Source organism: Lampetra planeri, chromosome 23 (assembly GCF_965212315.1).
Source record: "Lampetra planeri chromosome 23, kcLamPlan1.2.h2, whole genome shotgun sequence".
NCBI lineage: Eukaryota > Metazoa > Chordata > Hyperoartia > Petromyzontiformes > Petromyzontidae > Lampetra > Lampetra planeri.
Genome location: NC_136129.1, coordinates 3,057,880 through 3,129,563, shown reverse-complemented (window position 1 = coordinate 3,129,563; position 71,684 = coordinate 3,057,880). Strand labels below are relative to the sequence as shown.

General features: G+C 54.0%; 2 protein-coding genes across 2 annotated transcripts in view; one reads left to right on the top strand and one right to left on the bottom strand.

Annotated features, from left to right (window-relative positions):
• Nucleotides 1–8,576, bottom strand: part of LOC144726506 (uncharacterized) — a 53,501-nt gene extending 44,925 nt beyond the window's left edge. The window contains exons 1-3 of the mRNA XM_078605304.1: nt 8,477–8,576; nt 5,946–6,096; nt 2,373–2,499 (exon numbers count right to left, since the gene is read on the bottom strand). Of these exons, the coding sequence (XP_078461430.1) occupies nt 2,373–2,499; nt 5,946–6,016 (198 nt within the window). The 5' untranslated portion in view covers nt 6,017–6,096; nt 8,477–8,576. The remainder of the gene's footprint in view (nt 1–2,372; nt 2,500–5,945; nt 6,097–8,476) is intronic.
• Nucleotides 8,577–36,252: 27,676 nt separating this feature from the next.
• Nucleotides 36,253–58,449, top strand: LOC144726238 (uncharacterized). The gene is made up of 11 exons (XM_078604774.1): nt 36,253–36,472; nt 38,668–38,864; nt 39,309–39,499; nt 40,679–40,850; nt 45,478–45,573; nt 46,997–47,230; nt 48,174–48,196; nt 48,961–49,085; nt 49,364–49,719; nt 50,139–50,330; nt 54,806–58,449. Exons 1-11 carry the CDS (start codon nt 36,271–36,273, stop codon nt 55,109–55,111), a joined length of 2,094 nt encoding a protein of 697 aa, XP_078460900.1. The 5' UTR covers nt 36,253–36,270; the 3' UTR covers nt 55,112–58,449.
• The last annotated feature ends 13,235 nt before the right edge of the window (nt 58,450–71,684 follow it).

The window sequence follows — 71,684 nt, the reverse complement described above, 5'->3', positions numbered from 1 at the left end:
CCACGTGCTCCTCTACTCCATTCCCTCTCTCTACACCTTCTAACTATTCGCTTCACGTTTCCCCCCCCCTCCCCCTCTCCGAAAGCAAACCGATCGCGCGACGGCACAACTGCGCTCGCTCGAGTAAAGTCGACTGCTCCTCCACACAGCAGCAGCCTCCGCTGCCCCTCCTCACTCGCTCGGACGCTCGGTGCAAAGTGTCAATGAGCAGGTGGCGTCTATAAGTGGCAACTTTTTAAATAAACAACCGCGCAGTGCGGAGGCTCGCATTGCCCGACCTGTAAACAAAAACGCAGCAGCAGCAGCAGCACAGAAACCGGGGGAGGTGATGATGGCGGTGACAGTGACGGTGAGGATAGTGGCGTTGATGGTGACAGTGGCGGTGACGATGGTGGCGTTGACGGTGACGGTGGTGGTAACGGGGGTGGCAACGGTGATAGTAGTGATGACGGTGGCGGTGGTGACAGTGGCGGTGATGGTGGCGGCGGTGGTGGCAGTAATGGTGGCGGTGGTGGTGATGGTGGCGGTGGTGACTGTGGTGCAAACGATGTCAAATGCGTCGTTCAGATAAAGCGCAGACACAGACCGAACCCTGGATTGATCGCGGTTTGCACTGCAGAGTCTGGCCTACACCAAGTCACAAGATGAAAGCACTTCCATGCAGTACTCCTTCCATGGTGAAGTACGGTCAAACAACTCCCACGACCGACACGGCGGGGGGGAGGGGGACAGGGGAGGCTTTCATCCAGCAGTGGATAAATAAAGGGGCTGCCACAATCCAGTGTCTCCCACACCTCAAAAAGTGCGTGGGGCAGGACTCCTTATCTGTTGGCGGAAATTCCATATTCCTCTGACGGGAACCAATATAGCTGTAAGAAAACCATCGCTCATGTCAACGTCTTCAACAAATCCACTGCTGGCTGGGGACCTCCTCTCACCGCCTTGCTGCCACCTCCCACGACTCCGCGATGCAACAATACAACTCGGTTCTGCGCACGAGCGGATTTCATAGCTCCGTCTCCACCGTGGAGGTCCTCTGTCGGGCGCCCTCTGGTGACCCCTGTAGTGTGACCTTCCGCTCCATCGTCAAGTCTCGCCCCACCGGCCATCGTCGTCCCCCCACGGCCCCCCCCCCGTCCCCCCTCCACCCCCCCCCCGCCACCCGCTGCCCCCACCTCCGCCATCCCGCGCCCCCTCGCCCCCAAGCTTCTGGTCAGATGTCTGAGATTCCTTCCACATTTCTTCTTAAAAAAACGACACACAGAGAACGACCCCATCCCCCCCCCCCCCAACGTGACCTTACAAAGACAAAGATCCCTGTGGTAGCCTCCACAGGCTGCAGCAGAAAAGTGTTCAATAGTCAGCAGCTCTGAACCTCCAAGCCACCCCAGTCAACTCCCCAAATAGAAATACACACTGGTCTCACGATAACAATAATAATAATAGGTCGAACGGAGGTTTCCAGGTTCACCGGGCAGCGCACAAACCACAACGCCACCGCTCCACCCCCACAACTGGAATACGGTTGGGCCACAGTCACAGGCAGGGAGGGGGGGGGAGCGGATTTGATGTCAACATCGGCAGCAACAGCCGGAGAGCTGGCGCCACACCTGAGCCATCAGTTGTGCAACCAAACCATCGTCTCCTCTCGAAATGACCGCACGGAGTTATCATCGCCTGCAGCTGCTTTACCCCCCCACCTCCGCACCTGAGTGAGCGGTTGCGCAACAAGGAAATTAGGTGGCGCATTTCGTTGATCGTAACGAGCAGTCAAGAGTTCACGTACATCCACTCATCACTTGGCTGAAAACATCTTGATACGTAGAGGACAACGGAGTTTGGGCGACCGCTGGCGGAACCGGCTCACCGCCGCCCGGTGGTGACTGCTGCCGTTCCGGCGTCGGTCTGTGCATCCTCGGCAATTGTGACAGATGCAACTTGCACGAACGACAACGGCGCGATGTATAGAGCTCAAGAATTGTTGTTAGTATTATCATCACATATTTGCGAGTCACCAATCATTGTCATTATTAAGACAAAACACGACGCGACAAATCGCCGGCGGGCGGATCGACGCTCGAAAGCAGTCGCGGCAAATAAACTCAACACGCTCGTCAATAACACCGCGGCCTTGCGAGGACTTGTCCGTGACGGACGACGCTTCGGGCAAGTGGCCCTTTTCACGGCGCGTAGAAAGTGAGAGGCGCCAGGGAGACCGAGCGGAGAATACAATTTGCTTGAGGGGCAGATTTTGTTGTCCAACGCCTTCGAGCAAACCGGTTGCTCAACGGCTCGCAAACCGATGGCTCGTGCGAGCGAGTCAGTTGCGTGCAGCCGACCCGCCGGGGCGTGGAGGTGCTGCTCTTGCGTACCGTGCCAGCGCTGTAGCTGCACACCCTCCGCTCGCCCGCCAGGCACTCGCCGCCGCTGACCACCAGCACCTGGTGCTGAACCCCGATGCGGTACTTGGTGTGGATGGCCTGCCTCAACTCCGCCACGCTGCAATGCAATGCAAATGTTGTACTAGATTAGAACAAAACCGTTTTTTTTTTTCTGGCTGGATTCAAACCTGGATTCCTGGCTGGCTGTCTGTCGCACGGCCAAGTGCGAGTGCTCGGTGGTGACATCAATTAGCACGTCTGCACGATGACTTCAATTAGCACGTCTGCACGATGACTTCACCCTCAACACCCCCCATCTACCCTCCACCCCGGCCGCAAATCATATCATATACTAAATAAAAACACAGTTTTGCTTGATAGCTGGGTGGGTGAAGTGGGGGTGGAGGGGGGAGGAGCGGAGGGAGGGGAGGGTCACGTTATATCCAAGGGACGTGCGTGCAGGCTGCTAGTACATTTTGTATAATAACGTCTAGACGCAACTGCATCTCCAGAGACTACACTGGGGGGGGGGGGGGGTGGGGGGGGTGGGGGGGACAAAATAACAAAACTTAAAATTACGTTTTAGGTCTCGACTTGAACAAGAGATGGCAGCAGAGTCTCAACCGCACACAGTTCAAGAGCAAATTAATTCCAGACTACAGGAGCAGCAGCCGAGAAGGAGCGACCTCATCCCATGGAACGAAGATTGATGGCTGTGGGCGGCTTTGCGAGTAGGAGGCGGCCTCTAATGCTGCTGGAACGGAGATGACGTCCAGAAGAATAGCGTGAGATGAGAGGGGAGAGGTAGGAGGGAGTTTGGGGGGGGAGTAGAGAGAGATGAGAGGTAGGAGAGTGTATGGAGTGGAGTGAGATGAGAGCTAGGAGAGTATGCGGATGGGAATAGAGTTAGATGAGAGGGGAGAAGTAGGACAGTGTGTGGAGGGGAGTACAGAGAGATGAGAGCGGAGTGGTAGGAGAGTGTGTGTGTGGAGGGGAGTGGAGTGAGATGAGAGGTAGGAGAGTATGCGGATGGGAGTAGAGTGAGATTAGAGGGGAGAGGTAGGAAAGCGTGTGGAGGGGAGTAGAGTGAGATGAGAGGGAAGAGCTAGGAGATTGCAAGGAGTGACCAGCCCGCAAGCCCCCTCTCCCCCCCCATTCTGTTTTGCATATAACATGTGTTTATAATTTAACATTGGCTGTGTCGTGCCCCCCCCCCGCTCCGCTGAGTTTCTCTATGATGCCCCCCTTTTTTTTAAAGGCATTTGCCTTGTGTCGGACCGGCTGCCCGTCACGGGCTTGAAGTTTTCTGCAACGTGGGCAGAACAGAATCCAAAGTGAGTGCGCAACAAGCTGTGTTGAGGAATTGGCAAGAAGAACTTTGGCAACTGACTAATAATACATAACATACGTAATACTGGGCCTTGGAGATGGCTATGCACGTGGCCTGTAGCCCAGCACTGTGGAGGCAACAGGGAGGGTCGGCTGATCACCGCACAGATGTTGGGGAACTCCCTTCCCATGTGCATCGAGGAGGTACCATTCCCCTGTCTTGCCAGGTGAAGGCCGTAGAGGGAGTGGACTAATCTCCATCTGTTCCCATCTGTACGGGGATAGAGTGTTTCTCCCCTCGGACGCGTGGGTTTTCTCCCAGTGTTCCGATTTCATCCCACACACTTGCGTTGCACTTCCAGGCTGAGAGAATAAGTACTCGTCTTAAAGTGGCTGAAAACATCTTAAAATAAAAAAGTAATGCTACACTCTCCTGATAAAGAGCACTCGGGAGTCAGTGTGACTTTTCAGGACAAATAAGTAAATTATTAACGTTAATATTTGGTGGTGAAACCCAAGAACAAACTTGGATCAAGCTTGGATTGGCGTGTTAGCGTGTTAGCGTGTGTGTGCGATCGTGTACATATAAGTGTGTAAGAGTTTGCGTGTGTAGTGTAGCGGTTAGCGCGCTGCACTATGAACCCAGCAACACGAGTTCGATTCCCGCACACAGCCAACACTAGTGACGATTATCTGAAACAGTCTTGGGCCTCCCCTAGATCTACTCAGCCTCAAATGAGTACCTAGTGTGGTGTGTAAACTTCGCCACTAGGGAGACAAAGGCCGCCGGGCGTGGCACTGGCCACCCACCGCCTCGTGCGTCGTGTCGGCCTTCATAGGTGCTCGCTAACAGCACTTGCCCCGACAGTCTGTTACAGGCTATACGGGGTAACCTTTGTCTTCATGTAAGAATCTGAGCGTACACGCTTTTGCGAGCGCTTATTCGCGAGTGTGTTACACTGCTGCGTGTACAAAGCTGATGCAATTTTTTTCACGTTAGGCAACGTCTCTCAGGGTAAGCAATACGACTTCTTCGCTTCCGTTTTGCAGCACAGTTTCAAATTACTCAGCCATCAAGCTAAATCGCGGCCCCAGGTCCTGAATCATTCATGAAGTAGAGGCCGGAAGCACCGACCCCTGCCCTCCCCTCTAGCCTGGGCGGTTTAGCCCAGGGAGTCGAGCCAGGAGGATTTAGGCAAGGAGAGGTACCTGTTCGGCCTATGAATCAAAAATTATTTTGGCATGTTCGGTAAGCAGTGGGTGTACCCACACTTGACCCCACCGCACGCGACCTGCCAATCAGCTCCGGTGAATCCCATTTATACTGCTCGGTGGATAGAGGTGGGGAAGGGGGGGGGGATCTAAGAGGCGTGGACCGTTGGTATCAACTGCCGCTCCGGGAGACGGAATCGATCCGGCAACCTCTGGATCGCAAGTCCAGTCCCGCTGACCATTACACCACGGGAGCATTCCAGATAAGAGAAGAAAATAACAAAACATTACAAAGGTGAAATGTTTAATGTCCCTACCTACGAAAGACCCGTTCGGTTTAATGATGAAGCGCCTCATTTCCATCACGAGCGGAAGAAATACAGCCACGGTGAACCGGTTTGCCATGAGGACTATGTGACCCCGTTCAAACAATCGGAACGCACTTGGCTTGTGAAAGAAATGTTTTGAAGACTTTTGGATAAAAGTTGCTCTGTATTGCCCATCTACATACTCTGTGTTGCAGCCCACGTTACTGAACAAAGCAACATTGACACCAATTGTGTTCTAAAACATCACGTTGCACTGCATCGCTTAATTTCCATCTTAAGCGCGTGTGCATGTTGTGACCATGTGTGGAAGCGCGTGTGTGACCGTGTCTGTGTGTCTATGTGTCTATGTGTGGGGAGCGGTAGTGTGGAGGCTAGCGTACTGCAATATACGAAGCCAGTGACCCGAGTTTGATTCCTTCTCACGGCCAACACCAGTGACAATTATCTGAACCGGTCATGGGCCTCCACTAGATCGACTCAGCCTCAAATGATTTCCCAGTGCATTGTGCAAAAACATCACCACTGGAAAGGCAAAGGCAGCCGGGTGTGGTGCTGGTCTCCCACCTCCTCCTTGTGTGGTGTACCGATCTTCATAGGTGCTCACTAACAATACTTGACCCGAAAGTTTGTTCGAGGATATACGGTGGGGTGGGGTGGGTCCATGTCTTTGCGCGAGCGAGTGTGCGGGGCGTACGTTTGGAGTGCCAGCTCGGTGTCGAAGGTGAGGGTGGCACCCGTGTTCACCAGGAACACAAACAGCTTCATGTTTGGTTCCTACAGCCGTGAGTCCCGCCAGTGAGTCCAAACACAGCCGCTCACGATCGCGTCACTTCCTCCGCCAGTACCTGGATCGCGTGGGACAGAGGATTCATAATGGCCAATGTTAGAAACACCAAGCTGGTACAATGGAGATCGAGCCTCGTTACTCAGTGTCCCTCTTTCAGGTGGCGCATTATGGCCGTGGCACAGCCACTCAGCAAGCACAGCAGAGAAACTGGGTTCAAATCCTGGGGTTGGGCGTCTCTCTCCGGGTTGTCCATAATGGGTCCTTATCATCTACGATTCACACATAGACAATCACATGCACAGGGTTACAGCGGACACGTGTTTCTGTACAGCTAAGCCCCCAAGTCCCTCGGCTCCAAAGCCTAACATTCTGTGCCCCAAACTCCTGGGTTCCCAGATCACAAACAAATACAGGGTACCTTGTTCTGAAAGTTTGATTCCAGGATCCAGGTCCCAGATCTCAACTCCCCCTGCCCTACCCAAGCACCAGGTCCCAGAACCCTAATTCAGGAGTACGAGGTCTTGATGACGCGGGACGTAGTTACTGTACCAGCAAAACGTCACAGTACTCATTTTGTAAATGTTATGGATTTACTCTCTCAACACACCAGTGGGCTGAAGTAGTAACTAATTGCAAAGGTTTTGTTTAGGTAACAAACCTCACGAATTGGCTGTGTCGGGTGGTGGTGGGTTAACACCACATTTATACTTACATGATCAAACCCAAAAAAAAACTTCATGATGAATAATGTCAAAGAGAGTACAAGGTCACGTAGCTAAAAATAAAATAAAAACAAATCACGACGTTTCTATTGAAACACAAGCGGTCGACTCTAAAGGCTTTTGCTGAAACGTCGTGATTTTTTTATTACATTTTATTTCTAACAACGTGACTTTACCAAAAGAACCAAAGAGTATCGATTCCTGCAATGACGAAAGCTTCAATTCAAGATAGAGTACAAGGTCTATCTCTAATCTCCATGCTCTTGTCATATTGGTCTCTTATGAACAGTTATCAGGCACTGATCACAAGGACCCTCGCTATTCCCAGCTCAGAGGTTCCATTCCAGCTCCCGAGACGAGAGTTCCTCTTCGGAGATCCCAGCACCTTAATGGGTACGAGCATTACAGGTCTCAAGAGCCTAGTCCAGGCAGTGGCAGATTAAGCTAGTGCGGGGCCTGTAGCATATGTAATAAAGGGGCCCTAAATAAATAAAAACATCAATATTAAAACACACATGTTTTACTTGCATAGTAAAGTAAATGTATTTTTCTCATTTTCTATACAGACAGATAATACGACAAATCGCTAACCTTAAACACCCAGTCGTTCATAAAAGTTGAAGGCGGTATAGTACCATAGTAATAGAGCAAGTGCAGAACACTGAACCGGAATTGATAGCTTGAAAGAATTTAGCGCGGGGCCCTTGAAAGTGCGGAGCTACTTGTTCTACTAGGATAATCCGCCACTGAGTCCAGGGTATATGTTCCGGAGTAAAAAAAAAACAATACTGGTGCCGGTTTTCCAAGATCTCGGTTCCAGATCCAAGCTTAGGTTCCCCAGTTTCTCGGTTTTTCCAGGTCTCAAGTTTTCCAGGGCCCTGCTCCTGGTTTTCCAAGTCTCGGTTACCCAAGTTCCATATTACTCACTGGTCCCAGATCCCCGATCCACAATTTCCAGTTTCCCAAGTCGCTGACCCCAAATCCAGAATTCCACAGGATCCACCCCCCTGATTCCTAGTCCTAGATTCCAGAACCCAAATAGTCCCCCGTCTTCAAAGCCTAGTTTCCCCACGTTCACAGTACCCGATCCCTGGTTCCATCCCACCCCCAATACTCTCTGATCACTGGGTCCCCTGACCCAAAGACCTGGTACCCCCCCCCCCCCCCAGGTCTTGATTTGCCTGGTGCCCCGTTGTTTCCCAGGTACCAGATTGAAAGACAACAACAACTCCCGGCCTCAAAGGCCCCGGTGACATCAGCATCAGCTGTGACTCCGCGTGTTACGCAATCCTCTCCCAACAACAACAAACCCAACCACCACCAGGGCATCAACAACAATACCAGCACCGCCACAAATACTACAACACCACCACCACCAAAGACCGTTACGAATTAATCGCCACTGTCATTTCAACAACAAACACCCACCGAGACAAGTGACAACAAAGAGTGGGGTCGGGTAGAGGGGGGTGGGGGGGGTTCAAGCAGCAGGCCTCGGCGAGTGTTGACGCCCCTACCGGGCACCTCGCGCCTCCGCCGGTAGGGCATCTATCCGAGCCCCCTTGATTCGCGCTTCGGGCCTCGCCGATTACAAACAAAAAATGACAGAGAGCGCCGCGTTCTGGCCGTAAGGCAGGCGGGGGGCCGAGCCCCTTCCCCCCCCCCTACCCACCACATACACACAGCCCCATCGACGTTTCGCCTGTAGCCCCTTACCCGTGGCGCCGACCAGGCGGTTCGCTTGCGGAGCGACGAGGCCATGAGCGCGACTCTCAATCGGCGGCGCGTGAATCGTCGAGCGGGCCCGGGGGGCGGGGCAGGCCAAGCGGTGGGGGGTGGGGGGTGGTGTGGGGGGGTGGTGTGGGGGGGTGGTGGGGGGGGTTGGGGGGGTGGGGGGTGGTGTGGGGGGGTGGTGTGGGGGGGTGGTGGGGGGGGTTGGGGGTGTGGGGGGGTTGGGGGGGGTGGGGGGGGTTGGGGGGGTCCACCACCTCCCGGCGTGAGTTGTGGCCATCAGGGGGCAGTGTTGTGCCTCTTTCTATATCTTCAGTTTCGATGTAAAGCTTTCGTGACTGCAGGGATTCATCTTCTTGGTCCTTTCGGTAAAGTCACGTAGAAGGGAAATAATAAAATAATAAAAATAAAACATAATAAAATAATTCTCTGTCTGAAATTCATTCAGACTCTGCCTTCTCGACAGACCTCTTCTCCCACCTGAAGACGGCTGCTTGCGTTGTGGCCGAAACGTCGTGAGAATTATTTTATGTTTTATTTTTATTATTTTATTATTTTCCTTCTACGTGACTTTACCGAAAGAACCAGGAAGATATATCTTCAGTGTTGCGATGTTGATTATGATGCCAAGGGTGGCACAGTCGGGTTTTTTTTACAATCGGGTTTAATTTTTATTTTTTATATTAAACCCGAACATCTGAGATTGGGAGAAATCCGGTGTAATTGGTTATAATTGCAGAACCGCACTTCTCAACGATGGGCTTCATCCATTCCAAGCTTAGGAACTCACTGGCGCCCACGATTGTGGAGAAGCTCGTGTTCATCAAGACCAACCTGCCCGCCGCATTCTACGACTACCCCGTGCCCGACGGCCTCCCCCCGAGTATACGATAGCAGCACCAACGAGGAAGCAGCCTAAGCCTTGGATCAGAGTTTCGTATTCATTAAACCAAGTTGTAATACCCCAAAATCGGGTTTAATTGCATTAAAGAAAAAACCCGATGCCTGTCGCTGGAAAACTCGTTTTTTTTCCACCCATGGATTATGCACGCTGTAACCACCACCAGACAACCACCTCCACTCCACCACCTGTCCACCACCAGTCCACCTCACCTCCACCGTGTTCGTGTGGTTGGTCTCCACAGCCACCAACTTTGTGCCTCACTCCAACCTCACCACCGTCTGCAGAGGGTGACATCGATTATTCACTATGTAACACGAATTTTGTCCCTGGTTAGTAAGTGTTCTTTTCTAATTGCTTATGCCTCAAAAATGTAGAAAATTTCTATTATTCCCCCACAAACTTTGCTTTTGTGGCCGGGACTTTACGTGAAGGGATGACGCAAATTCGCCCGTTTTCTCATTGGAAATAGGTACATTTCAAAATATCACTGTCCTGGTCACAAAAGCAAAACTTGTGGGGAATAATAGCCGTTTTATGTTCCTTTGAGGCATAAGCAATTAGGAAATAACACTGACTACCCAGGAACAACAACTAAATAAAGTTGTTACACAGTGTTAGTAATGGAGTGGGTTATTAACTTTGCTTTTGAGTCCTGGTCACAAATGCAAAGTTTGTGGGGAATAATAGCCATCTTCTGTACTTTTGAGGCATAAGCAATTAGAAAATAACACTTACTACCCAGAAACCCCCCCAAAAAAGTTGTTACACAATGTTACCTGTCAACATCATCGTCAACACTAGGCGGGAGGAGGAGGGGCGTGAGGGAGACAAAGGCGGCCGGGCGTGGTGCTGGCCACCCACCCGCTGCTACTGCTCGCTAACAGCTACTTGCATTTAACAGTTTGTTAAATGCAATACAGGGAGGTTGGTGAGGGAGTCTTTGTCTTGACACATCTGTCAATCCCTTGTCAGTGCCCTACCTTATTACAGACCAATTCAGACCTCAGTGGTCAACCCGTGCTCCTTATACATCTCAACGTTCATCCTACAAAGTCCCATCACAATGGAGAAACACAAACAAATAAACACATTTTTTGCCCGTATTGAAACGGCTGTATGCCGTATGGACATGAAAACTCAATTTGCCTGTACAGGAATGACGAGGTGAACCGCATGGGTTAACAGCGATGTCTTTATAGTGTCCTGCCACTACCCAAAAGCCACCAGGGCTTGCTAGGTCTCTAGGTGGACCAACACTCAGTGGAGGAGGCAGGGCAGGGGAGTGGGTCCAATGTTATTGTTGGAAGGAACGCGAATATTCACGTGGTTCATCAGAAAACATTATTTTTTATCTTCATTTGAAGCTTTCGTGACCGCAGGAATCCATACTCTTTGGTTCTTTCGGTAAAGTCACGTAGTTTGAAAATAAACCACGTTTCCCACCTGATGACGGACGCTGGTGTTGCGTCCGAAACGTCGTGATTTATTTTATTTATACCTGCGTGACTTTACCGAAAGAACCAAGGAGTATTATTTTAAATGTTAATTCTCGTCAGGTCCACAACAGGGTGTTAAACGAGTGCGGCCTCCAACACTTTATCATCTTCGCCGTTCACTCTGTGCGCTCGTGGCCACCTACGGACCAAATAAGTAGACCCATTAAGGACCCATAATAGAGACCCGTCGAGAAACATTAAAGACAAGTCACTGCTCCTCACATAAACACCCCCCCCCCCCCCACCGTATAGCCTCAACAGACTGTTGGGGCAAGTGCTGTTAGCGAGCAGCACCTATTGAAGACCGGCTCGGTAACACGAGGGGGTGGGTGGCCAGCACCACGCCCGACCGCATTTGTCTCCCCAGTGGCGATGCTTTCACACACCGCACCGGGTACTCGTTTGAGGCTGAGTAGACCTAGGTGAGGCCCAGGACCGGTTCAGATTATCGTCACTGGTGCTGGTGGCCGTAGCGCAGCGCGCTAACCACTTTACTGCAACCGCTCACAGTCACAATCACAACATTAATCCCAAACACCTTGGAACATATTGCAATAGGCAAGAATATAAATGATGATGTTATACTGTAGTGAGGTATTGACGATGATGATGTTGCTGATCAGAAACCACGGAACAATAGCTGGAGAGTGGTACAAGTAAGCATGAGGTGGTGCATTGTTGGAATTAAACTGGTGGACGACGAGGAAGAGCCCGTACCCTGGCTCGCCAGAAGAGGGCGATACAGCAAAGTGTAGACTGATATCATCATCTGTTCTTTCTGTACGGGAAAGGGTGTTTCCCCCTCGCACACGTGCGTTTTCTCCAGGTGCTCGGGGTTTCTTGCACGTGCTTAAACGCCCGTTGCAGTACCTGAAAACATCTTAATAAAGAGAGGACCGCGGAGCTTGGGCAATCGTTGGTAGTGCTGGCTGACCGCCTGGCCGCTGCTGCTACTACTTTCCAACTTGATTGTGGTTACTCAGCGACAGCGAGCGATTCAATTTGCATGAACGACGACGCGATATATATTTTTTAAAAACTCTATCATTTTTTATTACTACTACTACTCCGACAATATAAAAGAAGAACACGTGGATTGGAAGAATAAGTGGAGCGGGACGCCATCGCGAGAAAGGCCGACGATGACCGCTTGGTCGAGACGAACGACGGAGCGACAAAGGAAGGTGGAGGATGCCGCGACAGAGAGAGCATCAATCTTAATTTGGAGCTTTCGTGACTGCAGGAAGTACTCTTTGGTTCTTTCGGTAAAGTCACGTATAAAGATAAAATAATAAATTAAATAATAGCATACGACGTTTCGATTGCAACACAAGCAATCATCATCAGGTATAAATGAAATAGCAACAAAAATCTAACCAGAAAACTATAGACAGACATATAAGCAGACAGATATCACAAAGATACATAGAGAGAGAACACACATAGGCACACAAGAGAGAGAACGTGTCTGTGACGAGGCCTTAAATTTTCTGGTTAGATTTTTGTTGCTATTTCATTTATACCTGATGATGATTGCTTGTGTTGCAATCGAAACGTCGTATGCTATTATTTAATTTATTATTTTATCTTTATACGTGACTTTACCGAAAGAACCAAAGAGAGAGAGGGCATCATCCCGCGTGCAACTGGAGGCAAGATGAACCCGGCTCCTGTGCTGGCTGGCACCGTGAGGGGATCGCGATGGCTTTGGGAGGTCTTCAAAGTCCACGATGACGACGACGATAATTAGACTTTCTATTTCACCTGGAAGAATCCGATGAGCTTATGAAGCTCTTATTTTCACAGATGTTCCAGTCGGGGCGGGTCAGCGAGTTGCGTCAACAACAAACGATTAGAGAAAAACGATATAAGTGCAAAGAGGTAAGCAAGTTACGTAGGTAAAAAATAAAATTAAAAGTTAATAAAAGTAATAATGGAAAAAAATAATAAATCACGACGTTTCGGAGGCAACACAAGTCTCCGTCATCAGGTGGGACCGTCACTGCTAAAATTACTGCATCAAGTCAATTTAGCAGTGACGGTCCCACCTGATGACGGAGACTTGTGTTGCCTCCGAAACGTCGTGATTTATTATTTGATTTCCATTATTACTTTTATTAACTTTTAATTTTATTTTTTACCTATGTGACGTTACCGAAAAAACCTAAGAGTATGAATCCTTGCAGTCACGAAAGCTTCAAATCTAGAGGTAACCAAGTTGCTAAGAATAAATGTATTTACAAAGATTCGGAGTACAGTCATAACTCGGGAAACGACCGTTTGGAATACGTCGAATTTGGTATATGTCTTGGGATACGACATATTGCTTGGGATACGACGCGCTTGCTAGAACTTGTATGGGTCGGGATGAGTCACCGCGTACCCGCGTAGACCCCGTTCAAGACTCCTCCCCTTCCTCACCACCATCCTCGTAGGCTATCAACTCCTCTCAGCAAGGTATAGTGACGTTACATTTTACTGGTAGGAACGAAGTGGACCAGACCACCAATAGATTAATGTGTCCGTCCGTCCGTCCGTCCGACTGTCCGTCTGTCCGACAAGATGGCCGCCCGCTCCCCCTGCGATCCGTGAACTAAATGAACTAAACAAGATGGCCGTCGCATCCGGCGCAGCCAATGACATCGCCTGTTGCAATCCTTGCTCTGTGGGCGCGCGAGTCAGTGGGGAGGGGGGTGTGGACGTCATCGCTCTGTGGGCGCGCGGGTCAGTGGGGAGGGGGGTGTGGACGTCATCGCTCACCCCCCATGCACAAATCATTTTCTTTTTAACTCCTCTATACCCGGTCGATATCCCTGTACCGGTATCAGTATTATTCCTACCAGCCCACCCCGCAGGGTCCTGTTATTTTTATTTAAATTTATTTTTTATTCATTATGCATTTATTTTAATTTATGTATGCATTTTAGTAATAAGTAGTGTCTAAATTATTTTATACAACCCCATTAATGTATAATATGCCATGTAAAATATAATTTCTTATACTTTGGAACGGATGATTTCGTTTCCCTTTATTTCTTATGGGAAAAATTCGTTTCGTATACGTCATTTTCCTACCTTCTGAAACGAATTAACGACGTATACCGCGGTACCACTGTATAAATTGCACAAGTACATACATTTACTGCCGATTTGTCAACACCAAACGCAAGCTTGGGCAAGGCAGAAAAACAACAACAGTCCCAGATCACACCAAGACAACAAAACACAGTAGTCCCTCAATTACCTTGCCGCATTAAAGTTGAACTATTCATACAGGAACAAAGTTACAAACCCCATTGGCAAATGTGGATGTATCTGGCACTATTCATGAATCAAGCCCCACGGTAACCCCCCCCCACCCCGTGAGCGACCAACCGTCACTCACAGGGGAAGGGGGGGGGAGCAAAGGACCCCCCCCCCCCCGTGAGCGACCAACCGTCACTCACAGGGGAAGGGGGCAAAAGGACCCCCGTGAGCGACCAACCGTCACTCACGGGGGAGCAAAATACCCCCCCCCCCCCCCGTGAGCGACCAACCGTCACTCACGGGGGAGGGGGAGCAAAGGACCCCCCCCCCCCCGTGAGCGACCAACCGTCACTCACAGGGGAAGGGGGCAAAAGGACCCCCGTGAGCGACCAACCGTCACTCACGGGGGAGCAAAATACCCCCCCCCCCCCCCGTGAGCGACCAACCGTCACTCACGGGGGAGGGGGAGCAAAGGACCCCCCCCCCCCCCGTGAGCGACCAACCGTCATTCACAGGGGAGGGTAAAGGACCCCCTCCGTGAGCTACCAACCTTAATTCACCAATTCAAAGTCATGAACTTTATTAATCGTGGATAAATCCGATGAGCTATGAAGCTCTTTTAAACGGGTTCAGAAAATTACACCAATAACAAGTGAAAAGTATGAAAAAAGTAAGCTAATCCCGAAAACGAAATGAGCTCCACTCTTTTTTTATTAAACCAGGTGAAGCCCACTGAGCTATTTAGTTCTTCAAAAGCGATAGACAGGCCCATGTCTTCTAGATTTGAAGCTTTCGTGACTGCAATAATTCATATTCTTAACACGCGAGAACATCAGCGTGTCTGTGCCTGCACCCCAAGGTGAGTGTGCGATCAGGTGACGTCGTGACCTCTCATTCAGGTGGCAGCCACCAACGCAAGGGCCGCTTTGGAGCCACTGCTGTTGCCCTTCACGAGTAACACGGGGAGCTCAAAACTCCCAGCAGCCAACGTGACAGGCACATCACATTTTTCGCGAACTTGAGCCTTACACTTAAATGTGGAGCAAAATCTTCGTGGTTAAGAGTAGCAGCACGGGTGATGGCTGTGGCCACTGAATATCCACGCCAGCCCCATCGGCAGTGCAGCGCCCTGCGATGACACCGGCTTCCGCCAACACCGTGCCCTTTATGCAGACGAGGACGACGGCATTCCGGCGGCACGGCTCTCACTGTTTGCGCCGGAGCGGCTGAACCTCAGGTGGGAGAGTGACGTCTGCAAGGGTGCCGGCCTGCGCAACCTGGGGCGCACACGCTTCCTCAACGCCACGCTGCAGTGCCTCGCCTACACGCCGCCGCTCGCTAACTACCTGTTGCTGCAAGAGCACTGCAGCACCTATAAGTACCCTCCCCCTGGCACTCTCGTTTACCCATGGGCTCGGTTATTGTGTCAGTTATTTTGCCGCGATACATTTCCCACGTGATAAGCCACTTAGTTGCGCTATCATTTGTGGTCCAGGTCACTTTTGAAGAAGCTCATAGCTCAGTGGGCTTTATCTGGTAAGATTTAAAAAAAAAAGTTTTTATTTGTAGATTTTATAAAAAGTGATTTGTTTACCTTACCAATACTTTGTACCCCTATCGTTTATTGTATTGTTTGGTGTTGTAATGTTCTGACCCCGTGGCCCTACTGGACATTTTTGAAACAAAACCTCTTAGCTCATCGGATTCCTCCAGTATAAATATTCAGATTTTGATCAACACGAGCACATGTGGCGATAACGTTTAATAGGTCGGACAGATGTTGCTTTGGTTTGTTAAGCATCTTATGATGCAATCGGTACGTAGACGCAACATTAACTACGATTGTTGCTGGTGCCAGGATTCGAGCCTTTGTTGTTACTCCCCAGCCGGGCTGAGTGCGAGTGGCGTGCGCTGACGGATTATGCCACCTGTGCCCTCGTTCGCAGGCCAACAGAGCGAATTTTGCCTGATGTGCGTCATGGAGCGTCACGTCGTCAGCACGTTCAACAACTCGCAGCGAGTGCTGACACCCAGCGTCATCACTAAGAAGATCACGCCTGAGTCCCACAACTACGTTCACACTTGCACTCGGAGGAGACGTTATCCCCGCGATCTTTCTCCATCCGTGTTCCAAGTCCTTTGCACCACTCCTTTTGACATATCTGTTGGAGAGCTCTTGAAGGCTGTCATCAGATCCTGTACCTGTCACTTTGTCCCCATGTCCATTTGTCTGCAGGCATCGCCAAACACCTGCGCATTGGGAGACAGGAAGATGCCCACGAGTTTCTGCGATACGTGGTCGATGCCATGCAAGCCTCATGCCTCTATGGCCACAGCGAGTGAGTACTGCGCTCCAGTCAACATGCGGCAGTCGTTCTGCAGTTCGGTTCCTCACGGCTTCCTCTCGGTTTTCTGCACGATTGTCCTTCAACATCTGTGAAAAGCTACTCGCACTTTTGTGTGAAAACCTGGGAGATGCAGAGAACCAGCCCTGCTGGCACCACGGTTCTTTCACCTTGTCCCTGACGTGGGCCATCTTTTGTTTGCGCATTTCACGTTGCCGATAAATATCGGTGAATCGATGTCTCGATGTTCGGTGGCCCCGTGACGACATTCCTCGTGTTGACGAGCGGCACGTGGCACGCCGAGCACAACAAAACTGCCGGGCAACAGCACCGCGTGATGGCTGCCAGCTTGCCCCCAGCTCTGTGGCTGTGCCGTGAAGGTGGCTGCCCTGTGCAGACGCGACCACGTTTGGTTGCTACAGAGCACGCGTTGCAGTGCTGAAGGGAAAGAGTGAATCGACAGCTCGGGCAATGGTGTAACTCTCACACACGCGTGTGCATCCGGTAAAGGTGCTACTACTGCTGCTGCTGTAACCACCGTGTGGTGTCGTTCTCTGTGACGTGCCAGGCTGGACAGATACACGGGGGCTACCACCCTCATTTACCAGATCTTCGGGGGTTACCTTCGATCACGTGGTGAGTTGTGCGCACTCCTCTAGAAACTTGTTCACCGTGAGCAGCAAGCGCACCATCACAGTGTAGACGCGCTCGCGTCGCAGCGTTTGCACACTCGCACACACGTGCTACACAGAATAACCTTTTACCAGTTGGTGAAAACTACCAATTACCTATGTCAGTGGGGAGCGTGCATTTAGTTTTACTAAGTTACATGTGACGTCCCTTCCTAATGCGTGTGTGCTTGTGTTTTGCAGTGGAGTGCATGCAGTGCTGCAACCACTCCGACACCTTTGACACGTGCCTGGACATTGCACTCCATATTAATGTAAGCAATGACGAAGCCATCGCTTAACAGTTATACATCTACGTACGGTGCGAAAAAGTTAAATGTACATACATCACAAACATGAACAACCGCCATTCGCCACTAAGTGGCGGTGACGTCACCACGGTGCTCGTGCCAGCCTGAGTGGACATTAAGGCCACGTGAAGTGTCGAACGCCCGCTGGCAGGTCACGGGACAGACCCAGGTGCCATGGGTTGACTGACTGAGATGACTGGCTAATGCACCACCTGTGCCCCCTTCTGTGCCAACATACATCACACACATACATGAATCAGCCACTTAACATCCAAACACACTGCCGGTAGTGTGCGTGATCTCTCCTTTTGCGGTCGTACGATTTCATACAAGATGCGGGTTTTCGGAGTTGCCGTCACAATATAATTCTGCAGATGTTCATGGAATGCTTCTTAGAGTCCTCATTTGCCTTTCACTCTGTCGGCCAACAGAACTCATCAGATCTTGTGGAGGCGTTTGAGGAGTTTTTTTAACAAGGAGACGCTGGACGAATACACCTGCAGAATGTGAGTGGGCATCGTATTTCGACACCCTGGAATCATTTGTAGCTTCAAAAGTCTGCTGATTAGATCATAACACCTTCCTGATTACTAATCCAGTATATAATTACAATAACACCCCCTCCCCGCCTCAAATCGTTGCACCTGATGAGTTGATGAGTTAATGATGACGTCACCCTGCTGCTGCTCTATTTAAGACCGGGAGCCAGAGCAGAGCCTCACCATTCTGGCGAATTGCCCGATGAGGAGGGGGGTTGGTGGTGCGGTGCCTCTGTATCTCTGCTGGTGTCGTGCCAAGTCTCGGCTTCCTGGCTGCCTGGCCAGTGGCAGCCTCGCAGGCCCTCGGGGCCATGGCGACCAAGCGCTCTGGGGTGGTGAGCCAAGGTGAGCGGGTCGGGTTGGCTGCTGCAGAAGCGGAGGATGGTGAGGTGGGACTGCCTGGAGGAGGGAGACCCGCAGAGGAGAGGGACGAGGTGCGCGCGTCTACCTCGAGGCGAGCGGAGGAGGACGCCTGGTTGCAGCGGGCGAGGAAGGGAGAGAAGCCGACGAGGAGTGGAATGGTGTCGGCCAGCCCAGGAGAGGAGGCGAAGGAAGCACCGAGCTCGGCGGGCCTGCAGGCGCAAGGTGCCCAAAGCGACGCTGTCCAGGCAAGTCCTGGACCTGTGGGGGCAGGGCGGCCCCAGGAGCGCGCAGGGCGGTGGCGCGGAGGATCGGGGGGGAACTTCACCCCGATACACGCCAAGTGGCACAATTGTGTACGGATGTCCTTTAAGGAGGACGTGCCAGAGGAAGTCACTATCGACAGACCGAGGTTCGTGCGGTCTGTGATGATAGAAACTCTACGAGTGGATCCTGCGGATCTGTTTTGTTTGATAGCCCTGCTGGGTGGCCGGGCTTTTGATGTGAGCTTCAAGACAAGTAACTTGCTGCAACGCTTTATGACTTTGTTCGAGGAGAAGGCGGGGGAGAGGCCCCTGTCACTGCTTAAGCTCCAACTGCTCTCCGAGCTAGACACAAAAATTGTCACCGTGTTTTTGTATAATGAGACTCTGCCAGACCACGACGTCGAGGTGTGGCTGAGGCAGCACTGCCTGGTGCTTTCGGACAGTAAACGGGTCCAAGACTCTTTAGGGATCTGGACGGGCGCCAGAAAATGGCGAGTGAGGTTGAGAACGGCAGAAGGGGCTCTGCAACACATCCCGAGCGCCCTGAACATTGGTGGCAATAGGGGCTACGTGGTGTACGCGGGGCAGCCGAAGCTCTGCAGGCGATGTGGGGGGAGCGGCCATCTGGCTGCAGCGTGCGAGGCACGGATATGTTTCCGATGCAAGGCACGGGACCACGTTGTGACAGAATGCTGCGCCCCGGCATTGTGCAACCTATGCGGGAATAAAGACCACCTGTACAGGAACTGCCCGCTGTCGTACGCAAACAAGGTCCGCGCACATAGGAGCAGGGTGGCGGATGGAGAAGGGGGGGGTGGCCGAGGACGGGCTGAAGCCAACGCAGCCCGGCGGGAAGATGGAGGACGGGGGTGGAGAGGTGGGCAGGCAGGGTACGCCACTGCAGGACGAGAGGGAGGAGGGGGAGATGACGTCGGAGGAAGACGCGGATCCCACGGGCCGGCAGGTGGAGCACCCCGGGGACGAGGACGAGGAGCCTGTGGGAAAACCCCCCGACCCAACGGTGGTTGACTGGGCGGAGGCGGTGGAGGCGGGGGAGGACGGAGAGGAGCAGCAGAGGGAGAGCACCAGGAGGGAGAAATTCAAGAAGGTGGTGAAAAGGAAGCGGAAAGCGCCGCGTGGCCCAGCGAGGACGACCCGCAAACGGGACCTGGAGGCAACAGACTCCTCGATGGACGCGAGGTCGTCGGAAGATGGTGCCGTGGCGGCTAAGACCAACCAGGGAAGAGGGCTGCCCAAGGAACCTAGGAGAGGGGAACAGTTGCAGGGATTGGCTGACACAAACCTGTACGAACTATTGGACGACGAGTCTGGGTAGGAAGAGGCAATTCTGGGTATGGACCTCACGGTAGCATCAGTAAACGTGAGGGGGATGTGGGGCAGGGCGAGGAGGGGGGCCATTCTACATTATCTACGGTCCCTGAAAAAGGACGTTTACTTTTTACAGGAGTGCCACTTGCCATACTCCCTTGGTCGAGAGGATCTGGCTAGGGACTGGGAGGGACACTGCTTCTGGTCCGGAAGCAATGTTAATAGGTGCTCAGGAGTGGTTATCCTCCTAGGTAGAAAGAACATAGAGGCGCAGGAGGCCCGAGAAGTGGTCCCGGGACGACTCCACTATGTCGATGTTGCATATGGTGGGGCGGCGGTCCGGCTGATCAATGTGTACGCCCCCAAAGGCTCTCCGGAACGTGTGGAGTTGCTAGAGAACGTGGCAGCCTTGCTGCTAACACGAAGGCACATCGTCATGGGGGGTGATTTTAATTGCCCGCTAACCCTGGCGGACACGCGGCCAGTCGCCGGATGTCGAAAGTTGGACCCCTCCTCTAGGAGGCTGGGGGCTTTGGTTGGAGATTTTGATTTGATTGACGCTTACCGGTCGTTACACCCAAAGCGACCAGGGTTCACGTGGTCGAGTTGTTTGGGAACCTCACACTCGAGGATTGATTTCCTCTTTGTCTCTGCCAAGGTTAAGGTGGAGAAGGTGGAAAACGAACCTTTCTCTTTTTCCGACCATAAGATGATAGCTGGGGGGCTCAGAATCCCAGATGGGCTGAGGTTGGGAAGGGGAATCTGGCGCATGAACTCGGGACTGCTGGAGGACAAAAAGGTGGTGGAGGAATTTGTCAGGCAGTACGAGGAATGGAGGAGCCTGCGGTGCTGCTTTGGCACGATAGCTGAATGGTGGGGAATGGTGAAGGGGCGAATTAAGTCCTTTTTCCAGTCCCAGAGTAGAAGGAGGAGCGTAGGGGTTGCGTTGCGGGGATTGAATGAGAGATTGGAGGGAGCGTATAAACTGATGGAACTGGGATTCCCCGTCATGGGAGAAATAAAGCAACTAAAAGATAGGATCTCTGCGGTGTTGGAGAAGCAGGCCGCGCAACTTGCATTCAGGGCTCGGGTGAAGGCGGTCGAGGAGGGTGAGCGTTGCACGCGTTTTTTCTTTAAGAAATGCAGGAAAGCGGACAACACAATCCGAGAATTGGTATGTCCCAGGTTAGGTAGACTCAAGAACCCAGAGGGGATAACGGAGGCCGCCAGGGGTTACTACAAGGAATTGTACAGGAGCAGGCCGTCAGACGAGGGGGCGCGGAGCACACTGCTAGGGGGGGTAGATAGGGTTATTGGGGCTCCAGTGGAGATAAACAAGCATATCCAGAGGGCAGAATTGGATGAGGTGGTGGGGGGATTACGTCGGCACAGAGCACCAGGGTTAGATGGGATACCGGCTGAATTCTATGTTACGTTTTGGAATACCGTCAGGGACGACATGTGGCAGATGTATAAGGAAATTACGGAGGAAGGCCCTGTGCCAGATTCAATGACAAGAGGGGTCATAACCCTTGTATACAAGGGGAAGGGGGAGCGCAGTGACCTCGGGAGCTGGCGCCCGATCACCCTGCTGAACACCGATTATAAAATCCTGGCCAAAGTTATCGCGGCGCGACTGGGGAAGGTGGTGGGGGAGGTGGTGGGGTCTGACCAGAAGTGTGCAGTTCCGGGCAGGCGGATATCCGATAACCTCGTTCTGTTGAGGGAGGTGGTGGAAACCACTGTGGAGAGGGGTAATTCATTGGGACTACTCAGTTTGGATCAGGAGAAGGCATTTGATGGCATCTCGCACGATTATTTGTTCGCGGTTTTGAGGCGAATGGGGGTGGGGAAACAGCTTATTGACTGGATAAGGAAACTATATCATAAGCTCACAGGTAGCCTGCTAATAAATGGAGTCCTCTCGGAAGGGTTTTCAATTGGGTCCGGTGTGCGGCAGGGGTGCCCGATGTCGCCGGTGTTATTCATAATGTGCATGGAGCCTTTTGCCCAGGCTGTCAGGGGAAGCCGGCTGATTAGAGGGGTGAGCATGCTAGGGTGTGCGGAACCAGCAAAAATTGCAACGTATATGGACGATGTTGTCATTTTCTGTGGGAATGTTGCTTCGGTATGGGAGGCCCTAGGACTTGCGGATAGATTATTTTTGGCCTCAGGATTAAAGGTGAATGTAAGCAAAAGTGAGTTGCTGATATTCGGTGACCCCAGGTTATTTGAGGGCCGCCCGCCAGGTATAACGGTCCTGGGTGAAGGGATCAAAATCTTAGGAGTCTCGTTCTATAGGGAGGACTCTGCGACTAAGAATTGGCGGGGAAAAGAGTGCATGGTGAGAGGCAGGCTGGCTGGTTGGGCAGACAGGTGCCTTTCAATGGAAGGTAGAATGTTGGTCTTGAGGGTGGAAATCCTCCCGGTACTTATCTACCTGGCCTACGTGTTCCTGCCGGGGGCGCAAATGGCAAAAAGGTTGGAGCGCCTGTTCTTCAAGTTCATCTGGGGGGGAGGGATGGACCGAGTGAAGAGAGAAACAATGTACAAACGTGCCGAGAACGGTGGGAGGGGGGCCCCGAATGTCGCGTGCATCCTCGACACGATTTTTGTCTGTAATACGCTGCGACTATATTTTTCCAATGGGCTCCAGGTGAAAGCCTCGTATTATGTTCTGTACAGACTGGCGTGGCTCCTGAGGTGGCTAAACATGGCGTCGTTGCCGCGCGGCACCCCCCTGGCTTGGCCTCAGGGGTGGTTGTGCACCGCGGTAAATGAATACATCACGAAGTACGAGCCGGTCCGGACACGGGGGTCGTGGGTTCCCAGGGAAGTCCTGGCGGAACTGTCGAAAAAGGAGGTCTGCACAGAGGTGCCAGGTGCTCGGGGTACCCGGGCACGACAAATTTGGGAAAATGTAGCATCGGAAGCCCTGACGAAAAGGCAGCGGGACTTATCCTAGCTGGCCGTATGGGACAGGCTGGAGTGCAGGCTATTTATGTGCTCCCGCAGATTGGCCCGCTCTCCTGATTGCCCGAGAGGCTGCGGCCTGGGAGAGAACGCTGCTCATGCCCTCGTACAGTGCCCATTTGCCCAGGAGGTGTGGGAGTTAAGTCGACCCCTGCTGTCCCATTTTTGCCCCGTAAAGGCCACAGCACCTAATATGATTTGGGGGATGTTCAGGCAGAGAGCGGGTGGGGTCTGGCCTCAGGCATGGGCCGTCATAGGTGCCGTAAAAGAGGCCCTGTGGATGGCGCGCCAGAAGCTGATTAAGGGCGTCTATATGTCGCCTCCCGAGGTATACCGACTAGCCAGGGGGCTGTTAGAGAGGGTGGTGGAAGTGGAGCGGGCGACAACGGGCAGAGCAGCCACAAACGCGAAGTGGCGATGGCCGCCACCCAAGTGCGGGATAGGTTGAGTTCGAAGCGACCCCCCCCCCCCCCCTTCGACGAGAATGGGTGGATGAACGTACCCCCCCCTCCTCCGTTGCGACGGTGTCTTCTTGTCTTTTCTGAGTAAAGGGTGTGAAAGCGGGGAACTCGATCGCGGCGTACTCGGTGCATCAGCTGTAAAAATGATCCCCTGTTCCCGTTACGTTCATGTGGTTTTCCGGTCTTTTGCTGTTATTTTGGCTGTACAAGGCAGAGGCCTCCTCTGGATTAAAAGGAAATAAAAACCTTAAATCGTTCAAACAACTACCCTGGCTTGCCAGGGGAGACACCAAGAGCACCGAGGTGATCCTTCCAGCCCGTCCGGATCTCAAGTGAGACCTAGCCACCAGCCCCGAGGCCTGTGAGGGCCCTGACCGTGTGGCCAGGGATGACCACGCTGCCAAGAAGCGGGGACTGCTGGAGAATGGAAACGGCAATCGCAACAGACGAAGAGGGGAAACGGTGAGAGTCGAGGACCACGAGGGCCACCCGAGTTGCTGAAGGAGACCGGGATGACCGAGCCGCCCAGCTTATGCTCGCAGCAGATGAAAAGGAAGCAGGGAGAGCGCCAAGTGAAATGAATGCCACCTGCACTGCTGAGGGAGCCTGGGACGACAGAGTCGGCCATAAGGTGACTGCAGGAGACAAGAAGAAGACGCGGAGAAAGCAGAGGGCCACCGACACCACCTGCGCCGCCGGAGAGGACTGGGGCAACCAGACCGACCTGCCGGCAGCAGGGGGATGCGTGGAGGACACACGGAGACGGATGGAGAGGAGCGCGGCGGAGGCACGGCAGAAGGAGAGGATGGAGGAAATGGAGGGGAGGGCGGGAGCTGATGGAGTGGGTGAGGGAGGCCGAGGAGAAAAAGGTATGGCGTCCGGAAGCAGAGAGGCGGGTGCCCCTGAGCGAAGGGTGGGGAACGAAGCCAGGGAGACGCCAGCAACCCTGGGGCAGGGGGAGGCCCGGAGGGAGAACGCGACAGTGGACGCTGGACCGGTGGGAGCTGGGAGGCCCCGGGAACGAGCCGGGAAATGGCGAGGCGGGGCAGGGGTGAGTCTGACACCACCTCATGTCAAACGACATAATTGCGCCAGAGTAGTGATGAAGGACGAGGTAGCAGAAGAAGTGACCATCGACCGTGCGACCTTTGTACGGTCAATAATGATGGGCTTGCTACAAATAGAGCCGACAGACTTGTACTGTTTGATAACTCTGCCGGGAGGGAGGGCGTTTGATGTAAGCTTCAACTCAAGCCCCCTGCTGCAAATATTTATGACCCGCTTCGAGGAAAAGGCGGAGGAGAAGCCATTGACATCAATGAAGCTACAACTGTTATCAGAGCTGGACACGAAGGTGGTGACTATTTTCCTATACAATGAAGCCCTACATGACCACGACGTGGAGGTCTGGCTAAGACAGCACTGCTCGGTACTGTCGGGCTGTAAAAAGGTGAGGGACTCAGTGGGGATATGGACAGGGGCAAGATAATGGAGGGTGCGGCTGAAAACAGAGGGAGGGACCTTGTGTAGGAGGTGTGGGGGAAGCGGTCACCTGGCCGCAACGTGCAAGACAAAAGTCTGCTATAGATGCAAGGCACTGGACCACGAGGAAGAAGAATGCAGTGTTCCGGCACAATGTAACCTCTGCGGTAGCCGAGAACATCTGTACATAAATTGTCTGGAGTCGTACGCCAACAAGGTTAGGGCGTACAGGGCAGGAGGAGTGGGGGATGAGGAAGGGGGTGGGACCAAACTGGACCCGGATAAGGAACCGGTGAGGGAAGAACGAGGGGAGGTGGCCGAGCAGCAGCTACCAGCGACGGACGGAGGGGGAGAAGGGGAGAGGCATGCAGAAAGAGCAGAATCAACATCGAGCGAGCAGGAAGCGGGGCTGACGGGGGAGGGGAGCGACGGTATGGAAAGCATCACCAAGAAGACCGTGGAAGACTGGGCGGAGGTAGTGGAGGAGGATGAAGAAAAGGGGGAACGACAACAGGAGGAAGGCAATAGCGATAGCGAGAAATGGGAGGGACCAATCGGAAGAAAAAGGAGGATACAGAGAGCGCTAAAAAGAATCGCCCCTTCAGACAGCTCGGGACCCTCGGACTCCTCGCTGGACACGGAGGCCTCGAGGGAGGGGATGAAGGAAATGGTGGGGAGCCGGCGCAGGGGGAAACCCTTAAGAGCAAGGGGCAAAATGAAATTACGGGAACTGGCGAATGAAGACTGTTACGGAGGGCGAGCGGAGAAGGCCGTTTCGGACTTGGAACTTTCCGTGGCGTCCGTAAATGTGAGAAGCTTGAAGGGAAAGGGAAGGAGAGGAGCAATAATACAACTACTACAGGCTACCAAGTGGGAGGTGGTCTTCCTCCAAGAATGCCACCTACCATACACCCTGGGCCGGGAGGAGCTGTTGGAGAGCTGGGATGGCTACTACTTTTGGTCCGGGAGTAATGAAAATCGATGCACGGGGGTGGTTACCCTCCTAGGCAGGAGGGGTATACAGATAGTCGGGTCCCAAGAGGTGATCCTGGGCCGCCTCCATTATGTGGACGTGTCTTATGGAGAGGCAGACCTGAGACTAATAAATGTGTACGCCCCCACGACGTGCACAGAAAGAGTGGACCTATGGAATAATGTAGCGACCCTGCTCGTGACGAGACGGCAAGTCATAATGGGGGGTGATTTTAACTGCCCGTTGTGCCTGGCAGACCTACTATCGGTGGCTGGGAGGAGGAGGCTCGACCCTTCCTCTAGGAAGTTGAAGGAGCTGATAGAGGATTTTGAAATGACTGACACCTTCAGAAAGGTACACCCGTGAGACCGGGATACACGTGGTCGGATAAGGGCGGTAGAACGCAATCGCGAATAGATTTCATCTTTGTGTCTGCCAATGTGAAGGTGGATGGAGCAGACCTGGAACCCTTCCCCTTGTCAGATCACAATTTGGTGAAGGCAAAGCTCGGTATTCCAGGTGGCCTGAAGATGGGGAAGGGAACCTGGAAAATGAATGTAAGCCTGTTGGAAGACAGAAGGGTCGTGGAAGACTTTGTAAGGAAGTACGAAGACTGGACGACCCTGCAGGAATGCTTTGCCACGAGGGTGGAGTGGTGGAGCATGGTGAAGGGCCGGATAAAGGCTCTCTTCCAGACACATAGTAGAAGGAGTGTAAACAGGGAACTGCAGCTGTGGAACGCTAGAATCCAGAAGAAGCACAGGTTACTTGAGTTGGGATTCCCGGTGGGTGAGGATATACAGAGATTGAAGGGAAGGTTATCCTCGGTATTGGAGAAAAGAGTCAAACAAATGGCATACAGGGCAAGGGTCAGGGCAACGGAACAGGGAGAGAAATGTACGAGATTCTTCTTTAAGAAATGCAAGGCTGGAGACAACACACTTAGGGAATTGGTGAGTCCGGTCAGAGGCAGGCAGGCAACGACAGAGGGTATGATAGAGATAGCGGAGGAGTACTATGGGGAGTTGTATGGGAGGAAGGGAACGGATAAGGGAATAAGGGAGGCACTACTAGGGGAGCTAAGACATGAGGTTAAGAACCCAGAGGTACTGGGAGGGAGGATCTAGATGGAGGAAGTGGAGGAGGCAGTGAGGAGGCAGAATAGGAATAGGACGCCAGGACTGGATGGAATTTCAGCAGAATTCTATATTACATTCTGGGATTTAATGAAAGGGGACATGCTGCAGATGTATAGGGAAATGCTGGAGGGCGGACTGGTGCCAAAAGAAATGTGTGAGGGGCTCATCACGCTGATGTATAAGAAGGGGGACCGGAGAGAGTTGCGAAACTGGCGTCCAGTTACGCTCCTGAACTCGGACTACAAGATTATGGCAAAAATAGCTGCGACGCGCCTGGGGAAGGTGGTGGAGGGAGTAGCCGAACCCGACCAGACGTGTGCGGTGCCAGGAAGGAGGATTTCGGACTCCCTGATTTTATTAAGGGAGGCAATAGAGGTAGAAGGAGAGAGGGGATGCCCCCTAGGGCTTCTTAGCCTGGATCTTGAGAAGGCTTTCGACCGCCTCTCGCACGAGTACATGTTCGCAGTGTTGGAAAAAATAGGGGTGAGGGGACCCTTGGTCGATTGGGTGAGGCGTCTTTACCAAGGGCTCAAGACCAGACTACTGATAAATGGAGAGCTCTCGGGGCCAATTCCAGTAGAGTCAGGGGTGAGACAGGGGTGCCCGATGTCCGCGGTTCTATTTGTAATGTGTATGGAACCCCTTGCACAGGCAATGAGAAACAATGAGGAGATTAAGGGAGTGACCATCCCCGGGAATAAGGAACAGGGGAAGGTGGCGCTATATATGGATGACGTAGTTGTGCTCTGTAGGGACGTGGCATCAGTGTGGGAGACCATGAAGGAGACAAACCGCTTCGGTGGAGGCGGGGGAGGAGCAGCAGAGGGAGAGCACCAGAAGGGAGAAACTCGTGAAGGTGACGAAAAGGAAGCGGAAAACGCCGCGTGGCCCAGCGAGGACGACCCCCAAACGGGACCTGGAGGCAACAGACTCCTCGACGGACGCGAGGTCGTCGGAAGATGGAGGGGTGATGATAAAGACCAGCCCTTTGTCAGTCCAACGCTGGAGAAAATGCCTCTCCATGCTGGAATAGGTCCGACAGAGAGACTCGCCCCCCGTCATGTGACTGTAGAATTTCCACCACTTGCTCAGGGCTATAAACAGGAGATGAGCACCGTCTTCAACGCTCAAATGAGCGCGACATCAAGTCATCACTTTGACGTGTCACTTAGACGGTGCCCATCTCTGCTGCCCACCCCACCACCGCTGCCGTTTCCTCTCCTAACGTTTGTCAATTGTGCGCTGCCTGTAGAACATCACCTACCCGGAGCACCTGGACATGCAACCCTTCACCTCAACGTCTCAGGGCGAGCCCGCGATCTACTCCCTGTACTCGGTGCTGGTGCACAAGGGAGCCGACTCCAACAGGGGTCATTATTATTGCTACAATAAGGTAATTCCACTTGTTACCATCAAACAATAACAACGCACATCTGCAATGCGCCCATGTTACAAATGTCCAATAGGGAAGAATAATTAAAAGTCTTGCGTCTGTTCTTGCGTCTTGATGTACTTATGCAATTTCCACTTGCAGTATTTACTTTATTTATTTGTATTTAGTGACTTCCTAAGCATTCCTACACTTTGCACTCCAATCGGTGTTGTATTGTTTGTTGTTGTTGTAACTTTCTGACCCGCCCCGAGCGGACATCTGTTTAAAAGAGCTTCGTAGATCATCGAATTCTTTCAGTACAAATAAAGATTCTGATTCTGATTAAATTGATCCAAGGTCATCCATGCAGTGATATGTTCAGGCAGATCGTTCCGTAACTTAAGCACCATCACAGCAACCATAGCACGCTCTGCAGCTCTGACGATGGGGTGATGCTCTTCACGAACTTGTTGTCTAGAGTGTGTATTGTGTGTTGTTATTACATGAACCGAGGAAGTTGGGTGCAGTTGTGTAAACATTGTAACCAAGTGTAGCTGTGCTCTGACTGTGCGCAGATCAGCGATGGACAATGGTGCTGCATGAACGACTCCATCGTGCGGCACGTCGACACCAAGGCAGCTATGAACGAGCAGGCCTACATGCTCTTCTACATTCGGTAAGTCACCTTCTCTCCCCTCCACTTTAACCTGCACTTACAACCGTCCCCCAGACCAGCTCACTGGAAAGATATTGCCTTGTGCGAGCAGCAGCAGTGTCTCCTTTAAAGGCAGGTGTTAACGGTTTGCGACGCGCTGGTGCGTGCATGCAGGTCCCCAGAATTGAACGCGCCGCCAGCGGACAGCTACTACCCGCTGGAGCACGTCAAGGCGACGTCCCGGCAGTGCCTCAAGCGGCCCCACTCGGCGAAGGTCAACCCCGGACCCAGTCTCTGGACAGCAGCTCTCCTCACCGGCGCGCAAGGTAAAGGATGGATTTGAAACGTCGCACCGTGTGCGTGGAAATGCCCGGGGAGAATGTACACCCTGACAGCGCGTCATTTTATGTTAAGGGAATGGTGAAGTACAGCGATCTTCTTGTTTATACTTTAGACTGGTTTTGTTTCATTCACCCAATGTCGAGCGGTTTGGACTTTAGCGCCATCATCTTCTTTATCTCCAGAAACCCAAGATGTCGGACTGCCCCAACGGGAGCAACTGCAAGTGCGACGGCAGGAACAGCAGCAGCAGCTACTGGCAACACCAGACACGCAACAGCCGTTGCCGCTAGTCCCAGAGCAGCCACCACCACCACCCCGATCTCACCGCAGCCGGAGCCATTCCACCAGCAACCACCGCCAGTCCTGCAGCAGCCACCGCCACGGCCGGTCTCATAGAAGCCGCCGTCAGCACCACAGCAGCTGCTGCCACCGCGTGTCCCACAGCAGCCAGGCGAACAGCAGCCAGTCCAAGAGCAGCCACCAGTCCCACCACCGCCACCGCCACTCTGGTCGCAAAGCAGCCACCACCAAGAGAAGTCGGTTCTTAAATTCCACGATCACGTGTCTAACCTTTTGCTTCCTCTCAAATTAAGACTAATTTTGAGAGGCATTTTACGAAGGCACCAGGCAGCGGCTCACCATGGCGTCGCCCGCCCCCCAAAATGTACTCGTCGCCGGCTCCACCACCAGCCCCTGAAATCACTTGAACATCATTGGAATCACCTTGGACTCGACATTCTCGCTCGACGACCACATTCTCAACACAATAAAGAGCTGCAATGACTAGCTCAGGGCCTCATGGCACGCCCGTCCAATGCTGACAGCCGTCCAATGAGATGGAAAACACTTAAAGCAACTCCGACCTGAAAATCCACGAAGAAAGAAAATTAATTAAATAATACAATACGACATTTCGATTGCAACACAAGCAATCGTCATCAGGTAGAAAGCAAACCTAGTGAACTTAGAAATACAATGCAATCCAACACAGAGAGACACACAGAGAGACACGCAACATATGTTGTGTGTCTCTCTCTGTGTCTCTGTGTTGTCTCTCTCTGCTTGTGTGTCTGTCTGTGTGTCCCCGTGTCTGTGTTTTGTCTCTCTCTCAAATTTAGCAATCTTTGGAAGAACGTAATCAACCAGGTAAGGTGCTGACTCTTGTGTTAGCCGACTCTCTGTGTTGGATTGCATTGTATTTCCAAGTTCACTAGGTTTGTTTTCTACCTGATGTCGATTGCTTGCGTTGCAATCGAAACGTCGTATTCTATTATTTAATTTATTTTCTTTCCACGTGACTTTACCGAAAGAACCAAGGAGTAATTCCTGCAGTCACGAAAGCTTCAAATCAAGTTTTAATCCACGAAGACTTGAAAAACCCAGCACGAAGGCGCTTAAAACCACGCCAGCCATTCTGGGAAACAGGAGCCAAGATCCATGCAGGCGGCACCAACCCAGTATGTCTTGGGGTTGCTGTTTATTCCCTGGCCAATCGTCAACAGAGTTGGCATCAGGAACGTTAGTGTGATGGTGACCGCAAAATGAACTGTCCCATTACAAATGAAGACAGTTGGTTGTGTCCTCCGCAACGCGAGGCCGGAGTGCGGTCTCAGTGAGGTCGTGCAAGGTATTCCCGTACGCTTCTTGTCTCTGTTCATTTAAAATGCGGGGCTTTTATTTTGCGTTGTGTCGGGGATTTAAAGAGTCACAGCTGTTGCAAAGTATTGATTTATTTATTGAACTGGGAATATGTCGGCATTTTTTAAACTACATATCTGTTACACCATTGGAACCTCATTTGCCAGTAAAAAATATGATAATTGTTTTGTTACCCTTCTATCTGGCAACAAAACTGACACCTTTTTTTACAAGGAGTCATGTTTGCATAGACCACAATACCTGCAGTCGTAATGCAAACAAAAAGCATAACTCTGATAATGTATGCACTGTCCTTGAAGTTGATTGGTCCACACCCGAGACAGCTTTCGTTAGAGCCTAGTCTCACACGCCTCCACACACACAAACACACCTGCGCCTTTTGGCGTCATCTGGTCCAACCCATGTGCCAGATAGAAGGGTAAAAAAACTATTATTACATATCTGTTACTTTTTTTTACGTACGGGGCGTGCACATTTCAATGGACACGCTAACCGTAACGCCAAGACCTTACCACGTGAAATGTACGGATAGATTATGAACTTCGCCAAGCACTTTATTTCAATCTTCCACGATGCCTCCAGAAACAGCGGTTTCTGAACTCGTGAATGTAGATCGGTGGCACTTCGGTCTCCTCGGGGTTTTTATCGTTTGTACAAAAGCAGCTCAAAGTGTGGGAAGGGAAAGCGAGATTAATGTTTTCCACAGATGTTGTCGACCTCGTTTTGTATTTGCACTTGACATCAATATGTACTTGTCGTGACAAAACTGGTCTCGCTTCCATTTCTTACTTTGCCATCGCAGTGTGTGTGTGTGTATGGGTGTGGATGTGTTTGTTTATGTGTGTATGGGTGTGGATGTGTGTATGTGTTTGTTTGTGTGTATGTATGTGCTTGTGCTCGCTAACAGCACTTGCCCCAACAGCCTGATTGTCTTTACGGGGGATCTTTGTATGTCTGTGTGTTGATGGGTGTGTACGTGTTTGTGTGTGTGGATGCGTGTGTGTGTGTTTAACTTCTTGAGCACCGCACACAGCGCCAACCGTGATAATCTGAGGTATGGGGGAACGACAACAAACTAAACACAAAACGCAGAAGTGGCGTGCATCTAGCACAGGAGTACACTTGTATATACACGTGCACGTGTTGTACTTGTCAGAAATATTTGTGGGTAAGAGGTCAAGACCGCGTTGCTGACCTAATTAAATGTTGAATATGAAAAGTGGATAAAAGGTAAAGGTACAGCCCCTGCGGTTGTTCACGCCACTGCCGGCAAATGGGGCCTCCACGAGCGGGAGCTGCAGAGAGCCCCTGTGAGGGTAATTGGCCTACTCCTCCACACGGGCCAGGACGTCTTGGAAGAGGAAGTCGTCAAATATGAAGTTAGATAAACCTGCCGCTTACAACATTTGACCGTAACGCGTTTGGTGGCGACGCGCTTCTTGCCGGGCCCAAATCCAGGGCAGCTTGCAAAGAAAAACGGGGCCCAGAGAATGTTGACTCCAGCACTGGGGGGGGGGGGGGGGTGCCGGTACACTGGGACACTGCTGTGGGTGTGGTTTATCAATCGCCCAGCCACGTGGAGGAGTCGCCACTGATATGAAACGCAACGCCATCGTCTCATCTAATCAACCCGTTCGCCCGCGAAGCGGTGGCCCGGCCGTTAGCGCACACTGACCACTGCCAGCTAAGTTCGATTCCCGGCCACGGCTAACGTCGGTGCTGAGTGACATCTGAACAGATCGTTGGGCTGCCTCACCTTCACACCAACTCATCCTGACCAGCATGGTGAAGTATGGTCAAATACCCCCCCCCCCCCATTTACTGACACAGAGTGGGGGGTTCTTACCTCCGCTGTGGATTGACAGAGGGCCGCCGTCGATGCTTAGCCCACGGCAGGATAATCGCAGCATCCCTCTGCAATTGCTCTGCTGTGACACCTGAAGGCACACAAACAACACAAGTGGGTGGCCAGGTGCAGGGAGGGTGACGTCCTCATTCAATGAACAAAAAACGAAAAGGAACCCGCCACGGATATTCACCAAGCGGCAATGAGAGCTTCGTGGAGATGCTGCTGCTGTCAGAAACCCGCCACACGATGCCGTGCAGGCACCAGTTGACAATCTCAACCCCACACATCCGCTACTTTTCTTGTCAACACCCTCAGCATTAAATGAACACTGCAGAGTTTTACAGTTCAACATTCAATGATTGTCCTACACCAGGGGTCGGCAACCTACGGCTCCGGAGCCGCATGCGGCTCTTTACGGGCTGCTTCTTGACGATATGTACGTATGTACAGTATGTACTCTAATGCATTGCGGCTCTTGAAATACTGAATTTTGTACCGAATTGGAAAGAAATGGCTCTTCTTGTTATTTTGGTTGCCGACCCCTGTCCTACACGAAGGGCTCGTTTAGTTAAATGCTGTTTGAGGAGTCATTCGATTTAACAACGCAAAATGTTAAAGATCGTTACTCAATCGCTACAGCTGTTCAGAGAGCTATTGTGGAACTCTACTAAAGCCAAGAAAAGTAACTTAAAATGGTAAATTGTGAATTTAATATGGTAATGGTTTGGGAAAAAAAAACGTTGCACGGTTAAAGATGCAACTGCTGGCACAGGGCAACCGCAGCTCAAGTGTGAACGCCTTCACTATGAGAGGGATGACCCTGCAGAGTTGAGTGGAGATCTCTATCCCATATTCTTAACTTTTTTCGGTAAAGTCACGTAGGTAAAAAATTAAAGTTACATCAGCCTCACCTTAACAACTCTTTTCAACCAGTCTACACAACAAAGGCTCATTCCTAACAGCGTGCTTCAGCCGCACCGAACCTCACAATAATAATATTATTCAGGGCCTACCTTGGTTCCTCCCACCCTCAACCAGTATATATACAAATACTGTGTTCTTGGAATTTCTCTCACTTGATACAGCTATCGTGCTGTGACGGTTCCACCTGAAGACGGAAGCTTGTGTTGCCTCCAAAACGTCGTGATTTTTTATTTGTTTTATTTTACTAATTTTTTTTACCTACGTGACTTTACCGAAAAAACCTAAGAATATGAATCCTTGCAGTCACGAAAGCTTCAAATCTAGAATCTCTATCCCACCTTGCATCGAGTAGTAAACGCGTGTTTAACACCGATATATTTTTTTTATTTTATCGGGTAAAAGGCCAACTGAGCTCTTTGTCAGAACGAACCTGGTTATCGACAAATCACATCTGAACGAAGTGGCTTATTACGCGGACATGTATAGCAGCAGCCAGCAGCCAAACACGATGTTGAGTCTAAATATAGATGGAAAAACCGGAGGACCCGGAGAAAACTCCACGCGACCACGGGGGGAGAGACGCGAAAACTCAAAATAGTCGGGCGTCGTGATCGAACCCACGACCTCCTGCATACCTGGCGAGGTAGTTAACATCTTAGTTAACACCTCGTCACCATGGCGACCCGAGGCCTTCATCCAGCAGTGGAATAACAACACGGCATGACATCATTGCGGGTTTAGAACGACACAAGACAACAACAACCTCCAGCATTTTTCGATTTAAAGCTTTCGTGACTGCAAGGATTCATCTTCTTGGTTCTTTCGGCAAAGTCACGTAGAAGGGAAATAATAAAGTAATAAAAAATATTATTTGATAAAATAATTCTCACGACGTTTCGGCCACAACGCAAGCAGCCGTCCTCAGGTGAAGAGGACGGCTGCTTGCGTTGTGGCCGAAACGTCGTGAGAATTATTTTATTTAGTTTTAGTTTTATTATTTCCCTTCTACGTGACTTTACCGAAAGAACCAAGAAGATGAACATCCAGCATGTGCGTCGCAACCAACACGGCACGGCGTCGATCCAATAACCGACGACACCACCCCACTGATTTCTTCCCGACATCAGAGGAGAGACTTTTAAACATAATAGCGGCGACGTTGACATGATTGGTGGTGGTCGCACAGTAAACACCACCCCTGGTTACTTATCTTTGCCCACGTGTCACTCACCGTGCCCGGCGCTGGCATTGAAGGCAATGCCCCCCACCCCAACTCCTACCCACGATGGGAGACCCGTCCCGGACTAGTCCATTGTACGATGATTAGGAGGGGGGAGATTTGAATTGGATTAGTCCATCTGAATTGGATTAGTCAGATCATCTGATTCTAGATTTGAAGCTTTCGTGACTGCAAGGATTCATATTCTTAGGTTTTTTTCGGTAAAGTCACGTAGGTAAAAAAAAAAAATCAATTTTATTTTACTTTTATTAATTAAAATTTAATTTTTTTTACCTACGTGACTTTACCGAAAAAACCCTAAGAATATATAGTCCATCTGAATTGGATTAGTCCATCTTGCGTTTAAGATAGAGGGGTGGGTGGGAGGGGCTGTTACCTGATTTGCAGGATGTGAAACGGAGTGGAGACTTGCCGCTGACAGCAAGCTTCAGGTGGCTCGTGAAGGACGCTCCCGGATCTGTTGCAGGCAGTCAGCCGCCCTCCAACAACAACGGAGGGCAAAGGAGCGACGCTCAACAACAACGAGCGGAGAGGCGGCCGGATACGAATGCAGCGAGTTTTACGCAGAAGTCGCAAACGGGTTTTGATTCCTTACCCGTACCCGGCTGCACCAGGGTCGCAAACGGGTACCCGTACCCGGCCGTACCCTACCGGGTACGGGTATCGGGTACCTGATTGCGACCTCTGGGATGAAGCCATGTTGCAGGCGCGGGTGGGTTGATTCTAGGAACTTGAATTGTGAGAAGAGACACAAGACGTTGGGAAATGAGTGACAAACGGTGACTCACCAGTGACTCACGGCCTACCCGTACCCGGCCGGGTACGGGTAGCCGGGTAGGGTACGGGTATCGGGTACCCGGTTGCGACCTCTGGTTTCACGCAGTCGGTGGGCCCGAGGCAGTCAACCCATGGCAGCTGCAGCTCCTGCCCCGTGACCTCCTGCCAGCGAGCCATCGACAACTCCGCGTGGCCGCAGAGTGCACCTAGCCTGGCACAAGCGCCGTGGTGAATGGTGGCTGCTTGTTCTGCTGGAAGTTGAATCCAATGATTTTCTGTGTGTGTGGGGGGGGGAGAGAGATCAGTGTTGGACGAGTTCATAGTAGATGTTTGATAGGGGGGGGGGTGAGGGACGGGGGGGGGGGAGGGGCCTGACTTGGACAGACCAGTCCATGTTGGGAGCGAGTTGGGGGGGGGGGGTTGGGGAGGGTCTGTTCTCCCCTGGGCCACGTGACCTCGTGGTCTATAAATGGCCTCTCTCTCGACGCGTGCGTCTCTCGTTACACGAAGAGCGGTGGAACATTCTCCTCCTCATCCTCCTCATCCTCCCTCGTCGTGGTCGTCTCGCTACACGACGAGCGGACGGGGAGACTCGCGGGGGGACGACAACGACGACGAACGAGGTCGACCATCAGCCCCCTTGCCGGGGTGGACGAAGGAGAGGGGACGAGGTGAGGAGGGTTTTGAGCGAGGTGGACCAACGTTGAACCTGACGGACGGAGTGAGGAGGGAGCCGATGGTGGACGGCTTGAGGAAGGTGGAGGAGGGAGAGGCACTCGCCGGCACACACACACAGCTCCCCCGTGTAGCCTTCACAGATTGTTGGGGCAAGTGCTGTTAGTGAGCACCTATGAAGGCCGGCACGGCACACGATGGGGGGGGGAGTGGCCAGCAACCACGCTCGGCCGCCTTTGTCTCCCTCAGTGGCGATGTTTACGACACACCGCACCGGGTACTCATTTGAGGCCGAGTCGACCTAGGGGAGGCCCAGGACCGGTTCAGATAATCGTCACTGGTGTTGACCGTGAGCGGGATTCCTCCGATTCTGAACTCGGGTCGCCGTGTTCGGAGCGCAGCGCTCTAACCGCTGCACCACCGCTCCCCACACACCGACATGTACAAGCAGACAACAACATACACAAAGCTCCCCCGTGTAGCCTCCACAGACTGTTGGGGCAAGTGCTGTGAGCGAGCAGCACCTATGGACCCCGGCGCGTTGCACTTACGAGGGGGTGTTGTGACAAGCATGATGCCCTGCCGCCTTTATATCCCCAGTGCTGGTGTGTTCACACACCGCACCAGGTACTAATTTAAGGCTGAGGCCACCTAGGGGAGGCCGTAGCGACGAGGTTGTCCGCCTGTTTTGCAGCTGTAGCCACGAGGTTGCCCATATGTATGTTACAGCTGTGGCAACGAGGCTGTCTGCCTGTGCGTGACAGCTGTAGTGACAGCCGTAGTGACGAGGCTGTCCGCCTGTGTGTGACAGCTGTAGTGACAGCTGTGGCAACGAAGCTGTCTGCCTGTGCGTGACAGCTGTAGTGACAAGGCTGTCCGCCTGTACGTGACAGCAGTGGCGACGAGGCTGTCCGCCTGTGTGTGACAGCTGTAGTGACGAGGCTGTCCGCCTGTGCGTGACAGCTGTAGTGACGAGGCTGTCCGCCTGTGCGTGACAGCTGTAGTGACGAGGCTGTCCGCCTGTGTGTGACAGCTGTAGTGACGAGGCTGTCCGCCTGTGCGTGACAGCTGTAGTGACGAGGCTGTCCGCCTGTGTGTGACAGCTGTGGTGACGAGGCTGTCCGCCTGTGTGTGACAGCTGTAGTGACGAGGCTGTCCGCCTGTGCGTGACAGCTGTAGTGACGAGGCTGTCCGCCTGTGCGTGACAGCTGTAGTGACGAGGCTGTCCGCCTGTGCGTGACAGCTGTAGTGACGAGGCTGTCCGCCTGTGCGTGACAGCTGTAGTGACGAGGCTGTCCGCCTGTGCGTGACAGCTGTAGTGACGAGGCTGTCCGCCTGTGTGTGACAGCTGTAGTGACAAGGCTGTCCGCCTGTGTGTGACAGCTGTAGTGACGAGGCTGTCCGCCTGTGCGTGACAGCTGTAGTGACGAGGCTGTCCGCCTGTGCGTGACAGCTGTAGTGACGAGGCTGTCCGCCTGTGCGTGACAGCTGTAGTGACGAGGCTGTCCGCCTGTGCGTGACAGCTGTAGTGACGAGGCTGTCCGCCTGTGCGTGACAGCTGTAGTGACGAGGCTGTCCGCCTGTGTGTGACAGCTGTAGTGACGAGGCTGTCCGCCTGTGTGTGACAGCTGTAGTGACGAGGCTGTCCGCCTGTGTGTGACAGCTGTAGTGACGAGGCTGTCCGCCTGTGTGTGACAGCTGTAGTGACGAGGCTGTCCGCCTGTGCGTGACAGCTGTAGTGACGAGGCTGTCCGCCTGTGCGTGACAGCTGTAGTGACGAGGCTGTCCGCCTGTGCGTGACAGCTGTAGTGACGAGGCTGTCCGCCTGTGTGTGACAGCTGTAGTGACGAGGCTGTCCGCCTGTGCGTGACAGCGGTGGCGACGAGGCTGTCCGCCTGTGTGTGACAGCCGTGGCAACGAGGCTGTCCGCCTGTATGTTACAGCTGTAGCAGCGACGAGGCTGTCCGCCTGTGTGTAGCAGCTGTAGCGACGAGGCTGTCCGCCTGTGCGTGACAGCCGTAGTGACGAGGCTGTCCGCCTGTGTGTAGCAGCTGTAGCGACAAGGCTGTCCGCCTGTGCGTGACAGTCGTGGCGACGAGGCTGTCCGCCTGTGCGTGACAGCCGTAGTGACGAGGCTGTCCGCCTGTGCGTGACAGCCGTAGTGACGAGGCTGTCCGCCTGTGCGTGACAGGTGTAGCGATGAGCGTGCGGAGGGACGGCGCGGGGCCGGACTCGACGGCGTCGCTGCTGCTGCGCGAGTCGCAGGCGCGCGACGACCTGGAGCGCCAGCTGCTGTGCCCCATCTGCCTGGAGATGTTCTCCAAGCCCGTGGTCATCCTGCCCTGCCAGCACAACCTGTGCCGCAAGTGCGCCAACGACGTGTTCCAGGTGCTCGCCCCGCACGCTCACCTGTACACTCGCCTGTACACTCGCCTGCACACTCACCTGTACGCTCGCCTGTACACTCACCTGTACACTCACCTGTACACTCGCCCGCACTGCACTCACCTGTACACGCAGCTGTACACTCACCTGTACACTCGCCCGCACTGCACTCTGACCTGTACACTCGCCTCCAAGCTCACCTGTACACTCGCCTGTACGCTCACCTGTACACTTGCCCGCACTGCACTCTGACCTGTACACGCAGCTGCACGCTCACTCACCTGTACACTCACCTGTGCAGTGTCCCGCGTGCACGCTCAGCTGTACACTCATGCGGCATGTCACAGATTTTCAGCAGGGGTGGGTCACAAAGTTACAACATTCGTGGCAATGCCTCTCTTGTCTTCCCCCGGTCCCCCCCCCCATTGCTGTCCCTCCCCCCTCCAGTCTCGTGGGGGGGGGCCCTCAATCGGCGGGGGGGGCCGCTTCCGCTGCCCGTCGTGCCGCCACGAGGTGTTGCTGGACCGCCACGGGGTCTACGGCCTCCAGCGGAACCTCCTCGTCGAGAACATCATCGACATCTACAAGCAGCAGCAGCAGCAGCAGCTGCAGCCCTCGCGGGGAGCAGCAGCAGCAGCGTGAGGGCAGGGGGGGCATGGGGCAGGGCACTGGGAAAGAGCAGGGGTGGCCCCTTCCCCCTGGATCAGACAGAAGGCATCGTGGTCCAGTCGTTTACAGTCTCTGTATGATATCATTGCGATGGGGCGGGCGAATGATCGGTAATGCCGCCTTTGCACATCACGAGACCGCATTCTGAAATGCCCGCGCCTTCGATAGCAACGTCGATCACGTGGCTACGGCATCGGCGGACGTGAAGGTGCGATCCGGCGTATTTCCCGAGCGACGTGTCGGCAGGTCACCGTTGATTTTACCGCAAGAAACCAGTCGGTCCGGGTCCGTTCAGGCCACCACAGATGATTTAGCTAGAGCCACAGTCTAGCAGGCGAAAGCTCGGAAAAGAATCCCGACAGTGGTGAGGAACGGCGTTCAACAGACGTTTGTTGTTTTCCCAAGCAGCAGCTCGAACGACGGTGATTGTCAACGAGTCGCTCGCGACTTTCACGCAGATGTCTCCACGGTGAATCGGTACGATCCCACCCAAAGGCGTAGCTAGGATATTTTGATATATAAACTTTTAGGTTGAGGTGTAGATTTGTGCAGTAGTTTCAGGCTGCCGCGCCCGCCGCAATAAGTTATAATGTAACGTTGTAAGCCTCATTTTGGCGCCCCTTTACCTTGGCGCCCGGGGACACATGTACCCCCCTGCCCCCCCCCCCCAGCTACGCCTCTGATCCCACCACACAGTAGCGTACCCGTCGGTTGAAGCCTCGCGCTTAACTGACGCCCGTCCGGGATAGTCCGTCATGCGCCCAGGTCTCGGCAACGGGCCAACATGTCGAGTCCACAATCGTTGACCAAGATCCTGGATCCAGCGTCGTCGCGTTGACCTCGGAGCTCGTGCCGTTGATCACTCCGAAGCGGAGGAGCCCCCTGGTCCGGCGTTATGGCTCGATAGCCGACATCAGCAGCGGTACGGCGATGAAGTCGCCCTTCCGTGATCGTGCGCGTGTTGGGGCGGAAGAAGAGCCGACCCAGATCTCCGGCACAGCCATGCCCCGAGGCATTGCAACCAGCGACCAACACGGTCGCGGGTAGCGGGGGTCGGCATTTGCACATCGGGTCGTAGCACTTTCAGTAGTTTGAACCTTCATCAATATCGTCGTCGTTGTTGTGGTGGTGGTGGCGGTGCCCCCCAGGGGTCCCGGCAGCCGCAAGGTCGATGAGCCGCACTGCGTGGAGCACGAGGAGGAGCGCGTGAACATCTACTGCGCCTCGTGCCGCACGCCCACCTGCTCCCTCTGCAAGGTGTTCGGCTCCCACCAGCACTGCCAGGTGGCGCCGCTCGGCGTCGTCTACGAACAGCACAAGGTGGACACCTCCTCGCTCACCCACGCACCTCCTCCTCCTCGCTCACCCACGCACCTCCTCCTCCTCGCTCACCCACACACCTCCTCCTCCTCGCTCACCCACACACCTCCTCCTCCTCGCTCACCCACACACCTCCTCGCTCACCCACGCACCTCCTCCTCCTCGCTCACCCACACACCTTCTCCTCCTCGCTCGCCCACACACCTCTTCCTCCTCGCTCACCCACACACCTCCTCCTCGCTCACCCACACACCTCCTCCTCCTCGCTCACCCACGCACCTCCTCCTCCTCGCTCACCCACGCACCTCCTCCTCGCTCACCCACACACCTCCTCCTCCTCGCTCACCCACACTCCTCCTCCTCCTCGCTCACCCACACACCTCCTCCTCCTCGCTCACCCACGCACCTCCTCCTCCTCGCTCGCCCACACACCTCCTCCTCGCTCACCCACACACCTCCTCGCTCACCCACGCACCTCCTCCTCCTCGCTCACCCACACACCTCCTCCTCCTCGCTCACCCACACACCTCCTCCTCCTCGCTCACCCACGCACCTCCTCCTTGCTCACCCAACACACCTCCTCCTCCTCGCTCACCCACACACCTCCTCCTCGCTCACACCACACACCTCCTCCTCCTCGCTCACTCACACACCTCCTCCTCCTCGCTCACCCACACACCTCCTCCTCCTCGCTCACCCACACACCTCCTCCTCCTCGCTCACCCACGCACCTCCTCCTCCTCGCTCACCCACACTCCTCCTCCTCCTCGCTCACCCACACACCTCCTCCTCCTCGCTCACCCACACTCCTCCTCCTCCTCGCTCACCCACACACCTCCTCCTCCTCGCTCACCCACACACCTCCTCCTCCTCGCTCACCCACACACCTCCTCCTCCTCGCTCACCCACGCACCTCCTCCTCGCTCGCCCACACACCTCCTCCTCCTCGCTCACCCACACACCTCCTCCTCGCTCACCCACGCTCCTCCTCCTCGCTCACCCACACACCTCCTCCTCGCTCACCCACACACCTCCTCCTCCTTGCTCACCCACACACCTCCTCCCCCTCCTCGCTCGCCCACACACCTCCTCCTCCTCGCTCACCCACACACCTCCTGCTCCTCCTCGCTCACCCACGCACCTCCTCCTCGCTCACCCACACACCTCCTCCCCCTCCTCGCTCGCCCACACACCTCCTCCTCCTCGTCGCTCACCCACACACCTCCTCCTCCTCTTTGCTCACCCACACACCTCCTCCTCCTCCTCGCTCACCCCACGCACCTCCTCTTCGCTCACCCACACACCTCTTCCCCCTCCTCGCTCGCCCACACACCTCCTCCTCCTCCTCGCTCACCCACACACCTCCTCCTCCTCCTCGCTCACCCACACACCTCCTCGCTCACCCACGCACCTCCTCCTCCTCGCTCACCCACGCACCTCCTCCTCGCTCACCCACACACCTCCTCCTCCTCGCTCACCCACACTCCTCCTCCTCCTCGCTCACCCACACACCTCCTCCTCCTCGCTCACCCACGCACCTCCTCCTCCTCGCTCGCCCACACACCTCCTCCTCGCTCACCCACACACCTCCTCGCTCACCCACGCACCTCCTCCTCCTCGCTCACCCACACACCTCCTCCTCCTCGCTCACCCACACACCTCCTCCTCCTCGCTCACCCACGCACCTCCTCCTTGCTCACCCACACACCTCCTCCTCCTCGCTCACCCACACACCTCCTCCTCGCTCACCCACACACCTCCTCCTCCTCGCTCACTCACACACCTCCTCCTCCTCGCTCACCCACACACCTCCTCCTCCTCGCTCACCCACACACCTCCTCCTCCTCGCTCACCCACGCACCTCCTCCTCCTCGCTCACCCACACTCCTCCTCCTCCTCGCTCACCCACACACCTCCTCCTCCTCGCTCACCCACACTCCTCCTCCTCCTCGCTCACCCACACACCTCCTCCTCCTCGCTCACCCACACACCTCCTCCTCCTCGCTCACCCACACACCTCCTCCTCCTCGCTCACCCACGCACCTCCTCCTCGCTCGCCCACACACCTCCTCCTCCTCGCTCACCCACACACCTCCTCCTCGCTCACCCACGCTCCTCCTCCTCGCTCACCCACACACCTCCTCCTCGCTCACCCACACACCTCCTCCTCCTTGCTCACCCACACACCTCCTCCCCCTCCTCGCTCGCCCACACACCTCCTCCTCCTCGCTCACCCACACACCTCCTGCTCCTCCTCGCTCACCCACGCACCTCCTCCTCGCTCACCCACACACCTCCTCCCCCTCCTCGCTCGCCCACACACCTCCTCCTCCTCGTCGCTCACCCACACACCTCCTCCTCCTCTTTGCTCACCCACACACCTCCTCCTCCTCGCTCACCCACGCACCTCCTCTTCGCTCACCCACACACCTCCTCCCCCTCCTCGCTCGCCCACACACCTCCTCCTCCTCCTCGCTCACCCACACACCTCCTCCTCCTCTTTGCTCACCCACACACCTCCTCCTCCTCGCTCACCCACGCACCTCCTCTTCGCTCACCCACACACCTCCTCCCCCTCCTCGCTCGCCCACACACCTCCTCCTCCTCCTCGCTCACCCACACACCTCCTCCTCCTCCTCGCTCACCCACACACCTCCTCCTCCTCGCTCACCCACACACCTCCTCCTTCTCCTCGCTCACCCACACACCTCCTCCTCCTCGCTCACTCACACACCTCCTCCTCCTCGCTCACCCACACACCTCCTCCTCCTCCTCGCTCACCCACACACCTCCTCCTCCTCGCTCACCCACGCACCTCCTCCTCCTCGCTCACCCACGCACCTCCTCCTCCTCGCTCACCCACACTCCTCCTCCTCCTCGCTCACCCACACACCTCCTCCTCCTCGCTCACCCACACACCTCCTCCTCCTCGCTCACCCACGCACCTCCTCCTCCTCGCTCACCCACGCACCTCCTCCTTGCTCACCCACACACCTCCTCCTCCTCGCTCACCCACACACCTCCTCCTCGCTCACCCACACACCTCCACCTCCTCGCTCACTCACACACCTCCTCCTCCTCGCTCACCCACACACCTCCTCCTCCTCGCTCACCCACGCTCCTCCTCCTCCTCGCTCACCCACACACCTCCTCCTCCTCGCTCACCCACACACCTCCTCTTCCTCGCTCACCCACACACCTCCTCCTCCTCGCTCACCCACACACCTCCTCCTCCTCGCTCACCCACGCTCCTCCTCCTCGCTCACCCACACACCTCCTCCTCCTCGCTCACCCACACACCTCCTCCTCCTCGCTCACCCACACACCTCCTCCTCCTCGCTCACCCACACACCTCCTCCTCCTCGCTCACCCACACACCTCCTCTTCCTCGCTGACCCACACACCTCCTCCTCCTCGCTCACCCACACATCTCCTTCTCCTCGCTCACCCACACACCTCCTCCTCCTCGCTCACCCACACACCTCCTCCTCCTCGCTCACCCACGCTCCTCCTGATTCCATCGCACAACTCCACTCACCTCCACACACCTCCATGCACCTCCGAACACATCCACACACCTCCTGATTCCATCACACACATCAACACTCCTCCTGATTCCATCACGCACCTCCACACACATCCACACATCTGCTGATTCCATTGCACACTTCCACACACCTCCTGATTCCATCATGCACCTCCACACACCTCCACACACATCCACACTCCTCCTGATTCCATCATGCACCTCCACACACACTCCTGATTCCATCATGCACCTCCACACACTCCTGATTCCATCACACACATCTACGCACATCCACACACATCCACACATCTGCTGATTCCATCATGCACCTCCACACACACTCCTGATTCCATCATGCACCTCCACACACTCCTGATTCCATCGCACACTTCCATGCACATCCACACACATCCACACATTTGCTGATTCCATCGCACACTTCCACGCACTTCCACGCACTTCCACGCACATCCACACACATCCACACATCTTTTGATTCTATTGCACACTTCCACACATCTCGTCACGCCTCCACACACCATCGCGCCGCTCCTCACCCCCCCCCCTCCTCACACCGCCACGTGACATTGGAACTGGTATATCCCTCCCAGTAGGGTGAGCTGAGTAATGATGATGTTAGTGGTAATTATAATGATGATGTTAGTGGTAATTATAATGATGATGTTAGTGGTAATTATAATGATGATGTTAGTGGTAATTATAATGATGATGTTAGTGGTAATTATAATGATGATGTTAGTGGTAATTATAATGATGTTAGTGGTAATTATAATGATGATGTTAGTGGTAATTATAATGATGATGGTGATGCTGCTTCTGTCGCTGATGTCGTTAATTATGTTGGTGATGACGGCAATGGCAGTTATGATAATAATGATGATGACGGTCTTTTTAATGATGCTGGCGATGTTGATGGTGGGTGATGGCAGTGATGGTGATGGTAACGATGGCCCATCGCATCCGACTGGTGTTGGTGTTGGTGCTGTTGGTTATGTTGATGATTGTACTGATGGTGATGTTGTTGGTGATGTCAGTAATTCCCCCTCTGCCCCCCCCATCCCCCCCCGTCCTGTGCAGGGTGAGCTGAGTGATGGGCTGGCGCAGGTGGTGGGGAGTAGCGAGCGACTGCAGGAAGGGCTCATGGAGCTGGAGGGAACGCTGCTCTCTCTCGACGTGAGGGAGCCCGCCACGGCAACCACCGCAGCCACAACATCTACAGCCACAAGCACAACACCTAGAACCATTACAGCTACAAGCACAACAACCACTACAACCACAAGCACTACAACAACCACTACAACAACCACTACAACTACAATCACAACAAGCACTACCACAGCCACAACCACCGCAGCCACCGCAACCACAACATCTACAGCCACAACCACAACACCTAGAACCATTACAACTACAACCACTACAACCACTACAACTACAACCACAACCACAAGCACTACAAGCACTACAACTACAATCACAACAAGCACTACCACTACCACAGCCACAACTACCACAGCCACAACTACCACAACCACAGCCACAACCAAAGATCCGCCGCATAGCATATGACAGACTGTTGCGACAAGTGCTGTTCGCGAGAGGGGTGGTGTAAGCCAGAACCATGCCCGGCCACCTTTGTCTCCCCAGTGGTGATATTTACAAACCACACCATGTAATAATTTTAAGGCTGAGTCGACCTAGGAGAGGCCCAGGATCGATTCGGATATCCGTCACTGGTGTTGGCTGTGACTGCCACAGTCACAATCAGAACTTGAATCACAACACTCACTCCCACACCCCCCCCCCCATTACCCCTCCCCCTTGGCCCCTCCACCACACATCCCCCTCCCATTCCCCCCCCCTCACTTCTCCTATTGCCCCCTTTCCTTCCCATCTCCCCCTGCCCCTCCTCCTCGACCCCCCCTCCCATCCCCCTCCCCCTCTATCCCCCTCCCCGACCATCCCCCTCGATCCTCCTCGTGCCCCTCCCACCCCCCTCCCGCCCCCCATACCCCTCCCCCTTTATCTCCCGATGCCCCTCCCATCTCCCCCTGCCCCTCCCCCTTTATCTCCCCATGCCCCTCCCACCCAACATACCCCTCCCCCTTTATCTCCCGATGCCCCTCCCATCCTCCAATGCCCCTCCCCCTCTATCCCACCGTGCCCCTCCCATCCCCCATACCCCTCCCCCTTTATCTCCCCATGCCCCTCCCATCCTCCAATGCCCCTCCCCCTCTATCCCACCGTGCCCCTCCCATCCCCCTCCCACCCCCCATACCCCTCCCCCTTTATCTCCCGATGTCCCTCCCACCTCCCCCTGCCCCTCCCCCTTTATCTCCCATGCCCCTCCCATCCTCCAATGCCCCTCCCCCTCTATCCCACCGTGCCCCTCCCACCCCCCATACCCCTCCCCCTTTATCTCCCCATGCCCCTCCCATCCTCCAATGCCCCTCCCCCTCTATCCCACCGTGCCCCGCCCATCCCACAAATGGCCTTCCTCCTCCACTGCCCCCCCCCCACCTCTGCACCTTCCCATACCCCAATGCCCCTCCCCCTTCATCCCCCTCCTCTTCCCTCTCCCCCCCCCGCCACCCAGGAGAGCTCGAAGCTTCAGCAGCGCATGATCGGGGAGGCCTTCGAGGCACTCTCCCAGGTGCTGGAGGGCCGCAAGCGGGCCCTGACGGCCGCCGTGCAGGCCCAGCAGGAGGTGCGGGCGCGCGCCATCCGTGCGCGGGTGGCGCGGCTCGCCCAGCGCGTTGACGACGCCTCCAAGCTGGTGGAGGCGGCGCTGCAGCTACTCGAAGAGCCGGGCGCCGCCAAGTTCCTACAGGTGTGGCCGCGGTTCGAACCCCCCCCCCGGCGGGGGCCGGGCCTGGATAATGCCACGGCTACGCGCGCGGTGCATTCTGGGATTACGTGGATGTCACGCACTCCCAGAAGACCTTGGCGGGGCGGGGGGGGGTGTGAGAAATGTATTTGTTCACGTCGAGGGATGGAGATGTGGAGGGAGTGCGTCGGTCTGCTTGTATAGTTTATGAATGTTAATAATAGTAGTAATAAAAGGAACTCCTAGTTGTGGAAATAGATAAGAGTATAAAATATGCAGGAAGTGATGTGAAGAGGGGAGGGATCGCACACAGATGCTGTGAAACTCCCCTGCCGTGGGCGTTGGGTCGGAGCCCGTACCCTGGCTCGCCAGGACAAGGCGGCACAGCAGAAATGTGGTCTCCACCTGCTACCGTCTGTCTGGGATCGAGTGTTGCACGTCGGTTTTCTCCAGTTGCTCCGGTTTCCTCCCACATGCAAACATGCAAACACCTTAATATGTAGAGGATGGGCAGAGCTTGGGCAACTGTTGGTAGCGCCAGTGTCTGCCTGCCTGCTCTTCTGCGGCTCCTCCTCGTACCTCCGATTCGTCCTCTCTCCGACAGCGAATGAACACTGCGGGAGCAGCAGCAGCAGCCGCAGCAGCCGCAGCAGCGCATTAGAAGCTAAATTAGCTGATTATAATATTAAGATTCTCAGAGACCAAAGATGGGAAGGTGATCCGCGGTGAAGTTTGGGGGGAGCCTGGCGATGATGTTGGGGGTGCGTGGTGGTGGTGGTGGTGGTGGTGGTGAAGCCCTTGGGTGAGGAGGGTCTGGCATGCAGAGGTGGTGGTACTCACGGAAGCCCGTGGGACCCATGGGACCCGTGGAATCTGTCCGTCGTTTGTGTTGTTTACCTTTGCCGATGTTTGACTCATTTCCCTGCCCTCCCCATATTTCCCGCAGAGTGCCACGGGCCTCATCGTAAGGTCAGTCGAGGGAAGTGGGTTCAGCTCTGTTGTGTGTGCACGTGGTCAGAGGGTCATGACCTCATGGACTGGGGTCGTGACCCCCACCGTGTGTGACTGTGTGTGTGTGCGTGACCGGCGTTAACTGCGACTGACTGGTTTGTGTGTGTGAGACTCTCTGTGACTTGTGTTTTTGTGTGACTGTTTCTGTGAATGTACTTGTGACTGTGTGTGCTTGTGACTGTTGTGGGGAGCGGTAGCGTAGTGGTTAGCGCACTGCGCTACGAACCCGAGTTTGATTCCCACTCACGGCCACCAACACCTGGTGATCACTATTATCTGAACTGCTCCTGGGCCTCCCCTAGGTCGACTCAGCCTCAAATTAGTACCTGGTGCGGTGTGTAGTTAACATCGCCACTCGGGAGACAATGGGCGCTGGGCATGGTGATGACCACCCCACCCCCTTACGTGCGCCGGCCTTCATAGATGCTCACTCACAGCACTCGCCCCAAAAGTCTGTGAAGCGGTATACGGCGGATGTGTGTTGCTTGTGACTGTGCGTGCAGCTGTTGTGCAACGGTTAGCGCGCTGCGCTCCGAATGTGATCCCCTGAGTTCGATTCCTGGCCACGCCTAATATCAGCGCCATCCAATCCGTTGCTGGACTCCCTCTTCAGTGTGATTGCGGGCGGGCGGGCGGGTGTGTTGGAGGGCCGTGGGCCCCACTCGTGCCCCTTGGCGGCCTTGACGGGCACCGGCGCGCTGTGGTGCGCGTGGCGGGCGCAGGATGTCCGAAGTGGCCACCGCCGTGGACGCCCTCCCCGCGGGGTCGGGGGTCGACGACCTCGGGAAGTTCCGCGTCAACTTCTCCCGCGAGGCTGACATCCTGCGGAGACTCGACTTCGTGCCGGGTGAGGCCCGGTGGGAAGAGGGCGGGGGGAAGGGGGGGAAGTAGGTCGGGGTTTTGGGCAGGGGGGGTGGGTGGTTTCTACAGTCGGAGGATCACAGTGTCAAGGTCAGACACAATGTTCGGGGTTCATCAGTACGTGACGTCGTCATCTCATCCCATTGGGGTCCCTACCAGAGTGGGGTCCCTCTCCTTCCCTTCATGAGCCCCTTCTTACGGGACTCGTGGGAAACGCCCCGGGCCACTCCCCCCTCCACCCTCGCTTCCTGTGTGACGATGCAGACGAGGTGACGGTGGAGGAGAAAGTGGAGGAGCCGAGTGGTGCCGGTGAGGTCAAGGAGACGGCAGAAGTAGCAGCGGCGGCGACAACGACGACGACAGCGGTGGCAGCGGCGGCGGCGACGACGACGACGACGACGGTGGCGGTGGCGGCGATGACGACGGCGGCGGCGGCGGCGGCGGGGGCTCAAGGCGAGGCCTCCGTTGGGCCGGGGGAGGCCCCGAAAACGTTGGGGCCCGAGGAGGGGCCTCCGCAGCCGGGGCCCATGGGCACCGACCCCGACCCGGGCTCGAACCCTAACGCCGCGGACTCCGCGGCCATCGACTCGGCGCGGGGGGAGCGGAGCAGGGAGCCGGAGGTGAGGGCGCGGTGCCAGGGTGCCACTTGTGAGCCTACTTGACGCAGGGATTTGAGCAAGTTTCATCGACATTTGGTGCCACCAGCTCCGGCTGCCACCTGTCCCTGGTTTCCCCAGGACTGTCCGTCGTCCTCCTGTCGAGATAGTTGTAGGTGAGCGAGTGAGTGGGTGGGCAGGTCACCAACACCAGGTGACAATTATCTGAGCCGGTCCTGGTCCTCCGCTAGGTAGACTCGGCCTTAGAATTAGTTCCTGGTGCGGTGTGCAGACATCAGCACTAGGGAGACAAAGGCGGCCGAGCGCGGTGCTGGCCACCCACCCCCTCGTGTGCCGTGCCGGCATTCATAGGTGCTCGCTTATCAGCACTTGCCCCGACGGTCTGTTAAGGCTACACGGGTGATCTTTGCCTTTGTGTGCAGGTGCGGTCGTACAAGATCCCCTCGGCGGGGGCAGGACCACGGCAGGACCCCCCTCAGCCCGCCGCGACCCCCGTTGGGGTACCAAGGGGACCCGGGGTCGTGCGGAGCGCGGCACGGGGCCCGCCGACGTCCCCCTCTTTGTGGCCAGGAGGCGGGGGGGGCCCCCCACCCCGAGGCGGCCTGTCGATGAAGGTGAGTGGGGGGATGGGGAGGCCCAGAGGATCCTGAGCGTAAACGGGTGTTTTGCGTTGCAAAGGGGGGTCGCTTCCATTAATCACGTAATATAATTGCGATCGACGATGATAATAATGAATTCAACTCGTGTCACGCTGTGCACCCCTCGTATCTGCTCCTCGCTCTCGTAGAGAGAGAGAGCGAGGGGGGGTGATGACGCGGAGACGCGATGAGGAGTCGTCACAGACGAGCAGGGAAGGCAGCAACCGTGCGGTGGGGAGCCGGCGCTGACCAACAGTTGCCCAAGCTCTGGAATCCTCCGTATACTGAGGCGTTATCGGCCATTTAACGGGCGTTTATTATGCATGTGGGAGGAAAGGAGTGCCACGGTGGCTAGGAGATGTTGACTACCTCGCCTGGTATACAGGAGGTCGTGGGTTTGATCCCGACCCTGACGCCTGTTGCTCTATATTTGGAGTTTGCGTGTCTCTCTCATCATCATCACGGTGGCTAGGAGATGTTAACTACCTCGCCTGGTGTACAGGAGGTCGTGGGTTCGATCCCGACCCTGGTGCCTGCTGCTGTATATTTGGAGTTTGCTTGTCTCTGGTTCCTCCGGTAATTCCCTCCACATTTCGAATGAACACGTAAGTTTCGAGCATTTGGCTGCTGTAAGTTTCCACATGATAAGCCACTTCGTTGAGCTATGATTTGTGGTCGCTTCTGAAAAAAAGCTACACAACTCAGTGGGCCTTATCTGGTAAAATTTAAAAAAAGTTAATTGTTTAAACCGGAACACCCGTAGAATAACCGCACTTTTTGGCAGGTGTGGAGTCTTCATTTTTGCTGTGCCGCCCTCTCCCGGCGAGCCAGGAGTATTACACCTCCAAGGCGCCCACTCTCGGGCAAGAAGGGAGGTTTGACAGCATTAGTGCGGTGATCCACAACCCTGCCTCACTGCCAGAGGTCGCAATCAGGTACTCGATACCCGTACCCTACCCGATACCCGTACCCCACCCCATACCCGGCTACCCGTACCCGGCCGGGTACGGGTACCCGTTTGTGACCCTGGTGCGGCCGGGTACGGGTAGACCGTGAGTCACTGGTGAGTAACCCTTTGTCACTCATTTCCCAACGTCTTGTCTCTTCTCACAATTCAAGTTCCTAGAATCAACCCACCCGCGCCTGCAAAATGGCTTCATCCCAGAGGTCGCAAATGGGTACCCGTACCCGTACCCTGCCCGATACCCTGCCGGGTACGGGTATAGGGTAGGGTACGGGTACGGGTACCCATTTGCGACCCTGTTGCGGCCGGGTACGGGTAAGGAATCAAAACTCGTTTGCGACCTCTGCTCACTGCTGCCTCTACACAAGGCTGGATCACGGGCAGCCACGCGCATAGCCACCACCGCTAAACCTCGAGTTGACCAGCGGAAAATCTGCGACGATCGTGACAACGATTATCGTGATTATCCTGACTATTCTGATCACGCGTGTGTGAGTGCGAACACGCGTGTGTACCAGGTAAGGCCCACTGGCTATCACAAATGATAGCTCAACGAAGCGGCTTATCATCACGTGGAGATTTATAGCAGCCAAATGCTCTAAATGCGCGATGTTGATTCTAAATGCGGAGGGGAAATCCGGAGGACCCGGAGAAAAATCCACGCGACCACGGGGAGAGAGAGAGCGAGAAAGACGAAAACTCCAAATAGTCAGGCGTGTCGAGGTCGGGGTCGAACCCACGACCTCCTCCGTGCCAGGCGAGGTGGTTAACATCTTGCCACCGCGCGACACCCCTAACACACACGTGTGTGTCACGTGTGTGTCACGTGTGTCAGGCCCTGGCCGTGCGCGTGCCCCTCCTGCTCTGTGCGGCGGCGCTCTGGGAGATGTGGGGGTGCTACGAATACCTCGCCCTCACCCGCCTGCAGGGGGGGGGGGGCCTGCTCCTGATGGGGGGGGGGGGTGTGGGGGGATAGATGGGGTGTGGGGGGGGGCCAACCCCAACCCACCAACACCCCCCACCAACCCCCTTCCTCCACCACCCCCCTTCCCCCCAGAGGAGACTCGCACAGGTAATGGGAGGGGCGAGGGGTGTGGTGGTGGTGGTGGTAGAGTTGGGGGGGGGGGGTGGAGGGGGGCTAGTGCCCCCCCCCCCCCGCTAATGCCGCTTTATCGTCAGAATATTGATTTGGACCAGAAGTATGAATGTTGCAATTGCACCACAAGATGCTCCAACAATCCGAACCAACGTCTGTGCGGCATGTTAACCGCGGTCACATCTGCTCGTGTTGATCAGAATCAGAATGTTTATTCGTACTGGAGGAATCCGATGAGTTGTAAAGCTCTTCTTCTCACAGATGTATCAGCAGGGGCGCGTCAGAACGTTACAACAGCAAAACTACAGAAACACGATAGGAGTAGCAAAGTAGAGAAAACAAGGGGTAAGCAAGCCACTAAATATAAATAACACTGGTCAACAACAAAAAAACATTTTTTTCTGGCCTGGACTTTTGCAGCTGTTTTAGACTTATTTCAGGGTGCTGATTCCAAATCTGATCTAAGATTTGCTCTATCACATTTCATTTTATGCTATCGGCATACCCCATTTTCATTGATTTTACCTGAACTTAACTCTGTCACTTATGATTGCAAGTTGTTGCTAGTCAGTGACTGCTTTAGTGTTAAAATATGGTGCTGTATTTTTAGGATAGTGTGTTTATAATATCATTTTATGTAGATATCCACATTTATTTAATATTTTTCTTCTGCAGTTTTTATTGAAAATGCAATATTTGATATCACAAAAAACCTGATGTGATAGACAAAAACTGATGCCAGATTTGGAATCAGCGCCCCAAAATTACCTTAAACCCGTTGGAATACCTTATGCCAGAAAAAGTGTGTTGATCAGTGTAAGTAATCCATTTACTAATTACACAGGTGCGATTTAGCAAGCTTGGGCAAGGCAGCAATGAATATTGGACATCTCGCCAGGACGCTGCATGGCGAGTAAGCACGCACAGGTACACATGATGTGGTGTGCTGGGCCGCTGTGTAGGCAGCCTGGAGTAGGTGGCACGCGCCTCATCGATAGCCAGAGCGATGGTGAGATACGCGTGTACTGGGTGTGGTGCAGAGGTCACAAACGGGTTTTGATTCCTTACCCGTACCCGTACCCGGCCGCACCAGGGTTGCTAACGGGTACCTGTACCCGGCCGGGTACGGGTACGGGTTTACCCGTACCCTACCCGATACCCGGCCGGGTACGGGTAGCCGGGTATCGGGTAGGGTACGGGTATCGGGTACCCGATTGCGACCTCTGGGATGAAGCCATGTTGCAGGCGCGGGTGGGTTGATTCTAGGAACTTGAATTGTGAGAAGAGACAAGACGTTGGGAAATGAGTGACAAACGGTGACTCACCAGTGACTCACGGCCTTCTCACTCATTGGTTGGGGTGAGTCACGTGCGGCTACCCATACCCGTACCCGGCCGCACCAGGGTCGCAAACGGGTACCCGTACCCGGCCAGGTACGGGTAGCCGGGTATCGGGTAGGGTACGGGTATCGGGTACCCGATTGCGACCTCCGCGTCTCGTTCACATTGACACAACCGCCCCCGCCCTGCATTCGACGCATTCCCCGACCACCACCACCACCCCGACCACCACCGTCATCATCATCATCACTCTGCTCGTTAACCCAGGATAGCCTCACCGAGCCCCAAGACTCGTTTCGGGAGGGTCCTGCCAAGTTTTCGCAGTCGGGGGATGCCGGTGTTCTCTCCTCTGGTTTGCTCGTGATTATTTTAGCCAATGGGACGTTTTGGCCAAGAGCATGCGCACAATCTCAGCCAATACCAGCCGCCTAAATGCACACGGTGTCCATACGCACTCTGTTCATCACGCAGCTCCTCTGCATTTGAACAATCTATGTGAATTCTCCCCTGCTTGTATGTGTATGCATGTTCAACTTCTTTTGGCGCCTTACGCAGTTTACCGCGATAATTGGAGGTGCTTAAGAATGTACACGGTGCTCGTTTAACAGCACGTGCCCCCAACAGTCTCTGTGGGCTACCTGGGGGATCTTTGTTGTGTGCTGTGAGTGTTGTTGTGCCCACACGTGCATGCGTGTGTGTCTGTGGTGAGCGGTTAGTGCACTCACGCTGCAAACTTGTCGGCCTGTGTTCGATCCCTCCTCGCGGCCAGCAACATCAGTGGTTAATATCTGAACTGGTCCTGGGCCCCTCCCCTAGGTCGACTTAGCCCTAAATGAGTACCTGATTCATCGTGTGACCATCGCCCGGTGCGATCCGTAAACATCTCCACGAGGGAGACAAAGGCGGCCAGGCGCGGTGCTGGCCACCCCACCCCCATCATTGGTGCACCATGGCCAGCCTTAATAGGCGCTCGCTAACGGCGCTTGCCTCGACAGCTTGTGTAGGCTACACGGCGTTGGGGTGCGGCATCTTTATCTTCGTGTTTCTCCAGGAGGAACGGAACGATGCCGGGACAATGAATGGAGGAATAGGAGGAGTCGGAGGAGGGACCGCGACCGCGACCGGCACCTCCGCAGGTACCGGCGCCGCTTCTCGGTTGTCGGAAGGAGGTCGCGAGTCCCTCCGGGAGGAACGGAAAGACGCGGGAACCACGAACGGAGCAGGGGCCGGTGCCTCGACGGGCACCACCGCCGGGGCCGGGATCGGTTCTTGGTGGGCGGAAGAAGACCCCGAGTCGTCGGACGGGAACTCGACGTTCGTTTTCTCGTTCGCGTGGCTCAACTCGCAGCACAAGTAGCCCTGGAGGGAGCGGGGGGTGGGGGGGGGGCTTGGCTATGAGGTGGGTGCTGTAGCTGTGATTGGGCAGGGTGAGGGAGTCTGGGTATCTTGTGTGAGCCTATGAATATAAGTATAAGGTTCTGTGTGAGGATGGGTCTCTGAGTGAGTCTATGTGTCTATGACTGAATCTATAGGGCTCTGTGATTATGGGTCTGAATGAGTGAGTCTATGGGTCTGAATGAGTGAGTCTATGGGTCTGAATGAGTGAGTCTGTGGGTCTGAATGAGTGAGTCTGGGTCTGAATGAGTGAGTCTGTGGGTCTGAATGAGTGAGTCTATGTGTCTGAATGAGTGAGTGTGTGTCTGAATGAGTGAGTCTGGGTCTGAATGAGTGAGTCTATGTGTCTGAATGAGGGAGTCGATGCGTCTGAATGAGTGAGTCTATGGGTCTGAATGAGTGAGTCTATGGGTCTGAATGAGTGAGTCTATGGGTCTAAATGAGTGAGTCTATGTGTCTGAATGAGTGAGTCTATGGGTCTGAATGAGTGAGTCTATGGGTCTGAATGAGTGAGTGTGTGTCTGAATGAGTGAGTCTGGGTCTGAATGAGTGAGTCTATGTGTCTGAATGAGGGAGTCGATGCGTCTGAATGAGTGAGTCTATGGGTCTGAATGAGTGAGTCTATGGGTCTGAATGAGTGAGTCTGTGGGTCTGAATGAGTGAGTCTGTGGGTCTGAATGAGTGAGTCTGGGTCTGAATGAGTGAGTCTGTGGGTCTGAATGAGTGAGTCTATGTGTCTGAATGAGTGAGTGTGTGTCTGAATGAGTGAGTCTGGGTCTGAATGAGTGAGTCTATGTGTCTGAATGAGGGAGTCGATGCGTCTGAATGAGTGAGTCTATGGGTCTGAATGAGTGAGTCTATGGGTCTGAATGAGTGAGTCTATGGGTCTAAATGAGTGAGTCTATGTGTCTGAATGAGTGAGTCTATAGGTCTGAATGAGTGAGTCTGTGGGTCTGAATGAGTGAGTCTGTGCGTCTGAATGAGGGAGTCGATGCGTCTGAATGAGTGAGTCTATGGGTCTGAATGAGTGAGGCTATGGGTCTGAATGAGTGAGTCTATGGGTCTGAATGAGTGAGTCTATGCGTCTGAATGAGTGAGTCTGGGTCTGAATGAGTAAGTCTGTGGGTCTGAATGAGTGAGTCTGTGGGTCTGATTGAGTGAGTCTATGGGTCTGAATGAGTGAGTCTGGGTCTGAATGAGTGAGTCTATGGGTCTGAATGAGTGAGTCTATGTGTCTGAATGAGTGAGTATATGGGTCTGAATGAGTGAGTCTATGGGTCTGAATGAGTGAGTCTATGGGTCTGAATGAGTGAGTCTATGGGTCTGAATGAGTGAGTCTGGGTCTGAATGAGTGAGTCTATGGGTCTGAATGAGTGAGTCTATGTGTCTGAATGAGTGAGTCTATGCGTCTGAATGAGTGAGTCTATGGGTCTGAATGAGTGAGTCTATGGGTCTGAATGAGTGAGTCTATGTGTCTGAATGAGTGAGTCGATGCGTCTGAATGAGGGAGTCTATGGGTCTGAATGAGTGAGTCTATGGGTCTGAATGAGTGAGTCTATGGGTCTGAATGAGTGAGTCTATGTGTCTGAATGAGTGAGTCTATGGGTCTGAATGAGTGAGTCTATGGGTCTGAATGAGTGAGTCTGTGCGTCTGAATGAGTGAGTCTATGGGTCTGAATGAGTGAGTCTATGGGTCTGAATGAGTGAGTCTGTGGGTCTGAATGAGTGAGTCTGTGGGTCTGAATGAGTGAGTCTATGTGTCTGAATGAGTGAGTCGATGCGTCTGAATGAGTGAGTCTATGGGTCTGAATGAGTGAGTCTGTGGGTCTGAATGAGTGAGTCTGTGGGTCTGAATGAGTGAGTCTATGGGTCTGAATGAGTGAGTCTATGTGTCTGAATGAGTGAGTCGATGCGTCTGAATGAGTGAGTCTATGGGTCTGAATGAGTGAGTCTGTGCGTCTGAATGAGTGAGTCTATGGGTCTGAATGAGTGAGTCTATGGGTCTGAATGAGTGAGTCTGTGGGTCTGAATGAGTGAGTCTGTGGGTCTGAATGAGTGAGTCTATGGGTCTGAATGAGTGAGTCTATGGGTCTGAATGAGTGAGTCTGTGCGTCTGAATGAGTGAGTCTATGGGTCTGAATGAGTGAGTCTGTGGGTCTGAATGAGTGAGTCTATGTGTCTGAATGAATGAGTCTATGGGTCTGAATGAGTGAGTCTGCGTCTGAATTAGAGAGTCTATGGGTCTGAATGAGTGAGTCTATGGGTCTGAATGAGTGAGTCTGTGGGTCTCTATTTGAGGTGGGGATTTGGGACTGAGGCCAGATCTTGGCGCTCGCTGCGTGCCTCGGCTGTGCAGCAGCAGCAGCAGCGTGATAGGACAGAGGATGCGTTGAAAAGTGTCTCCGCTGATGAACCCGTTGGGAATTGCGAAACATCTGCGGCAATCGTCATCTCCCCTTCGCGTCAATACTTGGCAGTGAGCCTCCTGAAAGAGGTCTTCGAGACTCGGTGACGCTGGTTTTCTGGGTAAACGGCGGGTAAACAATCATTTAAAAAACATAAAGAGTAAGTTATTTTGGTCGTTGTGGAGGCATATTAGCACGTTTGGCGATGTACGCTGCAACATACATTCACTCCCCCACTTACGAACATTCGCCTTCCGAACTTTCAGAGTTACGAACAAACCCGGATGTATGTCCAGTTGCCTGTTCGGACCCGAGTCCTAAGTTCAACCGCTGCGCACAAGACGGCGGTGGTGGCATCTGCATCTACAGAACGTGAAGAACCAGTGGCATCTACATCTGCAGAACGTGAAGAACCAGTGGCATCTGCATCTGCAGAACGTGAAGAACCAGTGGCATCTACATCTGCAGAACGTGAAGAACCAGTGGCATCTGCATCTACAGAACGTGAAGAACCAGTGGCATCTGCATCTGCAGAACGTGAAGAACCAGTGGCATCTGCAGAACGTGAAGACACCAGTGGCATCTACATCTGCAGAACGTGAAGAACCAGTGGCATCTACATCTGCAGAACGTGAAGAACCAGTGGCATCTACATCTGCAGAACGTGAAGAACCAGTGGCATCTACATCTGCAGGAGATTATACAACTTTTAAAGCCATTCCCCCGTGTTTCGTGTACACGCCGTACAACACGCTTGTAAACGACAGGAGTAAAGTTGGACTTACGAACAAAATCGACTTACGAACAAAATCGACTTGCGTACAAACCTCTTGAACCGAACTCGTTCGTAAGTAGAGGAGTCCCTGTGTTTGGCTGCAATAAATTTGCACGTGATGATGACGAGCCACTTTCGTCGGGCTATCACTTGTCATGGCCAAGTGGCTTCTGAAAAAGAGCTGCTCAGCGTGGCCTTACCTGGTAAAATAATTGTTTAAAATGTATACCAGCAAAACCTTGGATTGCGAGCATAACTCGTTCCGGAAACGTGCTTGTAATCCAAAGCACTCGTGTATCAGTTGTGATCACGTGACGCTCGGCAGACAAAGCGTATATACACGTACTGCTCGTATTGCAAGACCTCGCTCGTTTATCAAATTAATATTTATTTTAAATGTTTGCTCGTCTTGCAAAACACTCGCAGACCAAGTTACTCGCAATCCAAGGTTTTACTGTAGTTCAGTTTAATAAATAAGTATAACCCGTAAAAACTAAGTTTTTCATTATAAATCCTTTATATGCGTGGCGGCTAGAGTCCTCTCGTCCTCTGGCTTGAGATGGCTGCCACCTATGGGTCAGATGATTGCATTGCACCATTAAGCAATTGGTAATTAAATATCATATTTTTTGTCCTAAAAAGTGTAAAATTTTGGAAAAAAATTTCACGAACATTAATTGTCACGCACAACGAGTCTGTGTGCAAAATGTCAGCTCGATTGGATCACGGGAAGTGGGTTAAAAAACGACCGAAAGATTTGCACGGTCCTAAGCAAGCAAGCAAGTGAACTTAATATAAAGGATTTAAAAACGGTGGAATCAAGAAGGGGAGTCCGTGAAAAAATATTCACGCCTTGCGCCATTCCACTAGCCTCGCCAGCAAACAACGGGGCAGTGTTAATCTCCCCTTGGTGGCCGCGAACCAATGGTGGAAATTCCACGTTCCTGTGGCCCGAGAGCGGTGGTGTTCCTCGCGTGGACTTCTAGGATTTTTCCTTGGGCCACCAGGCCCTTTATTTTCCCCACGCGTGCACCTCAATCTACTTTGGTGAGGACTCGACCGAGCAAGCAAAGGCCAGGGTTGGTGGTGGTGTGTGGGGGAGGGTACCCTCTTGAGCATGCGGTGTTGATACTCCCCGTTTGATAATATAATGGCTGTGTTGGTAATACATCTTTGTACCGTGCGGTGTGTGTTGGCGATTGAGTTGTACGTATGAGACGGGATACACGTGGTACGACGCGGGGTACACGTGGCATCACACGGGGTACACGTGGTACCACACGGGGGTACACGTGGTACGATATGGGGTACACGCGATAAGACGCGGGGTACACGTGGTACGACATGGGGTACACGAGGTACGACATGGGGTACACGTGGTACGACGCGGGGGTACACGTGGTACGACATGGGGGAACACGCGTCTTAAATTAAATGACCCCGCGGTTGTAGGCGCTCCCTGTCCTCCCGGCTGTCGTTAGACCTGGGTTGCGAACCCGGGTCAGGGACCGAGCGGGTGCAGTTTGAAGCGATAACTGAGACTTGCGATTTCTCAGAAGCGGCACTAATGAGGGCTGGACGCGCTGTGTCACCTAGGTCACCCACATGCGCGCAGACACCTACAAAAGACAAACACCAAAGACCCCCCCGTACAGCCTTAACAGACTGTTGGGGCAAGTGCTGTTAGCGAGCACCTGTGAAGGCCGGCACGGCACACGAGAGGGTGGATGGCCAGCACTACGCCCGGCCGCCTTTGTCTCCCCAGTGGCGATGTTTACACACCGCACCAGGTACTCATTTGAGGCTGAGTCGACCTAGAGGAGGCCCAGGACCGGCTCGGAGAATCCTCGCCGAGCGGGAGTCGAACTCGGGTCTCCAGGTTCGTAGTGCAACGTGCTAACGCACACAAAGACCCATATACTACATGAATAGACACCAATACACAGGCATAGACACACATAAAGACCCATGCACACAGACAGCCATAGAGACCCACACACATGCATCGGCAACTGCCGTTCGTCGCCACGTGGCGGTGACGTCACCACGGCACTTGTGCCATGCTAGGTGCACCGTGGGGCCCACTTAAAGTGTCAAAAGGCCGCCGGCAGGGGGTCACACAGCAACAGACCCAGGTCACGCAACCGATCCTGGGATGACCGGCAGATGCACTAATCGTGCCCCCTACTGCGCCAACTCGCTGTGCTTTTATCCGCCCGGCGCTCCGCTCGTTGTTGTGAGCGTCGCTCCTCTGCCTCCAGCTCCCCGGCATCGTCCTTCACGAGTCTCCGCCACAGAGGCCGACCTTGGCACCGCCGGTATCAGTCATCGACAACTCGACTCGGCTCTACATCCTCTCCTACCCGCATCAGTCCACCTCTTCTCTAGCCCGTACCGCGCCCGTTTAGCCCCCCCCCGACCCCAGACTATCCGGTCAAACAGAAGCTCCTTGGGCATGCCGCAGAGGTCGCAAACAGGTTTTGATTCCTTGCCCGTACCCGGCCGCACCAGGGTCGCAAATGGGTACCCGTTCCCTACCCGTACCCTACCCGAAATGAGTGACAAACGGTTACTCACCAGTGACTCACGGCCTACCCGTACCCGTACCCGGCCGCACCAGGTTCGCAAACGGGTACCCGTACCCGGCCGGGTACGGGTAGCCGGGTATCGGGTAGGGTACGGGTATTGGGTACCCGGTTGTGACCTCTGGCATGCCGGTGGCTGGGCATGCCGGCTCCATGCCCCAGCCGACGCAGCCTCGCCTGCCAGTTGCGCTCGCTGATGGGACTGTGTGTCCCAGATCATAGACGTCCGTCGGGACACGGTCGTGCGCGCGCGCACACGTGCGCAGATTGCACTAGAGAGACGGTTACCGCTTGGTGACTTTCAGCAACGGTCATTGACCCCGAAACACGGCGGCGACCTCTCCATTGGCACTGGGGGGGGGGGGGCTGTGCGTGCCCACGAGCGCGTGTCCGTTCATGCGGGGAGCGGTGGTGCAGCGGTCAGCGCCGCTCCACTGCGCGTACGAACCCCGGCGTTGGCCGAGTTCCATTACCGCTCACGGCCAACGCCGGTGACGATTATCCGAACCGGTCATGGGCCGTACCCGAGGTCGACTATACGCATCAAGCGAGCACCAGGTGTGGCGTGTAAGCGACGCCACTGGGAAGACAAAGGCGGCCTGCGCGTGGTGTTGGACACCCAACGACCTCGTGTTCCTCCACAGGTGCTCGCTAACAGCACTTGCCCCAACAGTCTGTTCAGGCTATAGGAGGAACATTTGTCTTTGTATGTGTGTCTGGTGTGGCCAGCACCAAAGACAGAGGACCCCCGTATAGCCTTAAACAGGCTGTAGTGGAAAGTGCTTTCGCGAGTACCTATGAAGGCTGGCATGGCACACGAGGGGGGGGGGGGGGATGGCCAACAACACGCCCGGCCGCCTTTGTCTCCCGAGCGCTGACGTTGACACACCGCACCAGGTACTCACTTAAAGGTCGAGGGGTCTGGGACCCTGTTTCAGATATTCGCCACTGCTATTGCTAGTGAGCTCGAATCGAACTCGGGTGGCCAGTTTCGTAGCGCGGTGCGCTAACCACCCCACCACCGCTCCCCTCCCCCCCCACTCATACACCTCATAGAATGTCAGTCCAGCTCCTCTCGGCCGTTACCTTCTGCCCGCCCCCATCTCCCCCCACCCCCATCGCCCCCCCCCCAACGCCCACCCCTCCTTCCCCCGCCCCCCACCTTGGCCAAGGTCGGCAACTGTTTTACAACCAGAAAAAACATAAACCCCCCCCCCCCGCTCCCCCCGCCCCCCTCCTCTCTCGTCTGCTACGTCACCCTTCATGGGTTTACAGCCCGGGCGGAAGAGACACTTACCCCCCCCTTACCCCCCCCCCAACACTCACCCAGCCACTGGTGATGTCACCTGGGCCGGTGACACCACGAGGCAGCGTGGCAGCGCGTGGCTCCACACACACACAGAGAGAGAGGGGATCGCGTAAATGTGTAAATGTTGTGTCGTTAAACCTGCCACCACCCGACGCAGCCAATCGGCGAGGTTTGTCACGCCAACAGAACGTGCCACATCGTTGCTAGTACAGCAGCACACCGGCGTGTTGGAGAGAAAATCAACATTTACAATCTGAGTACGACGTTTCGCCAGTAATTACAACTGGCATCATGAATCTGGCTGTCTACCTGATGAAGCCAGTTGTAATTACTAGCGAAACGTCGTACTCAGATTGTAAATGTTGTGGCTTTTCTCTCCAGCACGCCGGCGTGTGCCGTACTAGTAACGTTCTAGTAACGTTCTGTTTACGTGACAAACCTTACTAATTGGCTGTGCCAGGTGGTGGCGGGTTTCACGACACATTTATGTTCACGCGATCGAACTCAAATCACTATTATGGATGATATTGATCGCGAAAGCTTCCCACGTGTTAAACAGAGAGAGAGAAGTTCGCGGTTCGAATCCACCAGGTCGCCGCCCTGGTTAATACACGCACACCTAGCACGACCTCGCATAAGCGCTGATTCGTTTGGCGCGCTCTTTGACCAGGAAAGGTTTTTTTTTACTGAAAAAAAAATTTGAATGAAGAAAATCCAAAAATCTGCAAAGCGCTCACGAGTGAGAACACGGCAGCAGCGCGGGCCGTGGAACACGCCGTTGGCTCAGCCAATGAGAGCGACGCACGCTCTCAGCCAATCAGCATCCCCCTACACCCCTCTTCAAATGTTATTCCAGGACACGTTGTTTAGGCAAGCGAGAGTTCACGAGACCGGGAGACACAGAAATCTCAGCCTCTCAGCCTCCACCTAAACAAACAAACCAGAAACCTCGCGGCAGAAGACTTCGACTGAGGGCGTCGCTGAGATCACGGCGGGTCTTGGAGCCGGTCTCTGGAACAAAAAAAAAATGTCCTCCCGATTGGGTTGCACAATCAAGCAGCAGTAGCAGCCAGAGGTCGCAACCGGGTACCCGATACCCGTACCCTACCCGATACCCGGCTACCCGTACCCGGCCGGGTACTGATACGGGTAGCCGTTTGTGACCCTGGTGCGGCCGGGTACGGGTAAGGAATCATAACCCATTTGCGACCTCTGGCAGCAGCTCCTACATATAGCCTCGTCTCCCACCGCTGCCTTGCAGGAACACAGACACAGACAGCGACGCTGGGTTTGCGATCTTCCACGGAAGCTGCTCCATGGTCCCATCCTAAACAGCATCCACTAACCATGGCAGCAGCAGCAGCAGATGCGGATACACCTGATGATGATAATGATGATGGCGATGCACAAGTAGAAAAGTAAAAACCTTTCCAGGAGTGTGCGAGTTTGATGGAAGTTGTGATGACGACGCGCCAAGAAGACGCAGACCCCTTCTCCCGTAACGCCGTAACAGACTGTTGGTTTCTATGGAATAACTTCGTCCCAAATCACAACCTCCACCTTGCGAAAGACCCAACGCGGGAGGTCCTTGGATTTGGTCTTCCACGAAGGTCGTGGTTCACCCTGAACCGCACCCACTGCACAAACCAGGACAGCAGCAGATACGGACAGCTGATGATGATGGACAAATTGAAACATGGAAAAAACCCTCTTCAGTAGTAGCGTGGCGACTGTGGTCATCCAGAACTATAGAGACCGTACATCGTGTAACGACGCAATGCCCCGATCCACAAAATACAAAGGGGCCAAAAGAGCGATATCAGTATATACAAATTATAATCGGTGCTTTACCCGATCGGGCAATAAAACAGCAGGTGTTAAGGTATTCAAACACCAAATAGATAAATTTTGGTTCTTTCGGTAAAGTCACGTAGGTATAAAATAAATTAAATCACAACGTTTCGATTGCAACACAAGCAATCATCATCAGGTGGGAAAACCACAGCGATATTTTTTTTTCAAGGCATTACTCCCACGTACTTGTGGTGAGCATGCAAATAAACACGCTCTGATAACACTGGTCAACAAAAAAAACGTTTTTTTCTGGCCTGGACTTTTGCAGCTGTTCTAGACTAATTTCAGGGTGCTGATTCCAAATCTGATCTCAGATTTGCTCTATCACATCTCATTTTATGCTATCGGCATACCCCATTTTCATTGATTTACCCGAAATTAACTCTGTCACTTATGATTGCAAGTTGTTGCGAGTCAGTGACTGCGTTAGTGTTAAAATATGGCGCTGTATTTTTAGGATAGTGTGTTTATAATATCATTTTATGTAGATATCCACATTTATTTAATATTTTTCTTCCGCAGTTTTTATTGAAAATGCAATATTTGATATCACAAAAAACCTGATGTGATAGACAAAAACTGATGCCAGATTTGGAATCAGCACCCCAAAATTACCTTAAACCCGTTGGAATACCTTATGCCAGAAACAGTGTGTTGACCAGTGTTATTAACAGATGACGTTGTCTTTGAAACGGATTGGCCTGACCCAGCCACTGCTGCCTTCTCTATGGCCTCGTCTCAACACCAATGTCAGGGGAACAGTAACAAAGACGACGCACGGATCAGAGCACTTACAGCTCGGGTTGCAAAACGTATCTACGTGGTGTTTGGACATCTTAACACGTTGTTGTTGTATTGCCAGAAAGGTGTAAAACAGCGACTATTATTTTCTCATACTTATGAAACTGGCAAACAAAGGTCTTATGGCACAGCGATGATGATTCACTACTCCGTTGCTGCTGGTCCTGACGGCGGCTGTTTTCTGAATGTGACATTGTCCCTGTTGCACTGCCATCTACATCACCACGGTGGCTAGGAGATGTGAACTACCTCGCCTGGTATGCAGGAGGTTGTGGGTTCGATCCCGACCTTGACCCCTGCTGTATATTTGGAGTTTGCGTGTCTTTCTCTCTCATCATCATCACGGTGGCTAATATATGTTAACTACCTCGCCTGGTATGCAGGATGTCGTGGGTTCCATCCCGACCCTGACGCCTGCTGCATATTTGAAGTTTTCGTGTCTCTCTCTCATCATCAACACGGTGGCTAGGAGATGTTAACTTCCTCGCCTGGTATACAGGAGGTCGTGGGTTCCATCCCGACCCTGACGCCTGCTGTATATTTGGAGTTTGCGTGTCTCTCTCTCTCATCATCATCACGGTGGCTAGGAGATGTTAACTACCTCGCCTGGTATACAGGAGGTCGTGGGTTCGATCCCGACCCTGACGCCTGCTGCTGTGTGTTTGGAGTTTGCGTGTCTCTCTTTCATCATCAACACGGTGGCTAGGAGATGTTGACTACCTCGCCTGGTATACAGGAGGTCGTGGGTTCCATCCCGACCCTGACGCCTGCTGCTGTATATTTGGAGTTTGCGTGTCTCTCTCTCTCATCATCATCACGGTGGCTAGGAGATGTTGACTACCTCGCCTGGTATACAGGAGGTCGTGGGTTCCATCCCGACCCTGACGCCTGCTGTATATTTGGAGTTTGCGTGTCTTTCTCTCTCATCATCACCACGGTGGCTAGGAGATGTTAACTACCTCGCCTGGTTTACAGGAGGTCGTGGGTTCGATCCCGACCCTGACGCCTGCTGCTGTGTGTTTGGAGTTTGCGTGTCTCTCTTTCATCATCAACACGGTGGCTAGGAGATGTTGACTACCTCGCCTGGTATACAGGAGGTCGTGGGTTCCATCCCGACCCTGACGCCTGCTGCTGTATATTTGGAGTTTGCGTGTCTCTCTCTCTCATCATCATCACGGTGGCTAGGAGATGTTGACTACCTCGCCTGGTATACAGGAGGTCGTGGGTTCCATCCCGACCCTGACGCCTGCTGTATATTTGGAGTTTGCGTGTCTTTCTCTCTCATCATCACCACGGTGGCTAGGAGATGTTAACTACCTCGCCTGGTATACAGGAGGTCGTGGGTTCCATCCCGACCCTGACGCCTGCTGCTGTGTGTTTGAAGTTTGCACGTTTTCCCCGTGGTCGCGTGGATTTTTCTCCAGGTCCTCGGTGTTTTTCCCTCCACATTTAGAATCAACAACATCGCGAAATTCGTGAGTGTTTGTCTGCTGCTATAAATATCCACACGACGACGACGATGAGCCCACTTCGTCCATCATTCGCGATGACCAGGTCGCTTCTGAAAATGAGCCGCAAAGCTCAGTGGGGCCTTGACCTGGTAAAATAAAAAAAATAAAAAAAATCTGCTTTTGTAGTTTTACATCAGCCATACGACAATAATACACAGAAAAAAATAAGAGGAGGGAGGAGGAGGAAGTAGGAGGAGACTGGAGGCCGTGGCGGCTGTGGCAAAAGCCGGCAAGGGATTTACGAGGCCATCAAACACGGCTCATCTCACACGGAGCCCTTATCAGATCGAGATAAGCGGCGAGTCTTTTGCCCCAACTCTCCCTCCCCTCCCTCGCCCGCCAGCGAGATAAGAGACTCGTAATGGCCACGTTCACGCCCACAGCAGTTCTTGCGCCACCGCTAATGAGGGGCCAGGGTTCACAGATCGAGAGGCCGCGGGCGACGGCAAATGAAGACACGTTGGAGGTGCTTGGTGCCTGTGTGTGTCTGTGTGTGTGATTGTGTGTGTGTGCGGCACGGGCTAGAGAAGAGATGGAGTGATGTGGTACAGGAGGACGTGGAGCTGAGTGGACTTGCCGATGACTGGTACCAGCGGTGTCAAGATCGGCCTCTGTGGAGGAGGCTCGTGAAGGACGCTACTGGGCAGTTGAAGGCAGTCGCCCTCCAACAACAACAGAGGGCGGAGGAGCGACGCTCACAACAACGAGCGGAGCGCCGGGTGGATAAAGCACAGCAAGTTTGCACAGTAGGGGGCACAGGTGGTGCATCAGCCAGTCATTTCAGTCAGTCGACCCGTGGCACCTGCTGGGTCTGCCCCGTGACCTCCTGCCAGCGGGCGTTCGACACTTCACGTGGCCTCGAGGTGCACATGGCCTGGCACAAGCGTTGTGGTGACGTCACCGCCACTTAGTGGCGAATGGCGGTTGTTGTTGTGCGTGTCTGTGTGTGTGGGGAGCGGTAGTGCAGCGGTTAGCGCGCTGCGCTATGAACCCGGCGGCCCGAGTTGGATTCCCGCTCACGGCCAAAACCGGCGACGATTATCTGAACCGGTCCTGGGCCTCCCCTAGGTCGACTCAGCCTCAAATGAGTACCTGGTGTTTTGTGTAAACATCGCCACTGGGGAGACAAAGGCGGTCGGGCGTGGTGTTGGCCACCCACCCCCTCGTGTGCCGTGCCGGCCTTTATAGGTGCTCGCTCACAGCACTTGCCCCTACAGTCTGTTAAGGCTATACGGGGGTCGTTGTCCTTGGTGTGGCTCCTAATGGCTGTATCAGTGATAGTGAGACCGACATCTATTAACCACCCCACGCACACCCCACGCACACTCGCCACCCCACCTCCCACCTCTCCCTCCCTCCCTCGCGTCCCGCTGCAGAGTGATTTCGGTGGGTGGTTAGTATTGCCTGTCTCGTTTGTATCGTCTGGTTGACATTGTCTCGTTTGTCTTGTCCGTCTCGTTTGTTTGGCGCAGGCCGACCGCCACACTTAGGTTACCATAAAAAATTCATCGGAGGCAAAATGTCACGGGCTGTGAAAGGCATCTCTCTCGCTCTCCGGAAAGGACCTCTGTGCACCAGCGTGCACGGCACCCTCGTGGTGTTCACCTTCTGAAGCGCTCGCTCGTCACCGTGGCGTGCGCGATGACCACAAAGACCCCCCGTATAGCCTTAACAGACTGTAGGGGCAAGTGCTGTTAGCGAGCACCTATGAAGGCCGGAACGGTACACGAGGGGGTGGGTGGCCAGCACCACGCCCGACCGCCTTTGTCTCCCCAGTGGCGATGTTTACACACCGCACCAGGTACTCATTTAAGGCTGAGTCGACCTAGGGGAGGCCCAGGACCGGTTCAGATAATCGTCACTGGTGTTAGCCGTGAGCGGGAATCGAACCCGGGTCGCCAGGTTCATAGCGCAGCGCGCTAACCGCTACACTACCGCTCCCCACATGATGACCACCACCACAGCCACCACAGCCACCACGTGACTTTTCTTTCGTATTGTGCGCGGTGCTTTCAGCACCACATCGCGTGGATTTGTAACGTTTGTTTTCTTTTGTGTTGCTGGTGACTTTGTGTGTATTTCATATTGAAATCGCCTCCAGTGCTTTTGCTGCTGGCGGCAATAAAAGTTGTTTAAAAGTCAAAAGTCTATGTCAGTGAGCCATGATGTCCTCTCGTAAAGCCGTTGGCGATCGTGGCCTGCCTTCCGCGTCGCTCTGTCCATGAGATTTACCCAAGAACCTTGGGATTGGATACCTCCTCCCAGTGGCATCCCACTGTTCAAATTGCCCTCGCGGTGTGACTCAGTGTGTCTTCTTTGCAAGGCCCGCGGGCCATTGGAAGGCTCCCTGGTGGCCTTCAGTGCGGCCCTATGACGCGCGGCTCCCGACAATACACATCATACTCTGAGTTCTTTCGGTAAAGTCACGTAGGTAAAAAATGAAATTAAAAATAATAAAAAAATAAAATAAAAATCACGACGTTTCGAAGGCAACAGAAGTCTCCGTCATCAGGTGGGACCGTCACAGCCAGATTTGCTGCCTCCGAAACGTCGTGATTTTTATTTTATTTTTAAATCCTTTATATTAAGTTCACTTGCTTGCTTGCTTGCGCGCTTACGACCGTGCAAATCTTTCGGTCGTTTTTTAACCCACTTCCCGTAATCCAATCGAGCTGACATTTTGCACACAGACTCGTTGTGCGTGACAATTTATTTTCGTGAAAATTATTTTCCATAACTTTACACTTTTTAGGAATTTTTTTTAAATATTTAATTACCAATTGCTTAATGGTGGCAGGCAATCATCTGACCCATAGGTGGCAGCCATCTCAAGCCAGAGGACGAGAGGACTCTAGCCGCGACGCGTATAAAGGATTTATAGTGAAAAACTTTGTTTTTACGGGTTAATTTTTTATTAATTTTAATTTCATTTTTTACCTACGTGACTTTACCGAAAGAACTAAGTGTATGAATCCTTGCAGTCACGAAAGCTTCAAATCTAGAATACACATCATCGTTCTGCTGTGAAATCCCCAATGGTGTCAAATGTGTGGCGACCCTCACACGCTGATGATGATGTCTTATCGGCGAAAGTGCCCCCCCCCCCCCCTCTGAAAATTATTGAAGAACACCGGTGTAACTTAATTCCGATGTCTTCCATGGCTTCTTTTTGTGGTGTCTCTACTGTTCCCAGACGAAGGCAGCAGTGGCGGTTTTTTGTACCGCCCGATCATCACGTGGCCTATCCCAGAAAGTATACGTCTTAAAATGTAAATATTAAATACAATTAGAAAAATATATTGGGATTCATAACAACCACCGTTTCGTATGACCCAAAGTGCCTCCTTCACCCCCCATGACCCCCCCACTCCCGTGTCTTACCCACAATCCCCGGGTCTTTTTGGGCCCCATGTTCCCCCATGTCTTTCCCATAACCCCCGTGCCTCCTCTAAGTCCCATGCCCCGCCACCCCCACCGTGTCTCTCCCATGACCCCCGTGTCTCCTCTGGTTCCCATAACCCACCGTGTCTCTCCCATGAACCCCGTGTCTCCTCTGAGCCCCATGTCCCCTCCGTGTCTCTCCCATGACCCCGTGTCTCCTCTGAGCCCCACGTCCCCTCCGTGTCTCTCCCATGACCCCGTGTCTCCTCTGAGCCCCATGTCCCCTCCGTGTCTCTCCCATGACCCCGTGTCTCCTCTGAGCCCCACGTCCCCTCCGTGTCTCTCCCATGACCCCGTGTCTCCTTTGGGTCCCACGTCCCCTCGTGTCTCTCCCATGACCCCCTTGTCACCTCTGAGCCCCATGTCCCCTCGTGTCTCTCCCATGACCCCCTTGTCACCTCTGAGCCCCATGTCCCCTCCGTGTCTCTCCCATGACCCCCGTGTCTCCTCTGGGCCCCATGTCCCCTCCGTGTCTCTCCCATGACCCCGTGTCTCCTCTGAGCCCCATGTCCCCTCCGTGTCTCTCCCATGACCCCCGTGTCTCCTCTGAGCCCCATGTCCCCTCCGTGTCTCTCCCATGACCCCGTGTCTCCTCTGAGCCCCATGTCCCCTCCGTGTCTCTCCCATGAACCCCGTGTCTCCTCTGAGCCCCACGTTCCCTCCGTGTCTCTACCATGACCCCCGTATCTCATCTGAGCCCCATGTCCCCTCCGTGTCTCTCCCATGTCCCCGTGTCTCCTCTGAGCCCATGCCCCCTCCGTGTCTCTCCCATGACCCCCGTGTCTCCTTTGGGTCCCATAATAATAACGATGCAATTTATAACGCGCGCAAATTTGTGGATGTAACGGCTGCAACTCAGATGCGCGGAGCCAAGCTCAGAGTCGCTCGAAAGCGCGTGGTTATAGAGGTGAGTTTTTAAGTGTCTCTTAAAGGAGGCGATTGAGGTGATGCTGCGAATGTGCAGAGGGATGATGGCGTTCCAGACTGTTGGGGCTGCCACCGAGAAGCGGCGCATAGACATGACCATGCTGGATCTTGGTATCAAGAGGAGGTCTCTCCTATGACCACCGTGTATCCTCTGAGCCCCACGTCCCCTCCGTGTCTCTCCCATGACCCCGTGTCTCCTCTGAGCCCCAGATCCCACCCGTGTCTGCTCGCCTTTGGGTCAATGCCCGTCTGGGCACAGGTGCCGTTACGGGCAGGGTGTATTCGGGTAGGGGAGTAATTGACAAACCCTCGCTCTCCCTCTCATCTCACCCTCTCATCTCGCCTCCCACCCTCTCAACCCCTCTGAGGAGCAATTAAGGCCATTAAACCCTTGCCGTTGCGTGATTGCGCGATCTTATCAGCGATTATGGCGCGATATTCTCGAAAGTTACGGCTCTGGTGTTTCGGGGCGGTGCTCCCCGAGAAAATCGCGTATTTAAGGCGCCTCGCCGCAGCTGAGTCTTCACTCCTCCACCTCTCCGGCTCTCCCGACTCCTTCGTCTCTCTCTCTGTCTGTCTCTCTGTCTCCAGGAGAACCTCGTGAACGCCATGGCCGCCTTCATTGGAAAGTGGGAGCTCGAGAGCCAGGAGAACTTCGCCGAGTTCATGCGACTCAGCGGTGAGAGAGCGCTCTGCCCATCGACACCGTCCTCCTCCCTCTCCTCCTCCTCTTTGCTTTATCCTTACCTTGACCATCACCACCTCCTCCTCTTTGCTTTAGCCTTAGCTTGACCATCAAAACCTCCTGATTCTCTCTTCACTTTATCCTTACCTTGACCATCACCACCTCCTCATGCTCTCCTCGCTTTATCCTTACCTTGACCATCACCACCTCCTCATGCTCTCTTCGTATTATCCTTACCTTGA

Bases quoted from the DNA above. Each gene is read 5' to 3' on its own strand.
- LOC144726238 (XM_078604774.1), top strand. From the start codon at position 36,271: ATGGCCTCTCTCTCGACGCGTGCGTCTCTCGTTACACGAAGAGCGGTG. The intron at 38,865-39,308 runs GTGCTCGCCCCG...TCCCCCCTCCAG, and splicing joins GCGCCAACGACGTGTTCCAG to TCTCGTGGGGGGGGGCCCTC. The intron at 50,331-54,805 runs GTGAGTGGGGGG...GTGTTTCTCCAG, and splicing joins GAGGCGGCCTGTCGATGAAG to GAGGAACGGAACGATGCCGG.